This window comes from Chlorocebus sabaeus, chromosome 21 (genome assembly GCF_047675955.1).
Source record: "Chlorocebus sabaeus isolate Y175 chromosome 21, mChlSab1.0.hap1, whole genome shotgun sequence".
NCBI classification, from domain to species: domain Eukaryota; kingdom Metazoa; phylum Chordata; class Mammalia; order Primates; family Cercopithecidae; genus Chlorocebus; species Chlorocebus sabaeus.
The window spans coordinates 116,158,496-116,228,770 of record NC_132924.1 but is presented as its reverse complement, the minus strand read 5'-3'; the positions used below and the strand labels follow the sequence as shown (position 1 = coordinate 116,228,770).

Here is a 70,275-nt window from a genome sequence, read left to right as displayed (position 1 = left end):
ATCCACCCGCCTTGGCCTCCCAAAGTGCTGGGATTACAGGCTTGAGCCACTGCACCCAGTCCCCTCCTTTCTTTTGATTAATGTTTGCATGATATACCATTTTCCAGTATTTTACTTTTAAGCTGTCTGTATCATTGTATTTTAAGTGAATTCTTTGCAGCAAGCATATAAGGGGGAGATGTTTGTAGCCTACTCTGCCAGTCTCTGTCTTTAACTTGGTTCATCAGACTACTTACATTTGATGTAATTATTGGTGCATTAAAGTGTAACATTTATTTAATGTTTTGTTTTACTGCTTCTTGGCTTTTAAGCTAAGATCGAGTGTAATTTTTTGTTTTATGTTTAGTCTCTCTTTTATTTTTGTATTTTTGCATGGCTTTCTGTGGGTTACTTGAACATTTTTCAAACTATTTTGATTTATTATAATCTTTTTGGGTGTATTTCTTGCATATATATATACATATACATATATACATTTTTTTTGGCACAGAGTCTTGCTGTGTCTCCCAGGCTGCAGTGTAGTGGCATGATCTCAGCTCACTGCAACGTCTACCTCCCGGGTTCAAGCGATTCTCCTGCCTCAGCCTTCCAAGCAGCTGGAATTACAGGCACACGCCACCACGCCTGGCTAATTTTGTATTTTTAGTAAAGATGGGGTTTCACCATGTTGGCCGGGATGGTCTCGAACTCCTGACCTCAAGTAATCCACCCACCTTGGCCTCTCAAAGTGCTGGGATTATAGGTGTGAGTGCCATGCATGGCCCTTGCTCTGATAAATTTAGTGGTTGCTTTAGTATTATGTTACATGTACGTAATTAATCATAGTCATCTTATTTTCTCCCATAGTTATAATGTAATGGTCTTTCTCTACATTTGTATCAGATACATTATAATTTTTACTTCAATCATGAAACACAAAATTTCAAAGTCTCCACAAAAAGGAAGGTCTATTGTATTTACCTATACACTGGTTTACTATGTTTTTTTCTGATGTTCCAAGTTTCCTTTTTTTTTTCTTAAGACAGAGTTTCGCTCTTTTTGCCCAGGCTGGGGTGCAACGACGCAATCTCGGCTCACTGCAGTCTCTGCCTCCCGGGTTCAAGTGATCTCCTGCCTCAGCCTCCCAAGTAGCTGGGATTACAGGTATGCAACACCACACCTGGCCAATTTTTGTATTTTTAGTAGAGATGGAATTTCACCATGTTGGCCAGGGTGGTCTCGAACTCCTGACCTCAGGTGATCTGCCCATCTCTGCCTCTCAGAGTGCTGGCATTAGAGGCGTGAGCCACTGCGCCTGGCCCCAAGTTTCCTTCTTTCTTTTGTAATTTCCTTCCTGTTTAGAGAAATTTCTTCAGTCATTCATTTAGGATGGTTCTGCTAATGGTAACCTCTCTTAGTTTTCCTTTGTCTGAGATGTCTTGACTTCCTCTTCGTTCCTGAAATATATTTTTTCTAAGTATAGGATTCTGGGCTGGCAGTCCTCTTTTCTCAGCACTCGGAAAACATTATGTCACTTCCTTTTGGCCTCCATGGTTTCTGATGAGAAATCCACTGTCCTTTGAATTGTTTTTCCGACATAGACTTTATTTTTTCTTGATGCTTTTAATATCTTTCTGTGTGTCTAGTTTTCAGAAGTTTAACAATGATGCGTCTCAGTGTGGATTTTTTTGGGTTGATCTTGTTTGGGATTTGCTCAGCTTCTTGAATCTGTAGGTGTTTGTCTCTTGCCAAATTTGGGAAGTTTTCAGTTATCATTTATTTGAGTACATTTTTAGCCCTGCTTTTTCTGATGAAATATACGTTAGATCTTTTTTTTTTTATTTTTTATTTTTTGAGACGGAGTCTCACTCTGTCACCAGGCTGGAGTGCAGTGGCACAATCTTGGCTCACTGCAACCTCTTCTTCCTGGGTTCAAGTGATTCCCCTGCCTCAGCCTCCCGAGTGGCTGGTACTACAGGTGTGCGCCACCATGCCCGGCTAATTTTTTTGTATTTTAGTAGAGACGGGAGTTTCACCACTTTGGCCAGGATGGTCTCGATCTCCTGACTTTGTGATTCACCCACTTCGGCCTCCCAAAGTGCTGGGATTACAGGTGTGAGCCACCATGCCTGGTTTAGATCTTTTATTATAGTCTCACAGATCTCTGAGGCTCTGTTCAAATTTTTCCCAGTCCATTTTCTCTCTGTTGTTCAGAATGGGCAATTTATGTTGTTTTATCTTCTAGTACATTGCTTTTTTTCCCCATCTGTTCCCTGTTGAGTCCATTCCCTGTTGAGTCCATCCACTGAGTTTTAACTTTGGGTTATTTATTTATTTTGGGGTTCTAATTTTGCATTTTTGAGTTCCAAAATTTCTGTTTGGCTCTTCTTTACATCCTCTGTGTCTTAGCTGAAACTCCTTTTTTTAAAAAATTTGTTTCAGTTCATTTAACCAATTGTATTATGATTGCTTTAAAATCATTATCAGATAATTCTAATATTTCTATCAACTCTATGCCAGTATCTTTTTTTTTTTTTGAGATGGAGTTTCTCTCTTGTTGCTCAGGCTGGAGTGCAATGGTGTGATTTCAGCTCACTGCAACCTCTACCTCCCAGGTTCAAGCGATTCTCCTGCCTCTACCTCCTGAGTAGCCAGGATTACAGGTGCACACCACCAAACCTGGCTAATTTTTGTATTTGTAGTAGAGACAGGGTTTCACCGTGTTGGCCAGGCTGGTCTCAAACTCCTGACCTCAGCTGATTCACCTGCCTGGGCATCCCAAAGTGCTGGGATTACAGGTGTGAGCCACTGCGCCCGGCCTCTATGCTAATATCTTTTGATTCTCTTTTTCTTTTCCTTTCAGTTTCAGATCTCTAGGGTCTTTGGTATAATGAGTGATTTTCATGGAAACCTGGGCATCTTTGTACTATGTTATGAGGACCTAGATCTTATTTAAACCTTCTGTTTTACTTGGCCTTTTCAGGCACTTCTCCAGCAGAATGGTGGCAGTAGGGAGCACCCTTTTGGTGAGAGTAGAAATTTGGGGTTCCTCAATTGACCTCTGTTGACAACCCAGTTTAGGACTCTTCATTATTGTTGGGCAAGGTTAGGATTTCAAGCCCTCATTTAGTGTCTATTGATACCTTTCTGTGTGAAGGGGTAGGACTTTCTGTCTGGAGGGATAGGAGTGACTCCCCACATGGCCTCCAATGACACTATGGCTGGGGGGTGGTTTGCTCTTCTTACTACTGACTGATGGTGAAAGTTGTGACTCTCCCTCCACCAGCACCTCTGACAGGAGGGGATGGGGGCCTCTTTATTGTCCAGTGAGGATGAAATTTCTGGCTCCTTAGTTGGTCTTCTCTGATACCACGTGTGTGTGTGTGTGTGTGTGTGTGTGTGTGTGTGTGTGTGGTGGGAGGTTGTTTGCATGACTCACTGTGCCTTTCAAAGGTAGAAATCTAGGCTTTCCCGTCAGCCTTTGCTGGCATGGATGGGAGAGGAGCCACCATTTTTTCTGTGGTAATTGGCTTGAGTAGAGTGACTATTACGTTTTCTGTCTTGGTAGGCTGCCCTTTTCCTGCTTCTTTCGCTGGCGAGAGCAGGCTTCCCTTGGGACTCTTATTGTCTACATCTATTTCATTTCTGAGTTTCTGAATTCTTCAGCTCCATGACTGGGATATATGAGGCTAAATGAAAACCCAGGGGAAGTCATCTCATTCTGCAAGTCACAAAGTCACCGCCTTCATAGCTCACTGCAGCCTTGAACTCTTGTGCTCAAGTCATCCTCCCACCTCAGCCTCAGCCTTCTGAGTAACTAGGACTAATTTTTTAAATTTTTCATAGAGATGTTGCCCAGGCTATAAAAATGACATTTTTAAAAGGAAAACCATAGACCATGCTTGCTTATTAATACAGATTACACTCTGGAAGTAAATACTCATAGAATTCAAATGATGCCTGATCCATTCATCTGGGGATATACATGATGTCATATGAACATCAGCAACCCAAATATCCTGTTCTTGCCTCTCTCAAAAAGTTCACTTCAAGTGTTTTTGGAATTCCCTGAGGGTTAGGTTTTCACAGGAATTAAATCATACAGTCAGCTTTCTGAACACACAATAGCTAAGATCCAAGCTGGGATTAGATACCCCACTATGCTTAGCCCTAAACCTTCAGCTGTGGTTACTATGCAGCATCTACTGTGTTTTTTTCTTTTTCTCTTATTTCTCTGAGTTAATGTTTGTTATCTGCAGAGGTATTTGAAGGAGGCTTACCTTTATTACTGCTGTTGCAGACTATCATAAGAATAGCAACGTCTATTTCAAGGATGCTGTTTCCAGATAATAAAAACATCTAATTTTCAAGATACTGAGGAGTTCTGCATAAAAGAAGCATTTTCTGCTCAGCTTTGAGCCACCCATGGTAACTTGGGCTATGAAGCAGTACTGCGTGTTCCCAGTGCCTTTATGCATGAATCAAATACTCCTACAAATACTCTGTGCCAGTCACTTGCCTGTTTGCAGGTCAGTTTCCTGGCTTCCTCTGTTCTGCTCTGTATCACGAGGAACTATGTTTCCCAAGGCTCTTTTCTTTCTGACTTCTGCAAAGATTCAGCCAAGAGGAAGAGGGAGGAAGTAGAGATGAAACCAGGATGTTTCTCCTTTTCTCTCTCTGCTTCAGGGGACACCTCTACGGGCAGGCATATGTCCACAGTGGCTCCATCTCCCACCAAATAGTTCTTTCTTCGAAGATCCCAGCTTACTGAGAAGGTCCAGAATGGTCCATCTTCTGTAGGTGGTACAGCTCCTGGGCTCTGGTAACACCCCTTCTCCTCTTTGTTCCTCTAAACTAAAGATTTGTAGTAGTTTTCTTCTGTTGATAATTTTAGGACTGCCTCATTTTCCCTCCCCCACCCATTTAACTTCTCAATTTTTCTATTACCTACATATCTAGTTAGATGTATTAAGTTTTCTCTGAAATACCTAGAGCTGTTTCTGTTTTCTTGGGAGGATTCCAACTGTTATAGACTTCTAAAAGTGGCCAGGTGCAGGGGCTTATACCTGTAATCTCAGCACTTTGGGAAGCCGAGGTAGGTGGATCACTTGAGCCCGGGAGTTCAAGATCAGCCTGGGCAACATAGTGAGACCTCGTCTCTACAAAGTAAACAAAAATTTAGCCAGGTATGGTGGTGTGTACCTGTAGTCTCAGCTGCTTGGTGGGGCTGAAGTTGAAGGATTGCTTGAGCCCAGGAGAGGATGCAGTGAGCTGTGATCATGCCATTGCACTGCAGCCTGAGTGACAGAGTGAGACCCCATCTCCAAAAAAGGTGTACAATTCAAACTTGTACAGCTGGGAGGTTGAGGCTGCAGTGAGTCAACATTGCAACACTGCACTCCAGCCTGGGTGACAGAACAAGACCCTATGTATATAAAAAAAAAAAAAAAGAAAAAAAAGAAAAAACACAAGTCGAACAACTTGAGCAAGAATACTGAAGTCTCTGAGTGAACCAACAAGAAGTATAGGAACAACACATTAGTATGAGATCAACTTCCTCTTTCCACATCATACTAGTTGTTAGGTACAAGGTTGTCATGTGGCTCAACCCTGTAGAAAATCATTCACATTTTAGTTCATGTAATTGTCAATCCTTAAAGTTGTGCAGTTCACAACATGGTCATCTGTGTCTAAAAACACTGAGTAGGTAGACATCGTCAAACCTCAATTATCTTAGGTATTAATATTTATCTATTAGTAGGATTAAAGTTAGTCTTCAGTAATAGAAAGAAACTACAGTAGCCTAAAGAAAACAGTAATTTTCTCACATATAAAAGTTTGCAGAGATGCAGTCTAGAGCCGATATGGCCACTTTTCTCCACGACGTTCACAGCACCCAGATGCTGGGTTCCTTTTAGCTCAAGAGCTCAATAGTTCCCTCAAGTGTGAACCTCATTCCTGTCATCCTTATCTTCCTAGAAGGAAACATCTTCCTTCTAGGCAGCAGAATAGAAGAAAAGACAAACAAAACAACAGCAACAACAAATCATGCCATGGCAATGGAAAAATACCAAGTATCTCCTAAGGGAGAGTCCCAGTAACTGCTATATGACATCTCCTTGGCCAGCACTTTCATGACTAGGTTAGTAGGTTTAGATAATTCCTTCTTTCATCTATGGTAATCTTTAAGGGGGAGAGAATCAGTTACCATACATTGATCTAATGCTTTGACCTTAAACTTAAGAGACTTTAGAAGATTTGGGTCCTTAAAGCCCCCTCAAAAGAAATAGAGACCAAACTTGAAACCTAGAAACATAGGTTTTCAGTGCTAGATTTTATGGAGGTGAAAAAAATTAGGTAAAAATTCCCAGCTACTTTAAAACTGATGTAGGGACTGAAAATCGGGTTTTCCAACTCCTAGTCCAGTGATCTCTTCATGATAGGTTGCTTCACAGGAAAACTGCCTTCCTCCTGTGGCATATTAAACATGACTGCAAATTATTTGCAAATCCTTCCCTCAAGTGGTGGAGTTTATTTTAATCTCAGCCAGCCTTGGGACTTGCATTGACAAACAGAATATGACAGAAGTGATATTGTATAACTTCCAAGCCTAGGTCTCCAGAGCCTCACAGCATTTACTCTTGCTCTCTTAGAATCTAGTTGCCACGGGAACTAGCCCAAGCTAACCTGCTAGAGGGGCCCCCTGGGAAGAGCTCTGAGGCACCTTGGCCAACAGCCACAACCAACCAAGAACCATGTGAGTGAGACCATCCTGGACTAGGTAGCCCTGAACTGGCCTGCTATGTGAAACCAAACACGCAAATGAGTTCAGAGGATACTTCAGCTGTTCCTAATTTGCCAATCCATAGAATAGAGAGCCAATAATTTTTTTTAAGGCACCGAATAAGGGGTTGTTTATTATGGAGTATAAGTAACTGGTACGTTTGCTAAGAGGGAGACCACACACCTTGTCCCACCCTTTTGTTTCTCATTGTTCCAAGTGAGACATTGAAACATAAGAATAAATGCTTGTTCCTCTAACCATTGAGTTTTGGGTGGTTTGTAACAAAGCATTATTATGGTAGTAGTTGACTAAGACCTTGGTTTTAGCAAGAGCTTATGTAAATTTTCTTGAGGAAACATACGTTGAATTGACACAACTTACTAGAGTCTGTGTTCAGAGTACTACCTTCAACACCTGTTAGATTGGGAAGAAAAATGTGGTGGCATGTAGAAAATACCAAAAAGAAAAGAAAAAAGGACAAAGATTCTCCTTTTGAGCTGTTTCTACCCGTATATAAGTAAAACTCCAGTCTTCTGAGCATTTTCTTCGTTTTTGACATACTCGAGTACCAATACAGCTATTAGCTGTTTAATATATTTTAGTTGATTTAACAATTAAACAGAGGCTATGTATTTTAGTCTTCTTAGAGTCATATATCTATAAAAGAAAAAATGTATATAAAAATTAGAATATTGGGCCGGGTGCGGTGACTCACGCCTGTAATCCCAGCACTTTGGGAGGCTGAGGTGGGTGTATCAGAAGGTCAAGAGATTGAGACCATCCTAGCCAACATGGTGAAACCCCGTCTCTACTAAAAATACAAAAATTAGCTGGACGTAGTGGCATGGGCCTGTAGTCCCAGCTACTCGGGAGGCTGAGGCAGGAGAATCGCTTGAACCCAGGAGGCAGAGGTTCAGTGAGCCAAGATCACGGCACTGCACTCCAGCATGGTGACAGGGCAAGACTCAGTCTATATATATATACACACACCTATTGAAAGAGGTCCATCTACTTATCACTTAAATTATTTCAAAAGCCAATTTGTGGTATACTGAACTTAGAAGTTACTCTTCCCCAAAGGAGCTCCCCAATTCTCAAGTGTTGCTTCCTTTGAAAGAGCAATCAGAACACCCCAAAGACCCACCCCATGGTCTGTTTCTCCATCATCTTTTGGGCAAAGTCCATAACATTGCTTGTGACATCAAGGCTTACTTCGGTTCACTCAGAACTGGGTTTATTGTTCTTTAGGGGGTAACTTCTTAGTTGCTATCACTGCAATCAAGTGATCTTAGAAGCAAATTGCCACTCATGTGCACACTTGAGAGTGTCACAATAGATATATTAATGTCCTGTCCTTGATTTTGATGCCATATCCACTGTGGATGGCAGCTGATTATGGATAGAATATTGCGGCAAAGGCCGTGATTTTCAGAGGATGAAACTGAATGTTGGCGAGTCTGAGAATACCAGTCCCCAAAACTGTCGCCTCACAAGGCCAAGCAGTGAAAAATAAAGAAGATAAGAAAAATAAATAAACTCTTTAAAAAGAAGAGTTTAGATGAAGGAAGATGTTTACTATGAAGACACTTCCAAAAAACAGAAACGTAGTGACTGAGAGGCTCAATGGTTAAGGTTTTGGTTCAATTCTCGGTTCTGATAATTATTAATTTTGTAACTTTGAGTAAGTTCACTGTACTTTCATATCACTCTGACTGCTCATCTATAAAATGGGGAAAATAATAGCTGCTATCTCCCTCACAAAGTTGCTGTGAAGACTGAAGGAAAACATACAAGCAAAACATTTAGCACATTCCTAGCACAAAGGAGGTGCTCCATAAAAAGTGGTTATTTTTATTATTACCAATATTTTATTTTGATACTATTATGACATCAAACAAAAGCTCCTGGAATTAGAATAAATGGACAGGACAATTAAGGCAAGCAGGAGGCAGCATCTGCAAAGATAAATGTGGTCCGTGTGCCACAGCTGTTAACACACCTCTTCTCTGTGTTTAGATCTGAGTGAAGGCTGCTGCACGGCCATGACTGGGTAAGGCTGTGCTGGTGATAACTCACCATGGAGTAGGATATGGGTAATAAGAGGAAGTCATGCTCCTGAGACAGCTCCCAGGACGGAGGTTGCTTGGCTTTCAGGAGGCAGCTGAGTAGGAACGGTGGACCCGGCAGCTGTGCTGCCCTATCCCTGTGGATGGCTCAGCTTCTCTGACAGGGAGAGAACCTAAGTCTACGCTGTGGTGGCTGTCCATAGGGGAATGTCACAGAGCACACTCTTTCTTCAACTTTTTCTTATCTAATCTAAGTGGTCTCCATTATCATTTTCCCAGGGAAACATCAGCTCAGGGGATTTGATTGACAGAAAAAGAGTGAGGAAGGGAATATGTGTGAAGGAAGCTAAAAGCCCATGGGGAGAGTATTGGACTTTCTGTGGAAGGGAAGTTTGAAGACGAGGCACCATCAGGATGTACCCACACAGACGCAACACCTCTAGAATCCTGAGTCAGCATCTTCCCCTCATGCTGATTCCTACTCCCCGCCCTAACGAAAATTCCATTGTTCGCTGGCATCACTATTCCCCTAGTCATGCAGAAATGCAACTTGGAGCTCCTCTGTGGCTCTATTATAAACCCCTCCTCCATTCAACCCATTACCATGACTTTATTCCATACAGTTTTTCTTTCTATGCACTTCCCTCCCCTCTGCCATCCCGCTGCCTTCATCACTCCTGCAACACCAAACTAACCACTCTGTTTCTTGTCTTTATCCAATCCGTCCAGATTCCCAGTACCACACCAGCGTTTCTTAGATATTATTATGTCTTGCTACACCTTTCCTCAAAAGCCTTGTTTTCCCCAATGTTTTCTTTTCTAATGTATGAAGTTCTGACTTTTCGTTATGACTTTCATGGTTCCCCACAAGCTGGCTCCAGGGGTCACAATGGCTTTACTCCACTTCTCCACACCCACCCTCATCCCAGTGAGTGCACCATGGCCCTGGCGCAGTGCTGATGGAATCTGAAAATATCGCCAGGGAATCATTTGCAAGACTATCCTAATAAATTACATTTTTTTTTTCCTGGGATCGGGAAACAAGGGACAGAGGGTGAAACACTTTCCCCAAAAAATACGCTTGCCTCACTGAGACCATAGGTAAGGGCTTAATATGATGTGAGAAAGAGGATTTCTAACTTGGAATGTAATTCATTTCTTTGAATATTTAGAAAGCATCTTGGATGGGCAGGAATGAAAACCAGACACTGTACCTGCCATGACATAGTTTTCAATCAATAAGGAGATGAAGAGGCAAGCTACCAGTGTAACAGAAAGCAGAATGAAAGAGAGAGGGACTCAGTAAAGCCTTGTTCTTTTGTTGAAGTCGTGGGATCCTATGAGGTAGGCATGGGCAAATATTATCTTCATTTTCCAGATGACAAAACTTGCTTACCTGCCTCAGAGTTTAAGTGGCTTGCTTATTGTCACAGAGCTAATAATTAGCAGATTAGGGTCTCTTAGCTGGGTGATCTTTTGAATGCATGACTCGGCCAGCAGCCAGCAGAGCTATGAAACACCGAAAGAAACAATTAAGCCTGCTTGGGAACAGTGTGAACGGGCATGGAGCTGGGAGGTCTCCTGGGAAAGGTGGCATTTGACCTGGGAATTGATGAATCCCAGAAAAGCCAATCAGAGAGGTGTGAAAACAAAACTAAAATGGAGACTGGGCCTGAAAAATTCCGAGGCAGACAAAGCCAAAGACCTTAAAAATAGCCATGTTCTTGCTAAGACTACAAACATAAGTGAAACTTAACTTGGGTCAATTTCCGATAAATGCTTATGACAGAAATAACAATTTAACCCCAGCCGATGATAAGTAGTCAACTAACATATGATTATGTGACTAGGGACTTTCCAAAAAGTTACTTTAAAAAGGCAATTATGTAACTGCAAACCAGTCAAATAATGTTTTATTTTGCTTCTGTAACTTCCCAGTAAATGCTTGCCTCTGACACTTTGTCATCGCAACACTAAACTTTTGTTGGTCTGGTGCTCCCCAATTTATGAATTGCTTCTTACTTAAATAAACTCTTTAAAATTTTACTGTGCCTCATATTTTTTAATAGAGAAGAAAAGAGAGAAGGAAGAATATTTTAGAAATAAAGGAACTTCATGGGCAGAGTCACAGTGCGAGACAAGAGGAGCAGACCAAGGGCAAGATTGCTGGGGGAGTGAGGACTCCCTCCCTCTTCTCCCCTGAGAAGCTGAGATAAAGGGGGAGGAGAAACCTGGGTGCCCCCCACTGATAAGCAGGCTCCACCCAGAGGCCAGTCCTGTGTGTCTGGGGACAAGGGGACAGAGCAGCAGAAGTGTCCCTTCTCCAAGATCAAGGAACTGGGGTGGGGGCAGAAGGGGGACTGTTTCCTGGACCCCAGTCCTCCAAATCAGCACCTAGAGTGGAACCAGGAAGGATTCTGGAGCCACAGAGGATAGACAGACAGTAAGTTCCCTTTTGGAGTCAGAGGCCTTGGGTGGGGTGTGAGGGTGACTGTGTGCAAATGTCCTGCCCCCACTGGAGGGGAGGGAACCTGAGGCTTACAGAGTAGAAAGGGGGAGAGAGAGGGAGGTAATGGGAGAGGGAGTGAGAAATGGCACATTCAGGGGACAGGTTCATTCTGAAGCCCATCTGGGAAGACTGCCCTGAGATAAAAATATGTGTTGGGGGGCAGGGTGGGCAGCGAGGGTAACAAAATGGCCTGAGAAAACTCTCTTCAATGCACCATTTCCTGCACCAGCTTCTCTCTCCTCCTTCTCCCACCACTCACTTCAGGAAGGTGGGGACCAAAGTGAGGAAGAGCCAAGGGAACCCAGCCAAGCAGGTGGAATGGGGACTCTCTGGAGCCAAGAGGTAAGTGGACTCCTCTCCTAGGGCTGGAAATACACTGATGTTGTCACTCTGGGCTCTAAAATCCCACAAACATTCATCCCCTAACTGTCTGCTTCATCCTCACCCAAAACAGTTGACATTCCTTGTTTTCTCATCTTCCAGGAGTTAAAGTAGGACTGGGTTTAGGAAGAGTTGGGATAATTATTTCTGTATAAAGTGACTATAACACTAACAGATGCATTCTCTCTCCCCTCTCCTCCTCCTCTTCCCATCCCTGTCTCTCAATCCCCTCCACCTTTTATCTTTCACCTCTTGGTTCCTCCCACAGAGCACTCCAGAGGAGAGGCTGCCCGCGGAAGGGAGCAGGCCATGGGCAGTGGCCAGGCGGGTGCTGACAGCTATCCAGGTTTTGGGCCTGCTCCTTTGTTTTTCTGTGCTTTTGTTCTACATCTTCCAGAACTGTGGGCCTCGTAAGCAAGATCCCAGACACCCTAACCCAGTCAGCCCTCGCCCAGCCCTGGCACCTGGGCCCAGTCCCTGCTCCTGGGGCTTCTGTGCTCCCTGACCCTTGGGGTCCCCATGGTTCTTCCTCCCTGCATCCTAACCATTTCTTTTTCATCAACTCCCCGCTTAGTTACTCACCTGATGTTCTTTGCCTAGCCCCTTGGGAGAGCCCTGGTCTTTTTGCCTCTTCTTTCCCAGCTCTGAGCTTTTCCCCACAGGCCCCTGTGAGACATCTGTGTGTTTGGATCTCCGGGATCATTACCTGGCCTCTGGGAACACAAGTGTGGCCCCCTGCACCGACTTCTTTGGCTTTGCCTGTGGAAGGGTCAAAGGGACCTATAATTCTTTTCAGGAGCTTGCCACAAAGAACAAAAACCGACTTCGGAGAATACTGGGTGAGGAAAGCAGGGTAGAAGATGCTCTGTGCAAGTAGGTGCCTAGAATGACCATGACTACTCCAAACCCTATGTAGTTGTGGAACAACTGGTTTGTGCCAACCCAGGTGGGATTATATGGATGGATGATTGGAGATGATGGGGGAGTAAAAGAGGTAGGATGGCGGGAGCTGCCTGGATTTGCTCCTCTCTCACTGTTTCCTGTTGCCTTACCTTGGGTACCCTTCTTCCATTTCTCTTGGTCCCTCTCTGCATTTTTTTCTTTATCTGATTTCCATCTTCTTTGCTTCTCCATGTATCCATAATTACTCCATTCTCTCCAACTTGTCCCTTTTAGCAAGCTCCATCTTTGTTGCTTCCTCCAAATGTTCAGTTTCTATCCTATGCATGGTGTCTTCCTCCACAAGCATCTCCTTAGCACCTCCTGCATTTCATTTCTTTTGTCTGTCACTCTCATTCTCTAACCTCCAAAACCTCTAGTCTCCCAATGCCTCCTTTTCAACGTTATCCTCTCCCTCTCACCATGCCAAAGCTCCCCTCTCTCAAAATGATCTCTTGCTTCTTGCTTCTCCTTTGAAACCTTGGACCATGGCAAGCAAGTTGATCTGGAACAAGTGGAATGATAGAGATGGATGACTGGAGATGATGGATGATGGTGGAATGAAAGGGGTAGGATGGTGGGGTGGGAAGTGAGAGAGGGCTTCATCACTGTGCATAAGAGAAAAAGTGGGTAAGTACAAAGGATATGTTGGAAGAATAGGAGAGCTGAATTAATTGGCAGTGGAAGTAAAGTTCCTGCAGATGGGGGCTGGAGAGGAAAACTGCCAGGACTGAGAGGAAAACCAGAAGGATGCACTGTAACTGTGTAGGAGGTTGGAAGTGCGTCCGAGGAAGTTGGTGGATGGTGATGAGGATTTGGGAATAAGAACATATAAGATAGGCATGCGTTTCCAGTGCAAGGGAACCTAAAGGATGTGTTGACACTATCAATTAGAATCTGGGAAAAATAATGCACCCCTCTGCCCCCCTTTTTTGATGGGGAAAGAGTGGGAGGTGGACTCTCTTTGGGTAGATGGATACTTTCAGGGAAGGCTCAGAGATAAAAAGAAAAAATATGCTCAGGATACATTCTATTGCCTCCGATGGGATGAATAGATTTCAGGGGGACTGAGGGTGGAAAGAGAGTTAGATATTAGAGGGTGGATAATTCAGAGAGACTTGCGTTTGATTATTGTAGTGTGTGTGTTTGTTTCCTGGGATCAATGGATGAGAAGTCTGGACTAGGAGAGTCCTCTCCTGTTTCTTCTCTTTGCTAAACCTTTCCTTATGAGTTTTCTTCTCTCCAATTCCTTAAAGTTCTCTAGTTCCCTGAATTTGTCTAATTTCTTCAGTCATTTCTTTCTTTCCTGTCTTTCATTTCTCTCTTTTATCCTTTGCCCATATCCCACTTATTGCTACCTTTCTCTTTTCGTCCCTGTCTTTTCCTTCTTGATTTCTTTCCCACATTTCTTTTATTTTCCATATTGTCTTCTTCTCCTCATTCTCTTTCCCTGCTTTCATCATTTCATCAAGTAGATCTATCCCAAATTGGGCAGTGCTCTCATCCTTCTTATTTTCCTCATCTCTATTCCTCCCCCTCCTTCCATCTTCTGTGGGAGTCTTTCTTTCCTGTAAGCTCCCTGTCTCCCACCTTCCCTCTTTGCCTCTACACCAGTTGCCACTCCTTTAATTCTCCTGCCGACACAAAGAGTCAAACTCTGTAAAATATTTGAAAAGATTTATTTTGAGCCAAATATGAGTGACAATGGCCTGTGATACAGCCCTCAGGAGATCCTGAGAACATGTGCCCAAGGTGGCCGGGGCACAGCTTGGTTTTATACATTTTAGAGAGGCACGAGACATCAATCAAATACATTTAAGAAATACATTGGTTTGGTCCAGAAAGGTGGAACAACTCAAAGGGGCGGGGGTGGCTTACAGGCTATGGGTGAATTTAAACATTTCCGGGTTGACGGTTGAGTTTGTCTAAAGATCTGGGATAGATAGAAAGGAAATGTTCAGGGTAAGATAAAGATTGTGGAGACCAAAGTTCTTTTGAAGTCTCATGGTGGCTGCCCTTAGAGACAATAGGTGACAAGTGTTTCCTGTTCAGATCTTAGTTAATCAAAAGATCTAGCTATGTTAACAGAGATATGTTAATAGCTAATAGAGATTCTTTATAGATGCAAATTTTCCTCCACAAAGAACAGCTTTGTAGGGTCATTTTAAAATATGGCAAAGAAACATGTTTTGGGGTAAAATATTTTTATTTTCTTCTTTGTCTTGTAATGTTATGCCAGAATCAGGTTAGAAAGTAAATCATGTTACATGGGGTTAAATAAAACCCATCTGATGAGAACTTATGATATAGGGCATGACTCCCCAGACCCCTTTGATAGGAATTTGGGCAAGATAAAAATAAAATTAGAGTTTAGTCCTCACTCCCATGCTTCCTTCCTAGAGGCCCAGAATTCCTGGCACCCAGGCTCTGGGGAGGAGAAAGCCTTCCAGTTCTACAGCTCCTGCATGGATACACGTGCCATTGAAGCTGCAGGGACTGGTCCCCTCAGACAAGTTATTGAGGAGGTGAGAAAAGCTGGGATACTAACTTTTCCGGACACATAACATGTGGGACCAATGCATGCTTAGGGCTACCGTTTTTTTTCCTAGAGGGTGGATCTTCTTCCTAGGGCCCCCGAAGTTCTAGGAGGGAGATGGAGATGGAAATGGTTATGCCCTGTGAAAGTATCAGGACCTTGGGAGAAAGCAGATAAAAAAAGGACAGATGTGGCGCCCTAGAGGAATCAAGGCACCCAGGGCAGAGGTCAGGCAGTAGCAGCTGTGTAAGAGATGACCAAGACAATGAGGGATGGGCTCCACAGATCCTATGCTCAGCCCCTTCTCTCTCCTTTAAAGCTTGGAGGCTGGCGCATCTCTGGTAACTGGACTTCCTTAAACTTTAACCGAACGCTGAGACTTCTCATGAGTCAGTATGGCCATTTCCCTTTCTTCAGAGCCTACCTGGGACCTCATCCTGCCTCGCCACACACACCAGTCATCCAGGTGAGGGATGCACTGGCAAAGATACAGTTGGACCTGGCCTGACTCCATCTCTAGTCAATCATCCCTTAGAGGAAGGTTGCAGGTTGGGAAGAGAGGACACCTGTGTGATATAGGAAACAACCCAACCTTAAAGGAAAATTATTGATATGAAAGTCAGGGACATTAGCTGGGGGTGGGAAATGGAGCAGCACAGCCAGTGCTGGGAAGACAGAAGTAGGCCTGGTCTTTCTTACTGTTAATCTGGATTAATCTCAGAGCCCCTTAACTAGTCCTCCTATCTCTAGGATTGCTCTCATTTTATTTACTCTTTATTTTTACTAGAGGGAACTTTTCTAAACCAAGGGCTAACTATACTACTGTCTGTATTTAAATGCTTGTCAGTGACCCAGTGGCTTGCCAGGTCATCAGAATCTAGTCCCTAATCTTTAGTAAAGCTTTGCAAGCACCTTGTGATCTGACCCCTACACACTTCTCCAGCCTTATCTCCTGTACATTCCTTCTCTCCCTTACCCCCAAGCCATGCTGACTCACTGCTACTTCCAGGAATATTTCTTAGTTCTTTGTCTATGCTGCTCCCTGTGTCTGCAACCATCCCCCACACTGAACCTGGAAAACTTACATGTTTTTCAAATGTTGGCTTTATTATCTCTTCCAGGAAGTCTTCACCAACACCCTGGTTATGAGTTAGATGAAGCCTTTCTCTCGCTTTTCTCATTTCCTCATGCTCTCAGCATTTATCACTCTGTGTTGAACATTGTGAGCCTCCTTAGGAAAGGACCATGCTTTATTTGCCTTTGTTCCTTAGGACCTAGCACAGGGCCAGGCAGCTAGAGGCTTTTGCCAGGTATATGTTGAGTGAGTAACTAAATAAAAACACTGGAGCTGTCACTATTGTGGTTAATGTAATGCTATCTGCATATTTGGACCCTACTGTCAAAAGAGCCACAAAATTATTAGAGGATAAGTACAAAAGAATTGATTATCATTATGAGGTGTTCTAAAATTTAGTTCTAAACAGTGTGCTCAGGAGTTTAACTGATGTAGCCTTTGGGGGCCAGTAAAGATCTGGTTAAGAAGAGGCCCAGAGAGGAGAGAATGAGAGAAGGTGAGCTAAGCAAGCCTTGAAACATGGTTAATTCACACAAGTGGAGGTGAAGCTATGGGGTGTTGGAAATCCTGAGCCAGGGGGAGGACCTGGAATGATGTGATTCCTCCATGGGGTCAGTGAGGAGGCTGGTCTATTAACTGAGGATTTGGGAGGCAGAGTGGGGTGCAGTGGGAGGTAGAAGTGAGACTGAAGACATAAGGTTGAGCCTGATTATTTCTAAGAAGTCAGGCAGAGGTGAAACATTTGACATAATAGAAAAAAAAAAAAGAGCTACTGAGGCCATCCAACTGTTAGGACAATTGTGCATAGAGCAAATATTTTGATGGTTGTGCATAGTCAGCAGTTTTGAATGTCAGTCTGGGGGTGTCGAGGAAACTAAACGAGCATTTTTTGAGGCCCTGAGATAGAGGTAGAAATGGAAAGGAAGAGCCAGGCACAAGGATTTAGGCAACTTCACCAAAGTGATGATAGTCCATGCTGTTTCTAGAGGATTTGGTGATTGATTGGATATAAATAAAGAAAGTGGGGGATTACACAATGATCCCATTGTTTTGATTTAGTGTGAATGGGAGGAAGGTGGTTATCATCAGTGTGAGCTTAGATAGTCTTTTGAGTTAAAAGCAGGTAGGAAGGATGGACTACAGAAGGAGAACTTCAAAGACTGAGGGCAGAAGGGAGCCAGGGAAGAGTGAGTACAGTTGGAGAGATGGGAGCTAGACCAGTGTGGTGGGCCACAAAGGAAAGAAAAGGAGCTTCAGGAAGGAGGGGTGAACAAGGAATGAAAAGACACCCTTGGATACCTAGAGATACTTTCCAAACAGTTATGGCAGTGGACACAGACTGTACGGAACTTAGGAGGAAGGTAAGAAAGTGGAAACAGTGGGCATAGATGCTTTTTTGTTCCTTGAACTGTGGACATACAATGTAGCAAAAGGGTCAAGTGAAAGTTTTTTTCAAGACGGAAGGAAAAGTATATGGCTCAAGATAAGAGTGGGATATTGAAATTGGAGAAGAAAAGGGAAAGGGTAGAAGCAAAGATCTTCAGAATAGAATCAAGGATTCATCAGGGCCAGACTAAGGTGAAATATACATGGTGCTTACCTGGGGGGCTAATTTAAGAAGGTCCCCAAAACTCAGTATCACAATAAATAGTATTTTAATATATGATGAACCAAAATATCAAACTTTTCTTCATTATGAATTTTTTGACAAAAGATTATGCTTTTTTCCCCAAAATGGAACAAAATTCTATGTGAATCATTTTGAAAATACTAATGATTTTTCTTTTCAAAGTGAATCAAAAATACACTGAGGACTTTTCTTGAACACAACATGATTCTTTTCAAAATTGACTAAATGCATGTTTTTTGGGGGAAAAAAGTCCATGATAAGCAAAGTTTTGAGATTTTATTTATCATACATTTTTGGTAGTAATTTTGATTTTTTAAAATGTTAATTAAGTATTAATCTTGATTACTGAGTTTTTTTTAAAAAAGAGTTTATTTGAGCAAAGACTGATTTGTGAATTGGGCAGCATCCTGTAGGAGTAGAGGTTCAGAGAGCTCCACCCAACAATGTAGGCAGGCAGTATTTACAGAAAGAGGAAGTGACACCCAGAAACAACTTGATTGGTTACAGCTTAGCAATTGTCTTTAATGCGCATGGTCTGATCACTTGACAGCCTATGGTTGCCTAAAGATCAGCTGCTATGGCTGGCTGAGATGGAGCTACCTATTGCAAGAATATACTCGTAGTTAGGTTGCAGTTTGATTACTGAGTTTTTGGTGCATCTTAGATTTTGTACCTGGGACAAGTTCCTCACCTCACTCACCCTGGCCTTGTTCCTAAGACAAAGAATAGCTCCTTTTAGGATGCTGATTATTATGCTTCTGCCTTGCTTGGCACACCCACATTGGTTGTAATACTCATCATCTCTTCCCATTCTCACATCTGGACTCTTCTTCTCATGCCCCTCAACCCCTAATCCCTTCCTTTCTTTGTACTCTTGCTTCTCTTCTGTCCAATCTTTATGTCCATCTCCCAAGGCCATCTCCCACGGTATATTCCCCACCTCCCCACGCCTGCCCTCTCCATCTGCCATGCTCCCCGCTTCTCTCCAGTCTCTCTTGTGTCCAGATAGACCAGCCAGAGTTTGATGTTCCCCTCAAGCAAGATCAGGAACAGAAGACCTATGCCCAGGTAAGATGGCACATGGACAAAGGCCCTGCCCTCTGAGGCCAGGAGAAAGGTGGGCACCTCTGGCACCTGTGACTGACATTTCCTTCCTCCAGATCTTTCGGGAATACCTGACTTACTTAAATAAGCTGGGAACCTTGCTGGGAGGAGACCCAAACGAGGTGCAACAACACGCTTCCATGTCCCTCACCATGACTTCACGGCTGTTCCAGTTTTTGAGGCCCCTGGAGCAGCGGCGGGAACAGGGCAAGCTCTTCCAGATGGTCACTATCGACCAGCTCAAGGTGCCTGGAACTGGGAGCCAGAAGACTGTGGGCACGGGAACCTTCCTCCCAAACATTACCTCATTTCCTTCTTCCTCCTAGTGCCCTTAATTCCTTTTCATTCTGTCTCTGGCTCCATCTCCTCCTCCTCCAATTAGCCTCTTTTCTTCTTTTTCTCACACCCAAGGGGAAGCCCTTTCCCCTTCCCTCTCTTTTCCTTCTCCCCCTCAGCTTTGTGTCCCTCCTCTAAGGAAATTGCCCCTGCCATCGACTGGTTGTCCTGCTTGCAAGCAACATTCACACCGATGTCCCTGAGCCCCTCTCAGTCCCTCATGGTCCATGACGTGGAATATTTGAAAAACATGTCACAACTGGTGGAGGAGATGCTGCTAAAGGAGAGGTTCGCCCCAGGTGGGATTGGGTAGATCATGGAAACGGAGGAGAGCCTGTGCACCATAGATCTTGGGGGCAGAGGAAACCTTGGGGAAGGCAGGCTGGTAAGGGCCTCCCAGGAAGATAAGAGGAACTTGCTACCTGTGGGGGCAGAGAAGCGTGGGGTGGGTGGCACAGAGAGGATGGAGGGATGTGTCTTGGGAGCACGAGTAAGGGAGGATACACACGACATGAAGAATGGAGGATCAGCCAAGACACAGGGTCTGCTGAGAGTAGAACACCAGCCAGTCAAGAGCCTCTGAGCTGTAGAAGATGCTGGAAGACCCAGACACAGAGGACAGTTGAGTGCATGTATGTCTTTTTAGTAGCTGAGGACTGTGGGCTGGAGGAGGAGGCACATGAGATGAGGAGATGAAGATGGTGAAGGCTGGGGGTGCTTAGGGGAAGAAAACAAGAGGAGGGGCCATTCCTCAGGTGTGGTGTGAGGATTCTGGAGCTCTTATGGGAAACAATGTCTAAGAGCATTTCTGCTAGTATCAGGAAATCAAGGGGGTGTTGGGGTTGGGGACATGAGAGAGTGGCTCTTTGTTAGGGTCTCTGCCTCCCCTGATCCCTGGGTGGCTACCACCTGAAAGCAGTGGATTTCTTCCAAGGGCTTGGGCCTAAGGGCCTTCTTCATGGTGGTAGCAGCATCTAGAAATCCTTTTTGAGGGAGGTAGCTGCCCGTTCACATGGGAGTGAGCAGGCTTACATAAGGGTGCAATGCAGTTCTGGCAGGAGCATTGCCAGTGTAGCAGAGAGGAGTCACAGAGACCAGCTTACTTCTGCTTGTGAGATACATCTGAGGACAACCTGAGATACCTTGACTGTGGAAGTAGAATCTGTTTCATGACATGAGTCCAGACTCCATCTAGCCCAGAACTTTCTTTCCCTGTGACTTTGAAGGCTGCTTCTTCATCTAGTTTTTTTTGCTAAGGAGCTAGATCCCACCCAACCTACACCACGAAAAGCTCTTTTTGACTTGGGTGCATGTTAAAACAGTTATTAATACAGAGGAGAAGGGGCTGCCTTTAGGAGGATCAAGGTGACTTATATAAAGGGAGGCTCTTTTTGAGGCATCCCCAGATTCCTGGGGTATATGTGTGGGTCTCTTTTGTCTCCATAGGGACTTTCTGCAGAGCCACATGATCTTAGGGCTGGTGGGGACCCTTTCTCCAGCCCTAGACAGTCAATTCCAGAAGGCACGCAGAAAGCTCAGCCAGAAACTGCGGGAACTGACAGAGCAACCACCCATGGTGAGGAGAGGAGTGGGCGTATTTGCCCAGATACTCGAAAGGAGTATCTGCTCTTTTGAGGGGTAAATGTTGGCATCTGTCTCTCAGGGAGGGGCCACGATGGTAGATGCCTCTCCATGTCTTGGCTTTCCACAGAAGCAGGCAAGTTGGACAGACAAAGTTTAACTTGAAAACCAAGATACCATGTGCCAGACCTTCAGGCACACATCTCCCAGCCTGACTACCTCTCTGGCTTCTTGCTGGGTGTTTGAGCTCAAATATAAAACTGAAATTGTCAAGGACTGCCCTTTCTTTGTCATTACGCTTATACTATTTGCTCAGGATAACTTGGACTTAGAGCTTATGATTTATTAGGATGAGAGAGAGAGATGTTAAGCAGTGGCCTTCCTTAATGTCTAGTTGATTTGATGTTCAAACATGCTTCACAAAGAGTTTATCTCTGATATCCAGTGGGATCCATTGGGCCACATGTAGGCTTTGTGGCACACATGTGGATATAGCTGAGGAGGGGCCTGGGTAGAAAATGCACTTCACTCACCAGAGTCTACTTATTACATAAGACGCAGAGATGCTCCTTTGCTGAGAATCTTGAAATCCCAAGTTGGATATATCCAAAAGCAAGCAGAAGAGTCTAGTACATTGGATATGTCCCAACCTCAGTGAAGGCCTCAGTTTAGTCTTAAAAATCACTGGATTTTTTTTTTTCTTAGTAATTTGTGGGCCGTTTCCCTGCCTTGGAGAAACTCTCTGCTTTGGCAACCTAAAATTGCTGTGGAATTCAGAGAAGGAAAAGGCATTCACTGGGACTGGAATGTAGCTATTGCTTATCAAGAGCTAATGATGCGCTAGACACTCTTTGAAAGCCTTTAGATCTATTAGCTGATTTAATCTTTACAATTCCATGAGGTACTATGGGTGCCATTTTTTCCTGTTTTAAAGATGAGGAAACAGAGGCACGAAAGTTAAGGAAGTTGCTCAGTTATGACAGTAAATCAGTGGAGTGAGGATTTGAACCCTGGCAGTCTGGCTCCAGGGTCTGTGTTGTTTGCTCATTGTGCTAAAAAAGCAGTCTTCCTGAGGAGCATCAGTTGGGTTGGAGAGTTGCCAAGAAGCTTCTGCCCAGCTTTTCTCTGGATTCAGATGAAGCAGACCAGAGCCCCAAGTTATCTTAATTGGGGTTGCTACAAAATCCTGGCAACAAACAGCTACCTATAAACGCCAGCACCATAGCCTCATGGCACTTCTTGAAGGTTGTAAGAGTGCTAATGTTGAGGCTCAGGCTTAAGAATACAGAAGGCTTAGATGTCCTGAAGCCATTATCTTTTCCATTAGGACACGTAATTGTCCTTGGGCTTAAAAGCTGAATTAATCTCTGCCAACAAATAGTTGTGTGACCTTGGGGAAGCCACTTCCCCTTTCTGAGACAATAGTATAAAAGATGACACTTAATGATAATAGCTGATATACATGGAGTAGTCATTGTCTGTTAGCACTTAGGACAGGTTATTTCGTTTAAATCTTCCAGAAACACTTGGAGGTTTATAATCCCTGTTTCTCAGATGCCAAAATAGGCTTAGAAAGGTCAAGAAACTTTCCCAAGACCACACAGCTCACAAGTAAATGAACAGACTCCAAAACAGATGTTTTGGCTCATAAAGTCATGTTTTTAACCACACACTGTACAGGATTGAGAAATAAGTAGGTGCTACAAACAAAGGTTAGAAAACTTTTTTATAAAGGGCAATATAGTAAATACTGACTTTGTGATCCATAAATGGTTGGTGTTACAACTGCTCAACTCTGTCCCTGCAGTGCAAAAACAGCTGTACACTGAGTAAATGGATAGGTATGGCTATGTTCGCAGGGGATCCTGATTTAGACAGCAGATACGGGGATCCTGATTTAGACAGAAGATATTCTTGGAGTTCCCGAGAGGGAAAGATCAGGAAGCATTTGAAGGATCAATGAGATCTCTGTGCAGGAGGTGGAACCGACAAAAAGTTTAGAGAGAGGAAGAAGTTTTCTGGTGAAGAGAGGGGTAACATCTCATTGGGATAGGGCAGGAGGTAGGCTGGCTAAAACTTGGTGCAGAGTGAAGGATCCTCCTGGTGGCTCTGGCTGAGAGGAGAAGACTAGGCTTGCATGGCAGGCTGTGTCCACTGATGCCCCTGGAGCGTGCTCTGGGTGTTTGAGAATCAGCAAGGAAGCCAGGGCACCTGGATCAGAGTGACTAGGACAATAGTGGGGAGGGAATCGGAGCAGGAAGGAGAGAACCATACAAGGTCTGGTAGGTCACTGAAAGACTTTTGCTTCTCTCTGTATGAAATAGAGACATGCAGAGGGATTTATCTCATTTGTGTTTTAAAAGAACATATTTTAAGGTTAGCAATGGGATGTCCTGATGATGAGTGATGTGAGAGGAAGAATGGAATCAAAGACATGACCTAGAGTTTGGCCTTGATATGATCAAAATGTTTGGTTCAATTCAGTGGCCATTAATTACCGACTTCCGATCATATTCTTTTGAATGAATTATACTCTATAGTGCCCTTATACAGAAGATTTCTAAATCTCATTATTGGACCATCTTTGGATGATTAGTTTTGAATAGAGTTATAGTCAATGAAAATGGCTGTTAAGTCAGGTTTTCTTTTGTGAAATTTAGGAAGGTGGGTTTTGAGAAGTAAAAGCAGAACTTCACATTTGTGATGATTAAATGTGAATGATTTATATTCAGCCCAACATCTCAATTTATTCAGGTCTTCCAGCTTTGGATCATTTGCAATTTTATTCAGTGTATCCTCATCCAGACTACTGTTAAGATCCTGAAGGGAGAAGGGCATCGGTCAGGTTATTGAAGACCTAGCTATGGATTTATGCATTCGTTTTTGTAACAAACATTTGTTGAGAACCTAGTGTACTTCAGGTACTTCTCCAGGCACTTGGAATGCAGCAATGAACAAAACAGACAAATAAATAACCCTGCCTTCAGCTGCATATCCTGGTGAAGGAAGAAAGGCAATAAACAAACTAATAAAATAATAAAATATGTTAGGTTGTGTTATGAAGGAAAGCAAAACAGGAAATGAGGAAAGGAAATGCTAAGTGAGTGGTAGTTAGGATTCTTAGTAGGAATGTCAGGAGAGGTCAAGTTAACTTGAAATCATTCACCATTGATGTTTACTTATGATTTGGCCAGATGAGACTCCACTCTAATTGCACTGTCATTCAACATCAGTTTCTCTAATTCACTAGGACTCAATCTGTATTTTCCAAGAATGGCTAAATCAAGATAATGCCAACAGAGTGGGGTAGTGCCTTAGGGTACTTGAAAGGTATTATTTCACCTGATCCCCAAACCTGTGAGGAAGGTAGACTAGATATTGTTTTCATTTTGACAACTGGTGTCACTGAGTCACAGGGGTTTAAGTTAATAACTCAAACTTAGTAAGTGCTAATACTCTATTCAGTGGTAGGATGGTCGTGGTGCTTGAGGATGTATTTCGTCTATAGATGGGTTTTGTTAGCCTGTAGAATCTTTTGCAAACTTTGAATTAATCACCAATATTCAAAAATTAAGATATGGCATGCCAGCATTCAGGTTTCCACCCTGTGTGTGTGTGCGCGCGCGCGCGCGCCAGGTTTCCACGCTGTGTGTGTGTGTGTGTGTGCGCGTGCGCGCGCCAGGTTTCCAGCCTGTGTGTGTGTGTGCGCGCGCGCGCGCCAGGTTTCCAGCCTGTGTGTGTGTGTGTGTGCGCGCGCGCCAGGTTTCCAGCCTGTGTGTGTGTGTGCGCGCGCGCGCGCCAGGTTTCCAGCCTGTGTGTGTGTGTGTGTGTGCGCGCGCGCGCCAGGTTTCCAGCCTGTGTGTGTGTGTGTGTGTGTGCGCGCGCGCGCCAGGTTTCCAGCCTGTGTGTGTGTGTGCGCGCGCGCCAGGTTTCCAGCCTGTGTGTGTGTGTGTGTGCGCGCGCGCGCCAGGTTTCCAGCCTGTGTGTGTGTGTGTGTGTGTGCGCGCGCGCGCGCCAGGTTTCCACGCTGTGTGTGTGTGTGTGTGTGTGCGCGCGCGCGCGCCAGGTTTCCGGCCTGTGTGTGTGTGTGTGTGCGCGCGCGCGCCAGGTTTCCAGCCTCTGTGTGTGTGTGCGCGCGCGCGCGCGCACGTCTGTGAAGCTTGGGAAACACTGGGCTAGCCTTCTCCTGTGGCGACAACTGACTGTCGCTACATGGCGCAGCTCCGGGCTGAGTGCGCTCTCTGTAGTCCCACCACGCCCTGTGGCTCTGATGTTGTACTGCTGTTCTCTGTTATGCCTCTGCATGGCCCCTATTGGAGTTTGCGGGTTCTGGTCTTTCATATGCCTCAGTTACACAAGACTTTTAGCCAGAGGAATTTTTATTATTTTGACATTATTTTTCTTCAGTGATCCTATCATAGTCCTTAGTAGTTACACATTATTTTCCAAGTGTTCAAAAACTGTCTAACTATTCGTTCTACAATTTTGCTTAGAAATTAACATTAAAGTTTCCTGGTTGGCCTGTAATCCCTAAAATTTCCTTTCATCCTATAGAAGATTGGTCAAATTTTTGCTTCCCTCTGGACTTGTAGAATTTGTCCTGATTTCTATCATTTCTCAAATACTATTTGTGGTTCTAAGGTTATATGTGCAACTTTTTTTTTTTTTTTTTTTTTGGTGCCCTAAAATTAGTCCACTGAGTTTCATTATCTTGGGTTTGAAATATTTTTTCTATTGTTTATATTTTGGAGACTTTTAAAAATCTAATTCTATTTCTCTCCTTCTCTCTCTCTCTGTAACTCTCCCTTTGCAGTCAGTGTGGTATACACTACCATTCCACATCTTGAGAGACAGCTGTAGCAGTGGTCTGCAGTGGCGATTGTACTCTCCAGCAGTCAGGTCCCATGGCAAAGCATGTTGGAGAAATGATCAGGCTCCAGCAAAGGGCATCAGGAAACAAATCAAGAACAGGAGGGGTGAGCAGGGTAGGCAGATCCACACTTCCAAGCTCAAGTGAGCTCTCTGCTGATGCTGGTTGCTGCTCCAGGTGTAGCAACTGTCTGATAAGAGGTATTCCTGGAGCCAAGCTTGTCCAGCAGAATGTGGCTGGCAGATTCTCAACTTGGCCCTATAATTGCTTTCAGACCCGGATTTCCTTTTAGTTCCTGTTGTTTCAGAGCTCCAATTCACGCAGCATGAGAAGAATCTGAGCCTCTTCTCTTTATCAGAGACAAGGTTGGCCAGGTGCGGCGGCTCATGCCTGTAATCCCAACACTTTGGGAGGCCAAGGCAGGTGGATCACTTGAGCCCAGGAGTTTGAGACCAGCCTAGCCAACATGGCAAAACTCCATCTCTGGTGGTAGCCACCTGTAATCCCAGCTACTTGGGAGACTGAACAGAAGACTCACTTGAACCCGGGAGGTGAAGATTGCAGTGAGCAGAGATTGCACCACTGTTCTCCAGCCTGGGTCACAGAGTGAGACTCTGTTACAAAATAAAAATAAAAATAAAAATAGACAAGGTTAGCAGACCTCAAGATGCAACAGAATACAGATGTGGGCAGCCAGGCCTGCAGCAACCTCCAAAATGATAACCTCTAACTGGTGGGTTCAGAAGTTTCTTCTTCAGTGACTACCAGACTGGCCTCTTTGGTCTGTTTCCTCTAGTGGGATGCACATAAACTGCCTCCATTCCCAGGACCAGCCTAGCTCCTGCAGAGAGAGTATTAGTGGCACCCTTGCTACCTTCCCTGTGGACAGGTCTTTGGGAAGTAAAAACATCACAGGACTAAAGTTTTGAGGCTTCATCCTGCCTAACCCAAATTAGGATATTAGCTGGTATTTATCAGTTTCAGCTCAGCTTTCCCTCAGGCCAGCTACCTCCTCCTACCCCTGGGTTCCTTGAGTGTGTGTCTCCATTTACCCTGTGTCATCTCTGGGTTTACACCTTGGTCAAGTTTTCAAAGCCATTCAAGCCCACCGCCAAGACCTTCTCAGCGTCTGTCTCTTATGTTTCTCATTCTCGAGGTCCTCAGCTGGCACTGCCGTCTTGGGTGTTTGTCCATGGCCTCCTGCCTCCGCAGTGAAAGCCCTCTACCTTCCTGTTCTATTTTCTCGTCTCTGACTTGGCTGGAAGTCTTCCAGCTCTATGAATTTATACAATGAGTCTTGTCTTGTGTCCTCTTTTCCTAGCAAACAATATGGCCTGTAAAAACCAGTTCTACTCTGATAATTTTCTTCTTTGTAAGATGCTACAGTATAATACACCATGCCCACCTGGAGAGAGGATAAGGGTGATGGTGGTAGAACAGAATTTCCATCTGCAATCTCCGTTTTGAGCAAAGAAGCATGGAGGATGGGAATCATTGCTGGGACCCTGGAGTAGAGTGGTTGGGTGGGGTGGGGGGAACAGGGGGAACATCAGATTGCCGAGGTATGAGGTTTGAGTTCTCATCTTCTTCCCAGGAGCCTCTTGGTCCCCCAGAATGATGCCTCCTAGAGGCCTTGCTGTCAAATTCAATAGGCAATATCATGAAGGATTTGCTCAGCCAGGCTCATGAGACCAGCTCTGAGGAAGATGTGCTTATTTTGTGCTAAGTGGTGATGTGCTTCACCCTAAGGGGTAGTAAACTGAGATGAATCCCAGAAAGTCCAGTCAAAAGAGCACCCTCTGGGAATGAAGATCTAGTGAAGACTAGGGAGACAGATGAGGAAAGAGCCCTGAACAGGAGCCACTCATTCCAGCTTTGTCTCCATAGCCCGCCCGCCCGCGATGGATGAAGTGCGTGGAGGACACAGGCACGTTCTTCGAGCCCACGCTGGCGGCTTTGTTTGTTCGTGAGGCCTTTGACCCGAGCACCCGAAGTGCTGTATGTGAGAGCTCTTCCCAGCCCACATCCCTCCACCCCTTCCCACCCAACCCAGCCTTCCCTCATTCTGTTAACTTTGACTTTCTCAGTGGTATGTGTGATTGGGGAATCGGCCAGTCAGAGAGAAGGGCCACTGAGAGATGGAACCCAAAGGCCTTCTCCATCCCTGGGGTGGAAACAGTTCAGCTTTAGGCCACGGAGTCTCCATGACATGCTCTCACTTGGACAAATCACCCAACTTTCCTGGTCTTGTGTTTCTTCAACCATCAAATGAGAAAATCGAGCCAGGCACTGTGGCTCATGCCTGTAATCTGAGCACTTTGGGAGGCTGAAGTGGGCGGATCACCTGAGGTCAGGAGTTTGAGACCAGCCTGACCAACATGGAGAACTCCATCTCTACTAAAAATACAAAATTAGCTGGGTGTGGTGGTGCATGCCTGTAATCCCAGCTACTCGGGAGGCTGAGGCAGGAGAATTGTTTGAACCCAGGAGGCGGAGGTTGCGGTGAGCAGAGATCATGCCATTGCACTCCAGTCTGGGTGACAAGAGTGAAACTTCATCTCAAAAACAGAAACAAAGACAAAACAACAACAACTTAAAAAAAGGAAAATTGAACACTATCATCTCTAAGGCTCCTCCCTGTTATCTAAGATTTTTTTAACAACACATGACATGATGTCAGAACGGATGACATAATCTTGCAGAGGGCAAATAAGTCAAATAAATCACCACTGAGTACTTTCTGAGTACCACATGCCTGGGACTCCTTCAAGCACTTTGCATGAACTACGTCATTTAGTTCCTGTTATTATCCTGATTTTATGCAAGAGGGAACTGAAGCAAAGAGAGGTTAAGTGACTTGCCCAAGGTCACACAGTTACCGAAAAGCAGAGACAGGGTTTGAACTCAGGCATTCTGATGCCAGAGCCCAGCCTCTTGATATTGCCTTTCATTTCCCTCCAAGAAAGGATTTACATGAGGTGGCAGGTGGCTGGGGAAGCAGTGAGTACACACTCAGGTTGTGAAGCCGGGGAGACGTGGGGGACTGAGCTGAAGAGCTCAGGAGGATGAGGAGAGGGAGTGGACACTAAAAAAGATGGTGTGAAGACAATGGCGCTGAGCCAGAGGAGAAAACGACAGCCCTCTGCTCCCTCTGCTTGCTGGGAGGTGTTCCTGCCCCCAGGAGTAAGGACACTGTCTTTCTCCTGCGTCAGGCTACTATATCCCATGGAAAGGAACTATGTCTCCCTGATGGCCCTCATGGACGCCCAGGCCCCACCTTCCCTTTGTGGGCTTGGCACTGCTTCCTTTCTCCACAGATCCTTTAGTTGCTTTAGTTGAGCTGCTGCTCAAGCAACAGCTCCAGCCCAGGTAGCTCGTTGGGGCCAAGGTCTTTTCCAAGGGTCTTTTCCAGGCTGAAGCCTCTTCTGATCCTGTCCCCCTGTCCCTGGACCTCACTCCCACAGGCCATGGAATTATTCACTGCGATCCGGGATGCCCTCATCACTCGCCTCAGAAAGCTTCCCTGGATGAATGAGGAGACCCAGAACATGGCCCAGGACAAGGTCAGGTCAGGCATCCTGGCTGGTATGGGAGCCTGTGCGGGGAATGGAGTATTAGACCAAGCGAGATGGGGACTGGATGCAAGTGCCAAAGGCCCCCCAGGCACAAGCTAAGTAGGGAAGCTACTGGGCTGCGTACACACACTGGCAACAATGTGAGAGGCTTGGGAGGCAACAATGGGACAGAGCAACGAGTGGGAGAAATTCCCTCTGGTAGACTCAAAGAGTGTTCTGTGTCTCTCTCCAGGTTGCTCAACTGCAGGTGGAGATGGGGGCTTCAGAATGGGCCCTGAAGCCAGAGCTGGCCCGACAAGAATACAGAGATGTGGGTCCCTGTGTTTTCCAGCTCCTTCTCAGTCCTTGACTTCTCCTCACTTCTCTGACCATCCTGAGTCTTTGTTGAACACTCAGTTTTCCCTGGGTAACTCAGCCCTGTCCTTGCCCTGGTGCTGGCTGGGGTCGATGGGGGAATATCCACACTGGATTTTTTTGGCAGAAGAAAAAAATCTTGTTTTTTTCTTGTTGGCAGAAGAATAGAAGCTTTTCAGGTCCCAGTGCATGTCCCCACACACATGCATGCATCCTGTGACTTGTCTGGGCGTGTTCATCTGTGTGCTGATCTGTGTAAAGCCTCTGTGTGCTGTGTGGTGATGCCACTGGGTTGCTGTCTCCTAATCCCTGGATGCCTGTGTGTCAGGGCTTGCCTGTTTTGGGTCAAATGGTCCCACTGGTGTATGTCAGCATGCATCTGTAGAAGTGTCTGTGTGCTCAAGTCACCTCCTGCCTCTTCCCCAGATACAACTTGGACCAAACTTCCTGCAGTCTGTCCTGAGCTGTGTCCGGTCCCTCCAAGCTAGAATTGTCCAGAGCTTCTTGCAGCCTTTCCCCCAACACAGGTATGAGTGCAGGGGAGACACAGGCACTCCATCCTGGAGAGATCCATCCACGATTCGTAGGAAAGGAAGCCAGGGCTCAGGGCAGGCAGCATGAATAGTAACGGCAGTTGGGAGGGACTGCGTAGGTCTCAGGGTGGCAGGGCAATATGTGGTGGGGGCTGGAGTTCACGTGTGCTCTTCCCACAGGTGGAAGGTGTCCCCTTGGGAGGTCAATGCTTACTATTCAATATCTGACCATGTGGTAGTCTTTCCAGCTGGACTCCTCCAACCCCCGTTCTTCCACCCTGGCTACCCCAGGTATGGGTCACTCTGTGAGGGTAGGTAGGGAGTTTCCCAAGAGGGGCCGACAGGTGTTATAATGAATGGGACTTACAGCTGGAGAATTGGAGTCAAAAATGCCAAAAGATTCTGGGGGTCAAACAAGCCCTTGTCTCCCTAGAGCTGTGAACTTTGGCGCTGCTGGCAGCATCATGGCCCACGAGCTGTTGCACATCTTCTACCAGCTCTGTGGGTAACAGGGGCCACTGGGAGGTGGGATTATAGGGAACCTAAGGGAAGGCCACAGGGGGGCCTGGAGGGGAAAGGGAGGTTATTTAAGGTTTGAGGTGGGGCAGTCCTGGGAACTTTGCCACGCTCCTGGGAGCTGGGTCAGTTTGTGGTACCACCCACATCTTCACCTCGGCAGCACCAACCCTATGTTCTCTTGCCCTGTTTTCAATAGTGCTGCCTGGGGGGTGCCCAGCCTGTGACACCCATGCCCTCCAGGAAGCTTTCCTGTGCCTGAAACGCCATTATGCTGCCTTTCCATTACCCAGAGGAATCTCCTTCAATGACTCCCTCACATTCTTGGAGAACGCTGCAGACGTGGGGGGGCTAGCCATTGCGCTGCAGGTATGCAAGTGTCAAGGGCCACAATTTATGTGCACTGGCAGACTAGAAAACATGTGCTCAAGTTTTCCTGCCACCCTTCCTGATGCAGGTACAGTTATATGGCTTTCTGCCCTTCACATCCCCCCTGAACAGACGGCAACCTGGGGATCCCCCTCCTACCCCAGAGATCTTCTGTTTTTAGGACATCTATAGGTCTTCTGGGAATTACTCTTTCTTCTGGCTCAGATCAACTTGTCAGTGCAGAGCCAGTGAGCAAGGGCCATGGGTTTTGGGTACTGTGTGGAGGGACTTTCAAATGGCCACAGGTCTAGAGCCTGAGGGCCCTTCTCCACCCGCCCCTACCCAGGCATACAGCAAGAGGCTGTTATGGCACCGTGGGGAGACCGTCCTGCCCCGCCTGGACCTCAGCCCCCAGCAGATCTTCTTTCGAAGCTATGCCGAGGTAGGTACAGCCACCTCCTGCCACAGCTTGCTTTATGTCAGTTTGAACACCTTATTACTGAAGCTCATGGAACTCCCCTCCTTGGACACTCCACCAAATACCCTAAACCCTCTGCTGCAGATGTCCTCACTGTCATCTTTTCTCATCCTTCCCTACCCCTTGGAATCACGCCTCAGATGACTACAGTTTCTTCTACCTAATTCAGCACCCCTACAACTCCAAAGGTAGAAAAAACTCTATTCCCAGGTTCCTTCAGGAGAGGAGACCAACTTTTTTCTCCTCTCATACCCCCAAAATACAGATGCCTTAAAAATAAGCCTGTGGCTGGGCGCAGTGGCTCATGCCTGTAATCCTGGCACTTTGGGAGGCCGAGGCGGGTGGATCACTTGAGATCAGCATTTCAAGACCAGCCTGGCCAACATGCTGAAACCCCGTCTCTACAAAAAATACAAAACTTAGCTGGGCGTGGTGGCGGGCGCCTGTAATCCCAGCTACTCGGGAGACTGAAGTACGAGAATCGCTTGAACCTGGGAGGCGGAGGTTGCAGTGAGCCAAGATCCTGCCACTGCACTCCAGGCTGGGTGATAGAGCAAGACTCAGTCTCCAAAAAAAAAAAAAAAAAAAGCCTGCAAAAGGCTGACTGTATGCCACATTCCTCTTCAGACGCCTGACCTTAGGTATGGCGACCACTTGACATCATCTCCTTGAGCACCCTGTGTTCCCTCAACAGACTCAGGTGCCAGGTCTTCAACACACTTAGATTAGACTTCACCCCAGAGCTCCTGTGCTAGACCCCGCCCCTCGGTCACTGATAAATGGTATCATTATACAGCCCAGGCCTTCCTCCTGGACTACTATCACCAGATTAAATGAACTATACATTTCAAATGCTCCATGTGGCCCTTGGAGCACTTGATCCCCTGTTCCCCTCTTTGTCTGCTGTCCCTGATCACCCCTTGTCACTAGGTCAACCTTGTCTTGTGGACCCTCCTCCTTCAATGACCTCTCTTCCTGCTCAGGTGATGTGTAGGGAGCCCAGCCCCCAGGAATCTTACGACACTCACAGCCCTCCACACCTCCGAGTCCATGGGCCCCTCAGCAGCACCCCAGCCTTTGCCAGATATTTCCGCTGTGCACGTGGTACCCTCTTGAACCCCTCCAGCCACTGCCAGCTCTGGTAACTTGGTTACTGAAGATGCCACAGCACAGAAATATCGACCAACACCTCCCTGGTCACATCCACGGAATCAGAGCAAGATTTCCTTTCCACTTCTGTTCCAAAAATAAAAGCCGGCACTTGGCTTCTGCTTGTCTCTTAATGACTTGTTCCTGCTATGTTCTATGCCTAGAAGTCATTAACTATAGGGCAGAAAAATACCCTGAAGTCAGAAAAGATAAGAGGAAGAAATGCCAAAAATATTTTGTGGACACAAGAAAAGGAAAAAATCAACAATTGGTGACCTGGTGGGTTTGAAGACCACCCAGTGGACCAAAGATTGGACAATAAAGCATCTAGCTAAAGACGAGAAGGGCTTGGATTAAGTATCAGAAAGCTGCTCCCAATTGTTCTCAGAATTTTATTGTTATTTTATTGTCATTGCCTCCTGCCTCTAATCTGCTGTCCTGAACAAAACCAGGAGAGGTGTGGGAGAGAAGGATGTGAGTGTGCTGTCTCTGGCCCTGGGAGATGAAACTCCGAACCCGGAGAGGCAGTCAGTCAGCACTGATGGCAATTGGTAACTCTGATGCTGAACTCTGAGGCACAGTGATAGTGATCAGAGGCAGAGAGCCACGCCTGCATCTCCTTTGGGAGTTGTGACCTGGAGCCCGTGAGGGAGGGAGGGTCAGTGAGTGAGCATGAAGCAGAGATGGATATTTAGGAATGTCAGCCTCAATGGCCCTCCTAAGAAAACCATGACACTGGCCAGACTAAAGCAGAAGAAGCCGAGGTGGAAAGAGGGCTTGTGAACAGCTGATGTCTTGGACGACTTGCCGTCTTCTTGCTGGGCCATGTCCACCACCTGCCACATCTCACCCACTGAGGAGGCCACAAAGTGCTCTTCGAACTGTTCTTGATTCTGGTCTGGAACAGGGGAAAAGGATGAGGACTGAGCCCTGACCCTGGCCTGAACCAGAAAGGAGAAGTTAGAATAGGAAAAACACGTTGAAGCCTAGGGCTGCAGTCCCAATTGCCCATATCCTTGGCCTTGACCAGAGAGGGGATGCTCTTTCTGGAGGTTTTTTCTGCTCTGTGTTCAACCACAGCCACAACTCAAACACACACACACACACACACACACACACCCCATTGCTAAGGCTAGCTGCCTCCTCTAGGGTTTCAGCACTAGGGGAGCCAGGGGCCACCTTGAAGCCAGCCAAATGCATCATGCTCACACACACAGAAGTTGCATGCAAGCTCAGCTGGCCCGTGGTGTTCCTTGACACTATTATTTCACACGATAACCATCAGTGGCTGGAGTTACCCCCAATAAACCAGACCTATGTCAGGTCTCACCCTAGCCTCATCAGTGACCTGGGGCCCGGCTTCACACAGACCTGACCCTGAGCCTCCAGACTCTCCTATCTTTTTTTCTACCTGCCTGAAGAGGGTGTTTTCTCTGTCTGGCTCCTGTCTTCTTTTCTACCTACCTGCAGAGGGCGTTTTCTCTGTCCTGCTCCCATCTTTTTTTCCACCTACCTGCAGAGGGCGTTTTCTCTGTCTGGCTCCCATCTTTGGGGCCTGGGCTCCCCTTCAGAGGCTTCACCTGCAGCAGCAGCAAGATGGGAACCAGGAACGCTGCCCTGCAGAGCTGGGAGGCCAGGGGAGGCATGAACCTGCCCACTCACTGCCTTCAGCCTCCCCCTGCTCCCAGTGACCAGCAGGATCCCTGCACCTCCTGCCCCATTCCTGTCCTGGCCCTTACCCCTTTCCAGAGGCATTTTCTCCCCTTCCCTTCCATAGGACCTCTGACTTCACATGTTCTGTGACATCACAGCCATGGGCCTGACCTTCATTCCGGCTCACTAGAGCATTCCATGGCCAGGCACGAGAATAGAGCACAGCCAAAGGCATGGCAGAGGCTTCCAAGATGAACACAGTGGGTCATCCTGTATTTAGTAACAGAAATGACTTAAGAGTTTGCAAGGTACATTCATATCCATTACACTATTAGATCCACGTAGCAACCAGGACTGCAAAATCATAGTGTTCTCATATCCATTATATGCATGAGGAAACTGAGGCTCAAAGAAAAAATGACTCTCTCACTCAAAATCACCCAAATATTAAGGGGCAGAAAAGGATTCTTGATTAACTTTTACTTTTAAATATGATATCTTCCCACTATTCCATGTGGCCTTTCTGTAACAAGAGTGGTTTGCATAGGATGAGGCCCAGAACAGACGTGCCAGCCAGGATTCTCAAGTCATGGGCATGAACATGCTGCTCTACATGAAGCATGGGTCTGCCAGAAAATAAAGATGGGAGGAGCACAGGGCGAGGATGGGCAAGGGCACATGCTCTGTGTGTGTATAAAAGACAGAGACAGGGAAACAGAGACAGGCATAAGACAGGCAGAGACAGACAGAGACATAGAAAAAGAGAAAGAGACAGAGACAGGCAGAAACTGAGGGGTAGAAACAGAGAGAGATAGAGACGTAGAGACAGAGAGACAGATGAAGAGAGAGTGATCAGAGAGAGAGAGAGAGAGACAGAGCAGGGTGCCTTGCAGCCAGTAGGACTCATTCACACCCTCTCTTCACCCTCCCCTGGTTTTCCCCCTTTTCTAGCCTTTGCCCTCTTGTACCACCAGGCTGAAACAGCCTCTTCTTTCATTTTACACCTTTCTGTACTCTTAGACAGAAAGAAAAGGTTGTTAGAGACTCATCTCCAACCTTATTGCTGGCGGAAGGAGTTAGAGTCTGCAGAGAAGCCGCAGTGTGGCAGGGAGTCTAGGATCCCAAATAACAGATCTGGAAGAATCGTGCCTCAGTACCTGGATGTGCCTCCTGCCCATGAGCCTGGCGAGCACAGATGTGTTGGCAGCAACCGGCTGTGGGTAATCACCCCCAACTGCTTCTTGGGCAGAGATGGTTGGAGGGTTGTGAGTTAGGGAGACAGAATGAAGACCTTTTTTCAAAAACTAGCAACAGAGACGCGGGCCATGAGATGCAGGATGGCTGCTAAGACAGGCAAGAGGAGACTTTAGTCACTCCTGAACTCTCATAACCAGTTCACACTGCTCCTGCTCATCCATGCATACCAGACCTGAATGAAACACCACAGGCAGGTCCAAGGACACTGCAGAGACAGGTACCCTTTCCGCAAGAGCGAACTGCAGACAGAGAAACATACAAGGAGATGCTTTCCCACAGAGGTTACTTGTGTTAGCAGACATGCCCACATGGATGCTCTCTCGCATACGGCAGCACCATCTCTTACACTTCCTGATGGTCCAAGCCAGATGACGAGGGACTGGGGAGTGGTACAGGAGGTCACTTGAAGGTGAGTAAGGAAAGATTCAAGTAGGCAGGTGACCCTGCTCACCCCTACCTTGAACCCATTGACCTGAGATCCAAAGAATGATGCTTGAATGGAAAAAACCACCACTAATCTCCTCCCTCCTGGCTATTTTTGGGGGAGGAGCCTCTTGGTTTCCTGGCAAAAAGAGAAGCCATCTCCCGCTCTGTGGGAATGAATGGGTGGGGTGGCTGGGGTGAGAATTGCCTCCCGGGCAGGCTTGAGTGGAAATAACTGAGTTGTTTCCATTACTTCCATTTCCTTACCACCACCACCCACCTGACACCACCCCCCCACCCAGTGTTGAAAGAGATAAATTCTTGCAGAAAACAGGGAATCCCTTAAATACTTTTTCTTATTACAAAAGTATAAAATACAGAAAAATACAAAACCCCCAAAAGGCTAATGATTCCACCATCCAGTGATAATCACTTTGTTTTTTTTGAGATGGAGTCTCGCTCTTGTTGCCCAGACTGGAGTGCAATGGCACGATCTCGGCTCACCCGCAACCTCCGCCTCCTGGGTTCAAGTGATTCTCCTGTCTCAGCCTCCCAAGTAGCTGGGATTACAGGCATGTGCCACCACACCCAGCTCATTTTGTATTTTTAGTAGAGATAGGGTTTCTTTCTGTTGGTCAGGCTGATCTCGAACTCCCGACCTCAGGTGATCTGCCCGCCTTGACCTCCCAAAGTGCTGGGATTACAGGTGTGAGCCACTGCACCTGACCACAATTAGTTTTAAGGTATATTATTTGAATCCTTTTCTTTTATTTCCTTTTTTTTTTTTTTTTTTTTTTAGACGGAGTCTCTCATACTGTCGCCCAGGCTGGAGTGCAATGGTGTGATTTTGGCTCACTGCAACCTCCACCTCTTGGATTCAAGTGATTCTCCTGCCTCAGCCTTCTGAGTAGCTGGGATTACAGATGGCTGCCACCTTGCCCAGCTAATTTTTTTTTTTTTTTTTTTTTAATTTAGTAGAGACAGCGTTTCACCATGTTGGCCAGGCTGGTCTCGAACTCCTGACCTCGTGATGTGCCCACCTCGGCCTCCCAAAGTGCTGAGATGACAGGCATGAGCCACCACACCTGGCCCTGAATCCTTTTCCTAGATGGCTGTGGCCACGTGGGGTGGGAGTGTAATTCTTAAAAATGGAAATCTAGGAATTATGTTTCCTCCTCCTCCTTACTATGTTAGAATAAGAGGTCAGGCTGCTTTGGTGTGAAGGGTTCTGGGACCTGACAGTGTAGTTTGGTGCCCCCAACCCAGTTCTCCTGGGTGCCTGGAGGCATTACTGACCGTGCATCAGCAGCAGGGAAGCTGTTCTCTGAAGGAGAGAGTTTGCAGGCGTCCTCACTTGCAGAAAGCTGAGAAAGGCATGAAAAGAAAGGAGAGAAAAGGAAAAATAGAATGGTAATATTGACTATCACAAGAGGAAGAAACAGTAGGCAGAGAAGGCCAGGAGAGAACAGGAGAGATTCCAAATCTCTGGTCTACCAGCTGGGACTGCGGGGGACACCGTGGTCCTCACCCAGGCTACTTGTCCATGCCCTTCCCACTGGGGAGGACAAGGTAGGCAGAGAAGGGCAAGTGAGAGGGAGAAGGCCCAGGGATGGCGGTGGGAAGGGGAGACCTGAGCACTGGACCTCCCCTTTCTCTTCCCCAGACCCCTGGACAATGCCCTTGGCAGCAAGTCCCTGCACACCTGCTCTGTGCAGCTCAGACTGGGCCAGCCTCCTCCCCTGCTGGCCCCCCATGTCCCAACCCCCCTGCCCCAGGACCAGTTTTATGGGTTGTAGTTTCCTTGGCAGGTGCTCCTTTCCTGGCCTGCCTCGCTTATCAAGGCATCTACAACCCCCACCTCACCCTTATCGCTCCCTCCATCTCCTTAGACTGGAAGTCACTCCACAAGGGCGTCACCCCCAGCGAGGCAGAAGAATGTCCCACAAATTGAGCCCTCCCCACTCCCAGTGAGAACATAATTCCACTGTATCTTTTTTTTTTTTTTTTTTTAACTTTTCCTTCTGGCTTTTAGTAAGAAAAAGATCCAAATGTTCCCCCTTTGGAAACATCAATGAATATTAGCTCCTCTTAGTTTCCCTATTTATTTTCCTTTCAATTCTTGTCCTTCTCTAAAGGTTATTTGGTCCATGCCTCAATCTCGGGAGCAGATCTCTCTTTCTTACAACAAAAGAAGGGGGCAGTCCCCACTCTTCAAGACCCCCAGAGGGAGGGTCCCAGCGTATCCTCACACTGGTCTCTCACATATTTATAGCCAAAAGATTCCCAAGAAGTAACAAGTTCTGGAGAGTGGTTTGGAGCTGAGATCCCAAGTTCATGGCCAGTTCCAGTCTCGCCACTAGCCATGGGGCTTGGGGCCAGCATACCCAAGAATTCTCACACAGAGAATTCTTCCTTGTTTTCATTTACCTGATATGTCTATTGAGTGAATGCAATTCAATGATATTGATGTACCTCTTTGAAAACAATGAGAACATAAATACAAGCTATCATATACAGAAGTCCCCTCTTAACCTCAGGGGATACATTCCAAGATGCCCCAGTGGATGCCAGGAAACTTAGATAGTACCAAACCCTGTGTATACTATCTTTTCTCCTATATATATACATACATACCTACATATGATGAAATTTAATTTATGAATTAGGCACAGTTAAGAGTTTAGGCCAGGCACAGTGGCTCACACCTGTAATCCCAGCACTTCAGGAGGCTGAGGCAAGAAGATCACCTGAGATCAGGAGTTTGAGACCAGCCTGGCCAACATGGTGAAACCTTGTCTCTACTAAAAATAAAAAAATTTGCCGGGTGTGATGGTGGGCACCTGTAATCTCAGCTACTAGGGAGACTGCAGAAGGAGAATAGCTTGAACCTAGAAGGTGGAGGTTTCAGTGAGCCGAGATCACACCATTGCTCTCCAGCCTGGGTGACAAAAGTGAAACTCTGTCTCAAAACAAAAACAAAACAAAACCAAAACAAAAGAGTTTAACAACAATAAAACAAAATAGAAAATTGTAATAATATAAAGTTATGTGAATGCTCTCTTTCTCTCTCTCAAAATATGTTATAGTACTGTACCCACCTATTTTCCAACTGTGGCTGACCTTAGGTAACTGAACTGTAAAAGAGTGAAACTGTGGATAAGGAAAACTACTTAATATATAAAATATAATATAAAATATATAAAATTACACAACATTACTCATTCCTCCTGGTGTTTCATTCCTGGAAAGAGTCCCAAACATGGAATCACGATTTCTTTGTTGTCTGCCTTTGCCCAGTTTCTGCTGTTCAACCTCCATAGTAACTCAGGGCCCCTGGGGGCTCCTCTGGCCTGCCTCCCCAGGTACAAGAGAGCCTGCTCAGTGATGCTCCGGGAAGCTGGCTGGTCACGGTCATGAGGAATTCTAACAGAGAGGGGTTGGCCTGGGAAGTGGGGGACAGAAACCCTCCTTTGAGATGCAGGGTTGAGGACAGAGATGACAAGACACATAAATGGGAAGCTCTGAGAAGAAGCCCGGGGGGTCTCTTGAGCCCACTTGTGGAAGGAGGATCGGCAGTGATTAAGTACTTCTGACACGTGCTTTACCGATGCTCCTGTGAGGCAGCATAGCTGTTACCCCAATTCTACAGGTTAGGAACTGAGACTGCGAAGTCTCACTAACTGTAAGGGATAAGAGTCAGGATTTGTACCAGGCTCTGCCTCACTCTTGAGCTGGAGGTCTTTACTTCCTTCTCTCCTTCATCCAACTAACCATGCACCTTGTTTGTGGACCCACCTCCATCCTTTTTCTTTTCCGAATTCCTCTGCCCCACCCCTCAGCTTCTCCGGGTCTCAACCATCCCAGCCCACAGTTAGGAACCTTCTTTCCCCTCCTCCTTTTCTTCTCCAAGGTGGTTCTGTGGCCCTGGGGCTCAACTCTGCAAAGAGCTCCTCCCCCTCCAGGAAAAGCACTTCTCCCCAGGCAGGGCGGTCAGTCCCCTCAGCGCACCTGCATGCACACACACCACCTCACAACCACACACTGCATGCAGACACACCACCTCACAATCACACACTGCATGCACACACACACACACACGACAGCCACACACTGTGCATACACACACACCTCACAACCCACATACTGCATGCACACACACACCCACAAGCTGCATGCTGCATATACAAGTCATACAGGAGATAAACTCAGAGTACCAGCCCCAAACAGACCCCATCTCTTGCTCAGTTGCTGTCATCCTAGACCTGTTTCTTTCACCACATTTCTATAATCTGCCAGTGCCTGCAAGGAGAAGCATGGGGGGTTTTCTATCTAAGGCAGAAGGGCCTAGGAGCCAACTCCAGAAACTTCTGCCCTCCTTTCTTGTCAGAGAACAAGACTGGGACCAGCACCTGGACAAGCTTCATATGCTGCAGCAGAAGAGGTAGGCTTCCCAGAAGGATTCGTGGCCCTACCGCCATGATCATCAGATCTTCTGACCCACCTGGGCCTGCTTCCAGAATAGAGAACCCCAGAATTCAGTGCCAGCCACTCGGACACACCCTTTCCTTCCAGGCCACCCAATGACGGAATCCCAGCTGGCCCCTTTTAGTGGTGGTGGAGGACGTGACTTTGGGCCACACAGGGAAATCTTGAGGGTAGACCTAAGGACAGAGGCAGAATGACAGCCAAGGGGGAGTGAGAGGACCAAAAAGGACCAGAGGGAAGAAGCCAGGGTGTGTGGGATGGGGAGGGCAGGCAGAAGCAGGCTGCTGGAGAAGGGATGCACTCCTGTGGGTGGTGGAAGCATGATGAGGAGACACCGTTCATTTGAATGAAAGTGGATTGTGTGGGAAAGGGGAGGAGAGCTTTGTTTGGGGTAACACTGGGTGCTGACCAGTTGAGGAGGGCAGCTTAGGTGACACTGGAGGGTTCTGAGTTCAGTCCATCTGCCTTTTATTGAGTCTACTGTGTGCAGAGGGGTTCTAGGTCCCAATGACACAAAGATTGAATGAGACTTGTGCCTGCTCCCGGAGAGCTCTCAGTTCGGGCAGGGCTAGCACACCTGCAGGTAAATCATTTCATGGCTTAGCCCTGAGGTCCAGTCCCAGGAAGAGCAGCTGGGGCAGGGACGAATCCTGTGGGCAGCCTCTGCCTCCAAGTGTTTGGGGGCTTGCCTCCCGCCCAAGAGCTGCCTGAGGAGTGAGGTTGGTGAGCAGACATTAGCAGTCACAAAGGTCTCCCCTGTACTCCAGAAGATTCCTGTGCTTGGTTCAATGCCCTGCTGTCCTCATCTTCAAATTCTTAATAATTTTGAACAAGGGGTCCTGCATTTGCAGGTTTATGTTGGGCCTGGTCCCAAGTCCCTCTGAGCCCTCATACTGGCAAGCCCTCTGCTTCCTCACCTCCCCATCCAATACCTGCAGTGGAATTTTCACCTTCCTGCTTTAGAGTGGGACCCCTGGGTCTCTGAGAAAGTGAGACTCCAGCCCAAATCTGGACCTTCTGCAAAAGGGCAGTGGGACTAGAGGGCCAGGGAGGCAAGGACTTTCTTTGTGCAGTGACCTCAGGATGGGGGTGAGTTTGCAATCTCAACCCTGACCACTCTGGGCTGGTCAGGGACACTGGGCTCCCTGGGACTGATTCCCTGGGTGAGAAGGGGCAGGGAACTGACTCCTCACAATGGCCCTTCCTAGGAGCACTGCTCTAACAGGTAAACCCAGGCCCCAACTTTAGATTAAAAGCTTCTTCTTTAAATGAAAACACTTTGGCTGGGTGTGGTGGCTCACACCTGTAATCCCAGCACTTTGGGAGGCTGAGGTGGGTGGATCACCTGAGGTCAGGAGTTCGAGACCAGCCTGGCCAACATGGCGAAACCCTGTCTCTACCAAAAATAAAAAATTAGTCAGGCATGGTAGTGGGAATCTGTAGTTCCAGCTACTTGGGAGGCTGAGGCAGGAGAATCGTTTCAACCTGGGAGGCGGAGGTTGCAGTGAGTTGAGATCACACCACTGCACTCCGGTCTGGGCGATAGAGTGAGACTCTGTCTCAAAACTAACTAAATAAATAATATAAAAACACTTTTTCTCTCTGGCTCCTGGGGCTATTGAAACAGAAGGATTTGGAGGTGGGGACCTCAGAGGAGCCACTCATCGGCCTGTCCTTTCTGTTCTTCCCCCCACACCCTGTGCTTGCCTTTGGGGCCAATACACATATGTCTAGTCGGAGAGGCTCCAGCTTTATCTCTTGTTGGATTCAAATCTGGGTATGGTAGAAACAAAGATTAACAGAGGTCCTGTAGAATGAATATCTCAACCTGTTTTGCCTTGAGACACCCAAATAAACAAGCCGTTTAGACCCTTGCATCTAAGGGTATCGCGCAGAGGAAACAGATACCCTGTAACTCACCCCACAGCTCTCCACCCTCTGCAGGGACCTGTATCTAAATAACTGGAGGAGTCTGGGCGCAGTGTAATCTCAGCACTTTGGGAGGCCGAGACAGGCGGATTGCCTGAGCTCAGGAGTTCGAGATCAGCCTGGTCAACATGGCAAAACCCCGTCTCTACTAAAAATACAAAATTTTAGCTGGGCGTGGTGGTGCGTGCCTGTAATCCCAGCTACTCGAGAGACTGAGGCATGAGAATTGCTTGAACCTGGGAGGCAGAGGCTGCAGTGAGCTGAGTGAGAGTACCACTGCACTCCAGCCTGGGCAACAGAGCAAGACTCTGCCTCAGAAAAAACAAAACAAAACAAAACAAAAAAACCCCTGAGGGAGTAGTCAGAACTTTAGTGCCTCACACATTTCACAAATTTCAAAATGCCTAAGAAAGATCTAGCAGTCGGTCCATTCCTCCTCCCTTTCTGTTTTGGTCTCCCAAACTCCCCTTGGTTAAAGACAGTAGGTTCAGCAGGCCCAGGAGCAGGGGGACCGCAGATGGAAGTGCCCTCTGTCCTGCTCTCCAACAATCCAGGATCTGAGACAGTTACTCTGGTTAGAAGAGTTCAGCCAAGCCTAGGGTCCTCTCTCAGAGACTCTCACACCACTCTTTCCAGACCACAGGTTGTCTTCCTATTAATTCTTCCCCTCCAGCAGAGCTTCAAGGGCCATCCTCACAGGAGAATCACCATGAAGTGAATTGCACGGAAGGCCCTGGGGCTGACCCTTGCCCAAGTCCACCCTTGGTCATTCGAGTCCAGTAGGCACTTCTTTCCAATTTGTCACTGCACACTGTGTGAGTCACATTGGTCTTAAAGAATGTCTCAGATCCCCTTTGCCCTTGGCCTCATTCTGCTCTGACTGTCTCCTCCAAACTCACGTTCACCTTTCCCCAGGATTCTAGAGTCTCCACTGCTTCGAGCAGCCAAGGAAAATGACCTGTCTGTTCTTAGGCAACTTCTACTGGACCACACCTGTGACGTTCGACAAAGAGGTGGGATCTGGATTTAATGGAATGGAGGTGGGAGCAGAAGCACCTACCTCTCCTCCCCAAGACTTCGACTTTGTGAAATGGGGCCTTGGAGGGTGTCTCTGGAGCCTGAGGCCCCTTCCTCAAGGGAATCTGAAAAGTGTCTAACATTTCTGTCTTACTCCACTCCAGGAGCCCTGGGGGAGACGGCGCTGCACATAGCAGCCCTCTATGACAACTTGGAGGCGGCCTTGGTGCTGATGGAGGCTGCCCCAGAGTTGGTCTTTGAGCCCACCACATGTGAGGCTTTTGCAGGTAAGGAGGCTACACAGTAATTCAAGGCGGAAGCTTTGAGATGGAGGGTGTACTGTTGTCTCTTAAAATTGGCTTCTGAAGGATGGGTTGGGGTGGGGTGATAGGGGGTCAGGAGAACAGGCTCAGTTGACTTGGGAGAAATGCAAAGGTCCTGGTCTTGGCTTTTACCAATCTGTGGCTTCCTTTAGCATTTCCTTTCAATCTTCCCACAGTCCCTGTAGGACCTATCTCAATTTCTTTCTCTCATAGCAACACGAGAACGATTGTATTCATAGCAATCCCCTACTGGCTCCCAATAACTGAGGGGTAGGTCAATGAGCAGGGCAGCCTGAAGGACAAATTGCTGTCAGTCCCAGGCCACCCTGCCAAGCCCAGGGCACAAGTCTATGCAAAGATCTATTAGGAATGTCCTGAGAGGGATGGTGAGGGATGCTGTGTCCCTGAGAGAACTGGGGACAGAGGCAGACCCCTGATGATGGCTGTCTCTGGGCCAGGTCAGACTGCACTGCACATCGCTGTTGTGAACCAGAACGTGAACCTGGTGCGAGCCCTGCTCACCTGCAGGGCCAGTGTCTCTGCCAGAGCCACAGGCACTGCCTTCCGCCGTAGTCCCCACAACCTCATCTATTTTGGTGAGAGTAGGGTTGGGCTTGGAGGATGGTTGGCTGGAGAGGCGGGCAAGGCAGAGGGAGGCCAGGGCAGGAGGTTCCTGCCTTCAGCTCCATCTGTTGGGCAGCTGGGATGGGCAGCCCTTCTAGGGCTTAATTAAGCCAGAGGCCAATTCCCCCGACAATCCTTCCTCTGGTTCTGCTGGAGGAGTGTCCCTCAGCCTAGAGCTGAGATGTGGGGGATGAGGAGGAGGCCATTACTTGGGGGAGACTGCCCACCCCATCCTACCATCCTGTGCTCTCCTGCCATGGATCTCTCTGTGTCCACAGGGGAGCACCCTTTGTCCTTTGCTGCCTGTGTGAACAGCGAGGAGATCGTGCGGCTCCTCATTGAGCATGGAGCCGACATCCGGGCCCAGGACTCCCTGGGTAAGAGCTGGGATGGGGAGGGGAACTGAGATGCTGCATGGAGCGAGGGGCAGGGTGAGGAGAGGGACTAGGACTTTCAGGAAGACCCCAGGGTGGGGATGGGGACATCAGGGACTTTAGGCCAGTGGCCACATGATACCCTGTGTCCTCCCCAGGAAACACAGTGTTACACATCCTCATCCTCCAGCCCAACAAAACCTTTGCCTGCCAGATGTACAACCTGCTGCTGTCCTACGATGGACACAGGGACCACATGCAGCCCCTGGACCTCGTGCCCAATCACCAGGGTCTCACCCCCTTCAAGCTGGCTGCAGTGGAGGGTAACACTGTGGTGAGAGACACTCCCCATCCCTGAGGTGTCTTTCTAATGACCCTCAACCTACCTCCGGCCCTGGGAAAAATAGAGGTGAAGGATCCACCTTTCTCTAAAATCCCTTTTCCCCAAACTCCTCAAAGGGATGGTGGTCCCTTGCTTCCTATTCCATCACTGAAATCTTCAGCTTCATGTTCCTTGGCTCAAGAGGATTTGAGAACCTCACGTTAACGCATGTGCTATGGTAACCCAAAGCTCTAGCTTCCTTTGCCTATTTTCTTCTTTCTGAGCTTTCTGGGGTTTTGGAGCAGGAAAGATGACCAAAAAGGGGAAGCTTATAGATGCAGAGGTTTGCTGATTCCCACTGCCTGTCTGTCTCAAGGGGTGGGCAACTGGCTCCATGCAATGGCGTTGTTCCCCTTGACCACCTTCTCACACGTTGGCCCCCTCACTCATCCTGGTGGTCTCACAGATGTTCCAGCACCTGATGCAGAAGCGGAGGCACATCCAGTGGACATATGGACCCCTGACCTCCATTCTTTACGACCTCACAGAGATCGACTCCTGGGGAGAGGAACTGTCCTTCCTAGAGCTTGTGGTCTCCTCTGATAAACGAGAGGTATGGATGCCAAGGAGGATCAGGGCTGTCATGTGAGGGAATTTAGTGTTTGTTCAGATTCTGTCCACTTACTAAGATCCTGGGCCCAAGGCACTTCCCAGCCTTATAATAGGTGGAGATGAGAATAGTCTCCTGGGACCTGAGGAAAAGTCCAATGCACACTCCTCTCCTGAATCCCCTGTCTCTCTGCTTAGCTCCAGTCCCTTCTACCTACCTTTCTCATTCTAACACTTCAGATGAGAAACTCCAAATAAGAGTTGTTTCCTCATATTCATTCATTGGTTCAGCATGGATATGGTTTGCTTTTGTGTCCAAATGCAAAAATTTCATGTCGAATTGTGATCCGCAGTGTTGGAGAAGGGGCCTGGTGGGAGGTGATTGGATCTTGGGGGCAGACTTCCCTCTTGATGCTCTCGTGATAGTGAGTTTTCACAAGATCTGGTTGTTTAAAAGTGCGTGGCACTCCGCCTGCTCTCTCTTCCTCCTGCCTCGGCCATGTAGGATGTGCCTGCTTTCTCCTTGGCCTTTTTCCCTGCTTGTACATTTCCTCAGGCCTCTCCAGAACCTGTACAGCCTGCAGAACCATGAGCCAATTAAACCTTTTTTATTTATAAATTACCCAGTGCCAGGTAGTTCTTTATAGTAATGTAAGAATGGACTCATGCAAGCATATTGAACACCTGCTGTGTGTCAGGCACTACACAAGAAACAAACAATACAGAAATAAATACAACACAGTTCCTGTTCATCAGCTTCCTCAATTCTCAGTCCCTGCCCTGAATAATTGCAACAGACTATGACGTATAGCATAATAGTTGTGTGTACCATGTATGCAGATAGCCACATTGAGGTAGAGTTAATTTGGCTTGAATAGACCAGAGAAGATGTCACAGAGGAAATGCTGGGGCTGGATCTTCAAGGAAGAATTGGGAGTCACCAAGAAGATGAGGAAAAAAAGAGCTTTTTAGAGAGGGAGCAACATGTAGACCATTCAACAATGCTGGGTTGAGTGATGTGCAGGAAAGGAAAATTTGTTGAAGACTGCAGTAGAGAGGAGAAAAGACTTCCAGGTTTCAGGACACTCCACAAGAGTGCCAAGATATGGTTTTTGCTTTTTATCTGCCATGTGAGAATTTCCCAGGAACTTTTACAGAGCCAGAAAACATGAATGATTATTAATACTAACGAATAGAAGAAAAGTTGAGTGGCCAGTTTGTGAGATCTTCCTCAGAGAATATCGCTGGAAACAGACACACCTTGAGCAGGATTTCTTAGGTACTGAAAGCACAACCCCACTGTGTGGATATCGCCACCACACATCCTTGGTCTTTGATTTAAGCTATTCTCAATATTCTCCAGCAGGTTTCATACATGTCTTGGGTCACTTGCTTTTTTCCTCCGTAAATCTTCCTTTCTAGCCGCCTTTCACATCTTTCACTACCTTCAGCTGTAGTTCAGAAGACCTAGACTCCTGCCTTGGGACCTAGACTCCTGCCTTAGGACAAAAATAGAGGCTTTCTGACTGGGGATCCTTCAGCTTCCTGCCCTACACTGCCAGGCATGTCTGGAAACTGCCCACTGTCTCTCTTCTCCCCTCCAGCTTCAATAGAAAAGGTATTCACGCTGTTAATGGCTAACCACTCTACTGCACTTTGAATCTGCCTCTTTCTAATTTCCCAGATGCCTGCTCCCATCCATCATCCCCTCTCCTGTGTATCTTTAACATCTCACTGGCTGCTTATATCAGAGCACCATCCCACCCTGCCACATCCTACTGCCTGTAACCCCCATTGCTTTTTTCCAGCCCAACAATACTTCTAGAGCAAATCTGGCCACTTCCCTGCTTGAACTCCTCTGTTGCTTTCTGTTATATTTAGAAAAAAACAAAAATACAAACTTCCTACCTTGGCATTTACAATGCATGATAATCTGGCCCTTTTCCTCCTCAGTCATGATCATTTCTGACTACCACTCCCAATAGATTCTCCCCTCTCCCCAACCACATCTCAACTGCAAATGGGCAATGGTTTCTCGGACTTTCCTGACCTGGCAACTGCTGCTACCTTATGGTATGATCTTTCCTAACTCTCCCTTTACTCAACTAACTACTACTCATCCTTTAAATCCTCTTTGGTGCTATGGTGCCTTGTGGTTACTGCTATAATCGTTTACCTGTATCACTAGCACAAGGCTCAGCCATATGCGAGAAATATACTAGTTGTCCGTCAAAGAAGTGACTGACGAGCTGAATGAATGATGGTTGCCGCCCTGCCTCTTCTGGTACCCAGTGGGATAAACAACATCCTTCTGTGTTGGTCATCCCAAGTTTCACTCTACTTCCATGCCAGGCTCGCCAAATTCTGGAACAGACCCCAGTGAAGGAGCTGGTGAGCTTCAAGTGGAACAAGTATGGCCGGCCGTACTTCTGCATCCTGGCTGCCTTGTACCTGCTCTATATGATCTGCTTCACCACGTGCTGCGTCTACCGCCCCCTTAAGTTTCGTGGTGGCAACCGCACTCATTCTCGAGACATCACCATCCTCCAGCAAAAACTACTACAGGTGATTCTTCTTGGAAGGGGATGAAAGGGAATTGCATCATGGGGTGATGGTGCTGGAAATGAAGCCGTGTTGCTCAGGGACAATGCCACCTTCTGGGTTCCAGCAGGTTTAGGCTCCTAAACACCCAGGTAGAAATTAGACATAAGACCAAGAGGCCAGAGATGGGGTTTAATGAGCACAAGTGCATTTGTCCAGGGAGCTGTGGATTTTCTCACACAAACTTTGAAAGCGTGCTTGGCATGAGTAAGCCTGTGCTTTCGTGAATTTTTTTGGTAATTTACAAAAAGGATCAGGGTTTTGTAGTGGGATGTTCAAGGTAAACTCTATTGCTCCAAGGAGGAAAATTGTGCTTCAAGTCCATTTTTGAGTCCATTTTTGTTGTGTTGGGGCAACACAAACAGCCCTGCTGGCCTGCATCCTCTTCTGTGTGCTGTCTGTATGGGCCCATGGGAATAATGTGTCAGCTGTCTGACTGCCTTTCAGACACTCTGCAGAAGGATGTCTGGATTGGGTATCAGGTTGAAGTAAATACTCTCTGAGGCTCCATTTATTGTTGTGGGCCTGCCATTCTGTGTTGTGGTGGCCAAGGGAAAACTAGGGTGAGGAAGAGGACTTATTAGAGGTACAGAGTAAATACAGAAATCTGCTGTTGAAGAAAGTAAACCCTCCTTTTAGTGCAACACAAAGGGTAGACTCTAATGAGCACTTCTGAATATACATATTGAACAAATATAGCTACATTTGGGGGGTTGACTCTTTGTGGATTACTAAAATTTTTGTCCTGGTGAGCTGAAAATACACAGAAGGTAATGTAGGTATGTAGCAGAAAGCAAAAGACCAGGAAAAAGAATTTTGCAAAGCAAGTGAGAGCTAAGTAATTGGAGATTTATCTCAATGCAGGAGAGAGCAGTTGTAGGTATAGCTCAGCCTGGACTAGGAAGCAGGGTAGTTTGGGTCAGAAAGAGAATATAAACTTTCTATAGCCAAGAAGCAAAAACCCTGAGTTGGTTTAGACCAAAGACAGCGTTATGCACAGAGAACAGGGCAAAGAGCCCCAGTGAACCCCATGACAGGCAGAGACACTCCATCTCTCCTGTTTCTAGAATTGCCTATATATATATAGGCTATATATATATATATATATGCAGTGTGTCATGTGTCCAGATCCACTGCCTCTCACCAAGTAGGGCTTGCTGCCTGGGGAAGACAAGCCTGAATGTGTTAGAGATGCTGGAAGCAGTTGTGCTCCATACATCTCAGTCTAGGCACAAAAGTTGTCCCTGGCATGGAGACATGAGGGAAATAAGGACAGTTAGGAGATGGCAAGTGGAGGGAGGAATAATTAGAAATTGAGAAAACACAAATAAGGTGGGGATTGCTGGACTTTTCCAGTGCTCCTGGCTCTATATGCTCAGATGTGTCTTCTCCAACCTTCCTTTGTCTCAAACTTACTTGGAGATTTTCTGCATTTCAAATGTAGACAGGTCTCTGGGTTAAAAGGTGAGCAATGCTGAGCCACTGGTGACCAAAAATCTCCTTCCTGTGTGTCTCTATCTCTTTGGGACGGGGCTAGTTATGTACAAACACATTTCTTTGATCCAGATATTCTATATTTAAAAGATCGCCTCCTTTGCTTCAGGACTCAGAAGCATAATCATAGCTGAACACCTGACCCATCCTTCTTTCTTTCTCTCTTCTGCCTTTCTTCGTGTACCTTGGCATTTTTACCCTTTTGCTTTCTGCTTCAGTGAAAGCCACTTCAGCTCAGAGAGAAGACTTTGGACTTTCAGATATTCTTTTCTTGGTGGAGAAGTGGGTGGGTAAGAGGATTGAGAATGCTGCTGGAACGGGTTAGATAACAAAGAACGCTAGTGAAAAGTCCCTGTGCTTTGAGCCCTGGACCTGATTTATGGGATGACTATGTTCTTCTTATTCAGTAGTAAGGCCATTTGGATTAGATCCGGGGCTTCTAAACTTATCATCATGATTTGAAAGATTCTGTTTTCACAGTGCACCAGATTTGTTAAATAATAGGAAATTCCTTTTTTTTCCTGCTGTTTTCTTACTTGAAAGTCTTAGAAAAAACGAAAATGCACAAATACAGTGTCTTGATTTGACGCATGCAATTGTTGACATATTCGTTAGCTGGTGGAGCTTTTTCTTAGATGAATGAATACTTTACTGTCCAATTATATTAATAACTCTGGGATCACAGGGATCTCAGTCACTTCAGGACTTCCTCTGCAGATCTCTTGGGATCTGTGGAAATCACTGGGCTCCAGGACCCCTAAGATCCTTTCTAGTTTAATATCTGGGATTTTATGAGAGTAGTGCAACACCACGATGTCAGAACAGATGAGAGAAAACAAATTCCTCTGTATAAGGTAACAAAAACTACACAAAAGCTGATGTTTGTAAAGCTGGAGTTAGTTTATTTCTGTCCAATTTGGGGGACATCTTAATGACTCTAAGGTGCCTCGTTGCTCAGCTGTTAAAGTCCTGCTTTACTAGATATTTCCCAGAACTCTATTAATTTGAGTTAACTTCTATCTCCATATATTTCTACTTGGTTTAGGCAGAGCAGCATGCACTATAGTACTAGTTCTCTTAGATTTCCAGGTGAGTAAAATGTTCAAAGTCCAGGAGTCCAGCAGCTCAGGTTTTAGCCCTAACTCTGAAATTTAATAGTTGTTTGACCTTAGGAAAATCTTACTTCGTGCTAGATCTGTGATTTTTAACCCAGGTTGCACGCTAGAAACCTAGGAGGCTAGTAAAATAACTAGGCTACACCCTAGACCTAATAAGTTAGAATGTCTGAAGCTGAGGCTCTGGCCTCAGTATTTTTAAGAAACTCTTTGAGTGAGCCAAATGTTCTACCAGGGTTGAGAACCCCTGGCTTCCATCTTTGAGGTCAGTGCAGCTCTGCCTTTCCAGTCCTAGGCCCACCACTCTGGTCATTTAGATTCCTGGAGTACTGTTCAGTAGGTGGTTCAAATTTCTTGTCACATCTCTTTTTTGACTTTTGAAAAAGATTCTCTTCAGCACTCCTTTGTTTTTCTCTTTCCCAGAAATATTTTGCTAATCCATTAATTAAATTAACTATTATTGAGAGCTTCATGCAGGCCAAACAACTGTTTCAGGTGATGGAAATTCAACAACCATAGTCTGAGCAAAACACACAAAATCTCCGCTTTCTTGGAGTCTACAGACTGGTTTATATTAATCAAATGATCATACAAATAGATACTTCATTATAATCTGTGACTGTTGGCATCAATGTTATTTTTTCCTTATAATGAGAAAAGCACAGAGTGGGAAAAAACAACTTATAGCAGGGACCTGGTCCCTTTGGGAGGCCAGAGACTGCTTCTGAGAAAGATGACTGAGCTGAGATCTAGGTATGAATTCAATGTGAAAAGAGAGTTCTAGACAGAAAGAATGCATATTCAAAGGCCTCAAGGCAGGAATAACCTCACCAAAGTCTAGGAACTGAAAGAAGATTCACCAGAGCACAGGGAGCTGGGGTGGGTACCTCCAGGTGAGGTTGTCCAGACAGATCCTTCCCAATTTATGTAGAGTCTTAAAGGCCATGCTGAGGATTTTACGCTTTATCTCCAGGGTAATGGGAAGTCAGAAGGATTTTAAACAGGGGAACTTATTTGCATGGTGAATAACAGATGTGGGGCGGGTGGTAGGAAGGACATAGGGAGACCAGTCAGGAGGCTATTACAGTTTAGCAAGCAGAAAATAATGGTGGCTCACGCCTGTAATCCCAGCACGTATTAAAGTGGCCTTATTAAAATGTGGATTCTGACAGTAAGGCTGGGTGGGACCTGAGACTTGGTATTTCCAGTAAGCTGCCAGGGGAGGCCAATGTTGTGATTCTGTGGCCCATATTTTGAGTGACAAAGCATTATTCTATCATTTAATCTTCGTAGAAATCCTAACAAGTAAATACAATCATCACCACTTTAAAGATGGTGAATCTGAGGTCAAGAGAGGTTAAATACTTTGGCAAAGACACTGAGCTAGCAAGGGCAGCACTAGGATCGGGCTGCAAGTCTGCTTCCTTTCAGAATCCTCACCTTTACACACCAGACAAGGCCATTTCTCCCTCCAGAGTGATGTGCTAGGTCCCAGTCTTCTCTCTTGGCTAGCCAGGGCTTGCCACACTCACTTTTATTTATACATCTCATCTTTCCCTGTCAAGATTAGAGGCACTTGAGAAGTGCTATGGGAGGGGATCAGATATAGAAGGATTCCCACCCCCAGATACTGAGCTACTGGCTCTTCTCCAGTTTTGATAATTGGCACTATTTTTTGATGGGGTTAACCTACTGGCATATAAGGCAAGTCATAATTCTGTGGGAATGGGTGAAGACTCTTCAGAAGAAAGGAGTAATCTCCCAGGCCAATCCCCCTGAGAAAATGCAGAGACTGGGACATGAAATTAACCCTTGGAAGGCAGTTTGACTTACATGGGAACCAGATCTCTCTCTCTTTATGGCCCAGTGGTTCTCAACTTGGGGTACACGTCCAAAACACCTACAGAACTTTTCAAGAAAATGCCAGGTTCTTGCTCCAAATTAACCCAGGGTCGGCCTGGACATGTGTGTTGTGACAGAGATTTACCACTTGATTCTGATGGGCTGGTTAGGAACTCATGTCCAGTTAGGGAATTGGAGAAGCTCTTCATAAAAGCTAGCAGAGCTTTCTCTGAGAACTTCATTCCTTCGCAAGTCTGGGATCATGGGAAGGAAAAAGGTCTAGAGCTGGGCTTGACAACTTGTTCTGGGGCCTTCCCACTTCCCACTAGGGTGGTCTATGTTCCCCATCCTCTCCTCATGGTACATCCCTGGCCCTTACGACCCAGTAGTGCCCCATTCATTGCTGTGCCCACTCCTTCTGGGCATTCCCTTCAAGGCAATGAACTCAGCTGGCTGGGAAGTGAGAGCAAATCTCATTAGGACAATTCTCAGTGATGTATAAATGCCAGCCTGCGTAGGGGATTTGGTTGTTGATAGCTCCTTAAATTGCAAGCCGTGTTGTGGAGTAAAAAATTCCAGTCATTGTTAGATGATATTTATTTTTACAGGGGTGGATTGAAGTATTTTCTCTGTGCATTGTTAGCCAGGCCTGCTTAGGTGACCTTGATCTAGGAGTCTGAAAATTTCAGAAAAGCACAATTAGTTATCATTCTTTTCCTCTTAGGCCTCCAGATAGGTCTCTCCATCCCTGCTTCCTGTCCTCCTTACCACCCTTCTGCATCTCTTAGGTAGTGCTCAGCTTGCACCTGCGGTCTCCTCTCTCCTTTTTCTCCTTCCTTCTTTCCTTTCTTACCAATTGAGTGCCTACCACATTGTGTGCATTTGTGGATAAAAAGTAGGAGGGAGGCATCCCTGCCCTCAGGAAGCTCTAAGACTACTGGTGAGACATGGGGTACCCAGACACTTTCAGTGTGATGGGAGAAGGCTGTCAATATGCAGCAGCTCCACATGTCCCAGGAGAGACACATGACCTGGGCATGGAGGGGCAGGAAAGGAGGCCCAGGAGGAGTGTTGGCCTGACCTGAGTCTTGAGGCATCGGTGAGGATGAGCCAGGTCAACATGGTGGAGGAAGGCATTCTGACAAAGTGGCACAGCCTGCGCAGAGTCCCGACTTAGCAACCCAGAACCCCAATAGCTCAATGTGGCCGGAGCTCACACAAGGTATGAGGACACAGGGCAGGGGCCATAGTAGCGAGGATTTTGTACATCCCGTTTGGTACTCTGGTTTTATTTTTTACATTCTTATCTCACATTGAGCTTTCCTAATTAAAAGAAAATGATGTACATTGTGCTCATGACTTACAAATCAAGTGGCAGATCTGATAGAGAGCAACTGCGTACTGGACAACCCCTCCTTCTCACCCATGTCTTACTCATGGAGGACAACCAGTTTTTCTTTCTTTTAGCTCTTCCTTCCTGTCATCACCTCTGCATCCCTGGAATCAAATGCTTCTATCTCTAATTGCTAATCAAATCTAGACCTTATCTAGTGAATTTCTATGATGATAAAGATTAAAGAGCACCCTCCACTGCCACCTCTCCTGCATTTCTATTCTGAAGGCATTGGGGAGCTAGCAATGATGTTAAACAGAGAAGTCTCAGGATGATATCTCTGTTTCAGAAAGATCAATTCAGAAGCATTGTGGGGGGTGGGTTGAAAAAGCGGAAATAGATGTAGGGTAAACTAGATGGTAGATGGCATAGGTTTACCCTAAGGCAGTAGTTCTGTTAACCAAGGAAAAGGAGAACATGTCAGAGAGAACTGGGAACTGAACGAGTAGGACTGGAGAATGGGTGCTCTGATAATTTACTTTGCCAAACATAACCAGGAAACAGTGTTTTCATAAGGACCCTAAATCTAGAGAGTTGTGAATAAGCATCTCAATCTAGGAAAAAAAAAAAGTCTTGAAAGCAATTTCCAAAGAATAGAATTTTAAAAATTAAAAGAAACATCCATTACCAGTTTGGGCTTAGGATTTAATTCTAGGGGTGCAAGGTGGTTAATTAAAAGGTAAGCCTATTTTCACTTCAATTTCATGCCCCTTTCCATCTCTGAAATACTGAAATCTTCCTTACCTTTGCAAAGAGTATCTATTCTAAAGCAAGAGCTAACGTTATATATCAGTGTGAAACACTGGAGTTGCCCAGAAAATCTAAAGAAAATCAAAGTGCTTTAAAAGCCCACTATCATCATTATTTCTATTGCAACTTTTACACACATATATTATTTTTGTTTTCCAGAGACAGTAGTTTATAAAACAAAGCAAACAAAACCCTACAGAAGGGTTTGTATTCTGGTCTTGGAGAACAGCAAGGAAGGGGCCTCTCAGGAGTCTGTGGCACTTTGCAGCCTGGTTTAAGGATAAGGACCCCAGGGACAGAGTGCTGGAGGCAGCTTCTCTAGGTCAGTCAGATCCCAGGTAATGCAGAGGCAAAAAATTGGGGTTTCTGAACACCTCCATTATGCCCTAGTGAATTTGTGCAGGGGAACATGTACTTGTAAAGAAATCTGTTGAACTGGTGAGAGGAAGCCCCAGCAGGAGAATTTGGTGGCCAAAATTGTCCCCAGCATTAGAGGGTTTCATTTTCATCTCCTGAAGGAATGGCTGCTGTGACTCCTGGCTGGCTTCTAGGGGCGCCCTGATCTTCCTAGCTCTCCTCGCCAACTTATGTGTAGTTCTTTTCTTCTTGAGGCAAGAAAAGATTGGTAGCATTTTTTCAGACATATTGAAGCAAGACACAACATTTTAAAAATAACAATAATTTTTTACAGACACATATATGGCATAGATGTAGTTATTTCTATATTTAATGTTATTTTGTTTCTAAAGTAATGTATTTGTTATTTATCCTCCTACTCACTACCTGACTCTGTGAAGGAGTAGGCATGTTTTACACTAAAAGACAGATGCTATAGAAACATTAAGATAAAGAAAAAGAACACAGTCCATGAACTGAATTTCAGGAGAGAAGAGAAGGAATTCAAAGATAGTTGCTAGAGCGGAGGACAAAAACAAAACAAACAAAACAAAACAAAAACTCTGAAATTCTTTGGAAGCAAGTAAAAAAAGACATTTTCTATTATATGATAAAATAAAATTTACTAGTTTCTCAAGAGAGAGACATGTCAGAAAAGCTTACAGAGCATACAATTTTTTAAGCCAAAAAAAAAAAAAAAAAAGTGTTGACTGATGTCTGGTCACAGGTTGTTAGACCACAGAGATCTCCAGACACACAGACAGAAGCTTCTGTCCTAGTATCTCTTGGTTCCCTATCAAAAGCGCTGCCTCTCACTGGACAGGTGAGTGTGCTGCTGCAGTAGCGTCTGGAGAGATGCTTACAGGTTCCAGCTGATTAGCAGAGCCGGGATAATTGCTGTTCCTTATGCTAACAAGGGATCACATTCTCCCCAGCTTAAATCATCAGCTTTCCTGCTGGCCCCAGGGGACTCTCAACTCCTTTCTTGGGTGCACTATTAGGAGATGTGACCTTGGACAACAGAGCTCTCAAAAGTCAAAAGGCTGCTTGCATGTGTTGAAATTATTTGTGCAATATCATGTGGGAATTCTCTATATGTGAACACAGTTTTCTAGAAAGAAGGTATACAGTTTTTATTATGTTTTCAAGTGAGCTCATAACTTCAAAAAGATAAGGATAATTAATGTAGGATCCTAGCACTACATCTGTGATATTGCATAAGTTTCACCATGAAGTAGCATGCATTGAAGTAGGGTGGTCTTCATTCCACCTTGACCCTTGGACTGTACCTTCTACAACTACTGCTCAGGATAGGCAGGGACCCTTCCTCATAGTGTCTCTAGCCCCTTTTCTGCTCTTTTCTGTAATGTCAAATCATAATAAAACCACAGTGAATATATCTATAGTGCTTTATGATTTATAAAGTTCATGCAAATATATCATTAATGTAAGCTTCACAATGACTCTGGGAAGTAAGCACTGTAGCCTCCATTTTACAGATGAGAAACCTCAAGTTCAGAGATTTTCCATGAATGGTTCAAGGTCTCACTAGAGGTAGTAGATTTTGGGCCCGTGAGGGAACCTGAATTCTGTGATATGTTTACAGTGTATTCTTCCCACTGGGAGCCATGATGAGTTTGGAAAAGGTGGACTTTCCACATAGCTGAAACCATCCCAAGCCACTAATACCTCTTCCTGTTGGCTCACTTGATGCTCTGAAATATGTTCTCAGCTGCTCAGTATATACATCATAAATTTCTGCTTACAAGCATCTATAGAAAAGGTGATTTTGCTGGATGGTAGCTCAAGACATTAGCATATGTGACATCTATTAAACCTTGGATACATAGACTCCTGTCCTGGTCACAGAGTTACCCACAATGGCAAGTACAATGGGGGTGGGGTGATGCTGGTGGGAAGGGGAGCTTTCCTTTATTTTGGATGGACTTTAGCAGCTTTCAATAATTTGCACAAAAGGATTTGACCCCTTGCCCATCAGAAAGCACTTCTTCTGAATTTCCCCACATAGGAGGCCTATGAGACACATGAAGATGTCATCAGGCTGGTGGGGGAGCTGGTGAGCGTCATTGGGGCTGTGATCATCCTGCTACTAGAGGTGAGGTGCAGGTGGGGTCCAAGCTAAGCCCATCCCATCTAAGGCTCAGACTGAACCGCAGTCCACATTGTCTTTTTGTTTTGCTGTCCTTTCCCCAGATCCCAGACATCTTCAGGGTCGGTGCCTCTCGCTATTTTGGACAGACAATTCTTGGGGGGCCATTCCATGTCATCATGTGAGTATCCCCTCATTCCAGCCCCCTGCCTTTCCTTGCCAGAATCTTTTCCTGTCTCCAGTTCACTCTCTGATATCTAGGCCTCAGGTCACTCTCACTCCAAGGACTTCTCTCCAGTGGACTTGTAGGTGTAACTGTATGTGTGTTTTAGGTGTAAAGACGAAGCCTGAGTGTGTGGGTACCGCCCCAGTCACCACTGTGCTGTAGGGACCTAGAATAGCTCCAGCTTGTCTCTCACTCCCTGCTGTCTGCTCCCCTCAGCATCACCTATGCCTCCCTGGTGCTGGTGACCATGGCGATGCGGCTCACCAACACCAATGGGGAGGTGGTGCCCATGTCCTTTGCCCTGGTGCTGGGCTGGTGCAGTGTCATGTATTTTGCTCGAGGATTCCAGATGCTGGGTCCCTTCACCATCATGATCCAGAAGGTCAGTGCTTTCCCAAAGCTTCCTCTGCCTCAGGCACAAGACCTTCCCAGACAGAGGGATGGAGGTAGAGTGGGGCTGGTGGAACTATGGGAGCCTCCTGATCTGTTAGTGTTAGCTTCTCAGAGGCAGTGGAAAAGGAATCATCCCACCCTTTCTCCCTTCTCTGTTTCCTGCAGATGATTTTTGGAGACCTAATGCGTTTCTGCTGGCTGATGGCTGTGGTTATCTTGGGATTTGCCTCTGGTAAGGCACCATTCCCTCTTCTACTAGAGCCGCAGATCCAGTTCTCCAGAAAGTTCACTCTCATTCTTGCTCTCAGTTCTCATTTGCACTTCATTTTGCTTTTTTTTTTTTTTTCCTGTTGGAAGGTGAGTCTAGAAGCACACCCATATTTATAGACCAGGGGCCACTCAGGTTGGCCTAGGAAGGTAAAGTCATGTGTTCAGGGCCAATAACATTCATGTTCACTAACTGCCTTGCAAGATCTTTAAAGGAGAGACAGAAAAAGACTTTTGGTGAGAACAGGGCATTAAACAGGAAAGACTGGCCAGTCATGGATCTCAGAAAACCATGTGAACAAACAGAGATAGTGCCATGCTTAACTATCCCATGTTTACAATTCAGAAGAGGAAACATAAAGCACTCAACAACATATAACTTGCTTTTTTCTATATGTAGTCATTTAAACTTGAGAAAAAATATGAAAGAATTAGAAACAGGAGATGCAGAAAAACAGTTGGACAGTTTGAAGAATGAAAGAGATAACAAAAAAGAAGAGTTGTGAAGAGAGACTGTGAGAACAGGGACACACAGGCACCCAGTCAAGGAACAGCCAGTGAAAGTGCCAGGGAGCAAAAGAAAGGAACAGCACAGCAGGAAAACACAGGCAGGTGGAGAGAGCCAGAGGGAAGGAGAGGGTGGGTGGAGGAACAGAAGAGAGTCCTTAGGGAGGGGCAGAAAGAGGAAGGCCCAGGTCTGAAAGCAAAAGGCCAGTAGCTCAAATTCAGTCCTCAGTGTCTGCAACTGATCATCTATTAGACAAGAAGAGTCACTAGATGAGCTTTAAGAGTCCCTCCCATCTCTAAAAAGCAATGACTCAGTGCGGAGGACTCCATTACTATCTTTAGGAATTTCCCGTTCAATGGGGATTCCCACAAAACAACAGACCAACAACAACAACAACAACAACAACAACAAAACAACAACAACAACAACAAAACCTCCACCAAAATATGAAATGTGAAAGAGTAAAATGATGGCTTTCTGTCTGTTTGGAGTTTTCCACCCCAAGCCCTTATGTACCCTTTCCTCCCACTCCTTGGCCATCTACATCTATACATAACACAGATTACAAAATGAGGTGATGGTCGCAGAGTGGCTTTCTGTAGATGTCCTCTATCCAGAGCTCTCTAAATGGTCACTTCTTGGTCATTGCACTTGCTTTTCTCTTAAGTAAATAAGGAGGTAATGCTTTGTCATAGACCTTGTTTCTGCTCTCAGAATCACCTTGTGCTTCAGCTCCTTATGCAGAGAGGAGGCTTTCAAGCAGTCTAGTGCTGTCCTGAAGTTCCATTACACTCACTGCTATCCAGTAGGCTCCACCCTGAGCAGAAATCCATTTCCTATGTTGGTTCAGGTTCACTCAGGGAATGTCAGAGTGATGGAGGGTTATCTAGAGGCCATCAAGATAAAAAGGGGCTCTTCTTTTAGCCTGTTCATGTGTTCTGTTGTTTAAAAATTGTTGAAGATTCCATGCATTCTTATAATAACTTGCCTTTTAAGTATTTGGTTTTCTAAAATGTAAAAACCAGTTAGGTGACCTATTATCCATTATCCATACAAACACACACACTGCACACACATACAATTTTGTTGTTGTTAAATGACTATTACCATGACCATTACCCAGAGTGGTGAACTTAATGATAGGACATCTTAGGGTTAGACAGTTCCACAGGAAACTACGTTTATTAGTATGTAATTATCTGTGCAAGTGTATTTAGATATACATATATATCAGAGATAGAATAAGGGCTAACCATGTCCATGCTTATTGTGATAACTCCATTATCCAATCTCCATGTCTCTTCCTGGGCGGAGCAGCGTTCTATATCATTTTCCAGACAGAGGACCCAACCAGTTTGGGGCAGTTCTATGACTACCCCATGGCACTGTTCAGCACCTTCGAGCTTTTTCTCACTGTTATTGATGCTCCTGCCAACTACGATGTGGACTTGCCCTTCATGTTCAGCGTTGTCAACTTCGCCTTCGCCATCATTGCCACACTGCTCATGCTCAACCTGTTCATCGCCATGATGGGTGACACCCACTGGAGGGTGGCCCAGGAGCGGGATGAGCTCTGGAGGGCCCAGGTAAGTTTATTTGTGTTAGTCTTGCTAAGAGGCAGGGGATGGAGAGAAAAATCAAAGTGGAAAATGTTATGGTGAATCATTCTTAAAAGAGTCACAGAAAAACTCAATGAGGCTGTCACCTCAACAGAGGTTTGCATAAAACTGAGGTACATGTGGATAAATGGAAGGGACAGAAGGAGGATTAAATGGAGGATAGTGGCAAGAAGTGGGGTTGTTGCTCACAGGTGAAAAGTTGACCTAGGAGTGATCCTGGAGTCCAGTGGGAACTAGAAGTGACCTTGTTCTGGTATATTCCAGTTTTCAGTTTGGACGTTATCTTCTATTTGCTTCTATAAATCCCTGTTTCTCTATGATCTTTTCTTTATATCATCATAGACCGACAAATATTAGAATTAGAAGTGACCCTCAATGGCCCTCAAGTTGACCTCCTACTTAATATAATAATCATTTATTGGTCAGAAGGTCATTCAATATCTTCTTTAAGGCTGATTAGGACCTTATTATCTTTTAAATTCAGGTAGAGGTTGGGAGGAAGGGAGTTTTCCCATATTTTTAAAGATTTTGTTATTAGACATTCATGTTGCATTGAGCTGAAATCTATCTTCTTAAAATTTCATTCTTTGGCCCCAGTCTTTCCCTCTCATATAACACAGAACACATTCTTCCATATAAGCACCATTCAAATATTTGAATATAGCCATCATTTTTCCCTTAGACTTTTCATTCATTTAATGATGATCATTTAGACCCTGCTACATGTTGGCAAACATCTAGGAGCTAGGGACATGAGCATTAACACAACAGACACCATCTGTGCCCTCATGGAGCTGACGGTTTAGTTGGAAAGACAGGCATGAAGTGAATGACTTCACAAAAAGCTGTAAAATTGCAGCAGCAAAAGTGCCATAGAGAATGTAAGGTGCTAGGAAGAGGATGCAACAGAGGAATTGAACTGGGAGGTGAAGACATGCTTTCCTGAGGGAGCAACATTTAAGATGAGAACCCAAAGGTGGGCAAGAACTAGCTAGTTAAAAGGAAGGAGGGAAAAGGATGCAGGTCAAGGTTAGTAGCAATTAGGACTCTTGGCTACAGGGACAGAAAACCAAACTCAAACAGACTTTTAGATTTTTAAACAGGGGGAGGAGGATGTGTTAGTCCTCATAAATGAGAAGTTTAGAGAATTAAACTAACTTTAGAGGTACCTGGCCAGAATGCAGAACCACATCTTATACATTACATCCATTCCTCTGTTCGACTCTCTTTTGACCTCTCTTCTAAGGCAAGCTCTCCCATCGTGTTTGTGAGATCACTTCTAGAAGCTCCAAACTCCAAAAAGAATGAGGACCTGCATTGCAATACGCAGCTCCAAGGGCCCACCCATGTTGTGTTCTGTGAGGCTGCTGGTGCCAGGCAAAACTATAGGCTTTAAAGGAACATCTTTCCCTCTGCCAATTCCTTCCATGTTCCATCTCATGGGAACACATTTGGGTTATAGGCACATCATTGAATCTAAGGAAAGACCAAGGACTAGATAGTGGAGGTGTTGGTGATGGTGGTGGAGGGGAGGTTTGGGGGAAAATAAATTAATTAAGCGGAACTGTGTGAAGCCCAGTCCACTCAAACCAATGCACTGAAAGTGATGAGACAGCAATTCCCTAAATGAAAACTGGATGCTGTTACCTGAGGAAGGACGGGGCTGCATGATGGCTCAGGAAGAACAGTAAGCATTCCTTTCAAGGCAATGAAGAACAGCTCTCTAGGGTAAGAGCACAGAATGACTGGAAGTCCTAAGCTAGGAGGGAACTTGGTGCAATTAAGAAACTGAAAGAAGTGTGGAGTAATGAGGAAGACAGGGAGTAGAAAAACATGAGGTGAAGAATTTGCTCTTTTGAAGACTGCCATTCCTTCAGTTAGGAAGCCTTCCTGGTTCTGATCTATTCTGATTGGACCCTTTTGTTCATGCTCTAATAGATCATGGTTCCTTTGAAACTAGAATAGTCCCCAATATGATTGGAGCAATGCAGTACAAAGCGGGACCTTGACTTTCCTTACTTGGACATAATGCTAAGGACATGTAAAGCAGAGTCAGGTTGTTTAGTAAATATACAAATGGCCCTTATTAAGCTTGTGATCAGCTGGCACACCCACATCTTTGTTCTGTGACTCACTTATCTAAGCTTCCTAAATGTAAATGTAGGACCTTAGATTTGGTTTACTTAAATTTCTTGTTAATGATTTTACACCAGCATTCCAACCTAGTGATATCATTTTATACTGCTTCTGTTGCCCCACTTATTACATATCCCTCCCAGTTTTGTGTCACAGGCATATTTGATAAGCTTGTTTTCCACATTTCATCTAAGTAATTAATGAGGGCTGAGCAAAGGACAGAACGTGTGGTGGACTTGCTACCAGAAATTTCCCTGCCAACTTTGCAGTCATTAATCAACCCTTTTCCTTCTTAAGATATGGATATTTAATTTGCTGAAAATTCCCTGAACAGTAACAGTATCAATTCATCCCCAAGATCACAGAGATTCTATTTAATCATTTTATTTAAATCAAGATAATTGGTCCATGGCTTTTATATGAGAAACAAATTGAGATTAGTTTGGAGTGACTCATTTTCCATGAGTCTGAATAGTAACGTAAGGGTCACTATTTTATTCAAAACACTCACAAAAAATCCTCTCTCATTTCTTGATGAGTGAAACTGGATTCACGGTGCCTGGCACAGGCTGTGGTGAATAGGTGGCTGTTCTCACCACTGACCTCTAGTGTCCTATCTCACTGGTTGCCTTTGGTTCCCTTTGTCAGTGGCCTCAGTGCCTCTTTGAACCTCATGGCTCTTTCAGAGTTTTTCCTGTACCTCTTGCCTCCTTCCAGGTCGTGGCCACCACAGTGATGCTGGAACGGAAGCTGCCTCGCTGCCTGTGGCCTCGCTCCGGGATCTGTGGGTGCGAGTACGGGCTAGGGGACCGCTGGTTCCTGCGGTGAGTGACGGTGTGCACATGCAAAACTGCAGATATGTATAAAGCCACGGAAGCAAGGGTGACCGACAGGTGTCCTGGAGCCTGCATTAGCTTGTCTAGGGGAGGGGGCTGGAGCTGAAGTGGAGGGGTAGGAAGAATGCTGTGTGTACCTCAGGGCAGCCACGTGTAAAAGGTTGTGTGCATGTGTCCATGCTCAGACGTCAGCATGGGTTACCAGACTTGCTGTCACCTTGTTCTGAGCTGACCTTCATTTTCAGTGTACTTTTGGCTTGGATCTAACTTCCTCCTTCATATTCTGCCCTCATCTCCTGGCGTGATCCTCCTCTCTCCTCAAATTTACTTCCTGAATTGCATCTCGTCATCCTCGTGACACACTTATCTATTAGTTGGCTCTGTTTTCTTTCACATTCCCATGTATTAGTAACACACACACACACACACACACCCCTGTGTGCGTCCTACCACCCTGCAAGCCCTGATTGCTCAGCCTCGATTATCTCTATCCCAGGTTAGCCTGCCCTCCAATCACCTCCCTTCACCTGATCCGAGATACTCTTCCTGTTTCAACTCTGCTCCCTTCTTTCTCCTTCCCTCTTGACCCTGCTTTCTAAATGTTCGTCTCTACTTGTCCCCTGCCCATCTCTCCCCACCTGGACTGAGTCCTTTCCCCTTTCCCCTCATCAGGGTTGAGAACCACAATGATCAGAATCCTCTGCGAGTGCTTCGCTATGTGGAAGCGTTCAAGAACTCAGACAAGGAGGATGACCAGGAGCATCCATCTGAGAAACAGCCTTCTGGGGCTGAGAGTGGGACTCTAGCCAGAGCCTCCCTGGCTCTTCCAAATTCCTCCCTATCCCGGACCACATCCCAGAGCAGCAGTCACCGAGGCTGGGAGATCCTTCGTCAAAACACCCTGGGGCACTTGGATCTTGGACTGAACCTTAGTGAGGGGGATGGGGAGGAGGTCTACCATTTCTGATTAGCATCGCTGTCACTCTTGACCTTACTCCAGGTTGGCCTGGGGACGGGGACAGAGACGGAGACCTCTGCCTATGCAAGTGTCTAACTTCTGTGCCTGTTAATCATGGGAGGGTGGGACAGAACAATCCCGAAAGGGCCATATCTCACATTTCACATCAGAATTTTGGCAATGGGCAATGGTCATCTATTGTCTCACATATTTTCTGGGTTCTTGGAAGTCCCACATCTCAGGAAAAAGGAGGTTGGCAATTAAAGATATGAGGTAGGGATGCTAGATTAATGTCAGGACCATTTCTCTTCTGCCCCACACAGACCCTAGAAAGTAGTAAGCTGTGAGGCTTTTCTGGCTCCCCAGGGCTTATGTGGGAAGAGCTAGGCATGGCATCGAGGTTGTTGCCCTTCTTTTTTTCCCAACCTCCTGTAGGTCTCTCTCCCCACTTAGCAACCAAACCCCAACTGCAATAAAATAGTCTCCTTATTCTTGCCTTCTTTAATTTTTTATTGGGGCACAATACATGTCACATAAAATTTACCATATTATCCATTTTTAGATGTGCCACTCAGTGGCATTAAGTACATTCACATTGTTGTGTAACCATCACCATTATTCATTTATGGAACATTTTCATCATCCCGAACTGCAACTCTAATCCCCATTAAACAATAACTCTCCAGCTATCTCTCTGTCCCGGCCCCTGATAACCAATATTCTGCTTTCTGTCTATGAATTAACTATCCTAGGCATCTTATATAAGTGGGATTCTGCAATCTTAGTCCAAAATCTGCGACAGTTTGTTTATTTATTCATCTACCAATGGACATTTGAGTTTTTCTACCTTTTGGCTGTTGTGAATAACGCTGCTATGAATATGGTATACAAATATCTGTTCAAGTTTCTACTTTCAAATACTATGGGCATACACCTAAAAATGGAATTGCTAGACAATTCTTATGTTTAATTTTATAAGGAACTGCCATACTGGTTTTCACAATAGCTTTCACCATTTTACATTCCCTTCTAATGGGTGTGAAGTTGTTTCACATTGTAGTTTTGATTTGCCTTTCCCTAATGACTAGTGATACTGAACATGTCTTTATGTACCTATTTATTGGACATTTATATATCTTCTTTGGAGAAATGTCTTTTCGGTTTATTTGTCCATTTTCGAATTAGGTTTTTGTTGTTGTTGAATTGTCTTATCTTCGCTCTTTGAGGCTCACAGTCTGAAGTGTTTGCATCCTGGTGTATGTATGGTAAATTAGGCCTATATTTGAATAGCCTAATCATTTCTTTTCCAGGACCCTCCTGCTCTGTCCCTAGCAGTTAATCATCCTCATGCTGGGAGGCAACAAGCTCCTGCTTGGTCTCCTGACATAGCCATCCTCCATTCCCATCCCCTTTTCCCCACACTGAGTTGTGAAAGGAACAGCAACAATAGAGGAAGGGTCATCCCTCTCCAGGAGGGAAATTAGGAATCATGTGTCCAGGGCACCCATTATAGGTGCTCATGGGCAGCCTCTCTTGTGTCTCCAGCACTCTACTTCTAGTCCCATCCCCTATCATCCCCCTTAGCAAAAAGCCATGTCAGCTTTTCAGAGAACTGTGGTCTGGGATAACAAAGAAGTAAGTGGTATTTGTGAAACCACAGACAGTTAATTCAGATACACCAGCTCAGGACTGAGTGCCCAACAGTAAGGGATCACACAATGTGTATACACATGCCCGCACACACTGGGACACAGTGGTGGCAAGGTGTGTAAAACTGCTTAGTCAACATCATTCTTCTTTATTCTTTTCATAGTGGAAGCGCTTTAAAACTCTGCTTCATAGTCCTTTTTTTTGAGACAGGGTCTTGCTCTGTTGCCTGTGCTGAAGTACAGTGGTGTGATCACTGCTCACTGCAGCCTTGACCTTCTGGGCTCAAGTAATCTTCCCCACCTCAGCCTCCCAAGTAGGTGGCACTACAGGTGTGCACCACCACACCCAACTAATTTTTGTATTTTTTTTAGAGATGGGGTTTTGCCATGTTGCCCATGGCTAGTCTTGAACTCCTGGTCTCAAGCAATCCATCTGCCTCGACCTCCCAAACTGCTGGGATTACAGGCATGAGCCACTGCACTAGCCCTGTAATGCTTTTAATACTTGCTTAACTTGTCTATAAACTTACATGTCTTTTGATTTGAGCCTTTGGCCTACCCCCAGATATTGTCCTTTGTCCTGGCCTGTGTACCTGGTATGTAATTAAAATTGCTTACTGCCTAGGTTTTTCACTAAAATAAGAATTACTAAGAGTTAACATTATGAATTAATGAATGTAATTAAAACTACTAGGTACATACAATGTGTATTAAAGAGGTAGGATGTGTTTTTTTTTTTTTTTTTTTGGAGAACAAATGTTAAAATAAGTCACGGGAGTGTGGTTCTTTTTTAAGATAAAGTGTTTTTTTCTAGTTTAGAGGATTTTTAAGGATTGTTTCAAGTTAACAGAAAGGACAAAACGGAAGGTTTAAGCAAGTTGTAGAAGGTTTCTGGAAGGTTGATCTTGTAAAAGGAATTTTGTGTGTGATCAAGTTTGGCTAAAATTTTAAGGGGATTATTTAGATTTTATACAAATTGAACATTAATATAAATAGCACATTGATGCAGGGTCAGAATCTGAGCACTGTGTGAGGATAACAGGATTTTCTTGGAATATTGATCTGTTCTTTAACACAAATTTGTAAAGTTTATAAAAGCCTCATGGAAATCTTACCTTACAATCAAACTAATTAAAATTTGATTGATTTGCTTATAACATTAAAGCTTTAGAATTAATAATACAGTAATACAAAAATAAAATTTGTTTTTCTCTTTTAAATAAGATTTTTGTATAATATTAAGAGATAGTAAAAGATTTTCATTTGCCCTTTGAATAAACTGCCAAAAAAAATAAAGAAGGAGAGAGACAGATTCAGTTGGCTTCATGCTGTCTCTATTAGGTCCTGTTTTTCAGAAAACTGAGCTCTTCTTTATCAGGGAGTAAAGATTTCTGCTTTTTTTTTTTTTTAATTGGTGAGTTATCACTTTAGCTAAATGACCTACTTTATAATGACCTATAATCTCATTTTGTGATATCAAGTGCTTTAAACTTTTAATGTTTGACTAACTTTCAAGATTAAATTCTAAATGCAGTCTTTTAACCTCAAACTGACTTTTAAAGGTCCAAGAGAGATATATTTGGCTTATTTGATATGTTAAAATCATACAGGAGGCATCTCCAAATATAAAATGGTGTGTAACTTTCTTTGAGATATATTTATATAAATGTGCTATTGTTATGTTTTCCAAAATTGTATAATATTCTTATAATTTTAATACATCTTGGTATATGTTATCAGTAATAATTATAATTATGTTAAATTATTTTGTGCCACAGAAATAACCAGATTTCCTTGTCAATTATATCTTTGACCGTGGATATCTTTTGTCATTCACAATTATTACTTTACTTTGTTCCTTTTCAAAAAGTTGTTTATAATCAGCTATAGGACTCTGATGATGTGTTAGTTCATTCCCATGCTGCTATGAAGAGATACTTGAGACTGGGTAAATTATAAAGAAAAGTTTAATTGACTAACAATTCCACATGACTGGGGAGGCCTCAGGAAACTTAGAATCACTGCAGAATTGCCTCTTCACAGGGTGCCAGGAGAGAGAATAAGTGCCAAGCAATGTGGGTAGCCCCTTATAAAACCATCTGTTGCCCATGCTGGAGTACAGTGGGAAACTCACTGAATGAGTGAGTTCCCATGAGAACTCACTAGCATGAGAACAACATGGGGGGAACTGCCCCCCATGATTCAATTACCTTTCACTGGGTCCCTCCCACCACATGTGGGGATTATGGGATTACAATTCAAGATGAGATTTGGGTGGGGACACAAAGCCAGACCATATCAGATGGATACTTTTAAATGCAGTTTTCTGACAGCTTTGGAGATTGTGCCATTAAAATAGAGAAAAAAAATCTTCCAGGACACTCATGGAGATCTGATGTATTCATGAGGATTGTTGACCCAGTATCAAATAGAACAGAGGTTAATTGCATGAACTGGTTTAATAGAAGACTAAAATAATTTTTGTGTGAACTTTTTGTCTGAAACATTGCTGATTCTTTTCATTTTTGGGGTTGTTTACAGCTTTTAACAATTGAGTAAAATATGCTCTTGTGAGCAAAATTTAAAGTATATTTCTTTCTCTCTACCTGATTTCTCCAGAATTTGAAAACTATCTTTGAGTATTCTTAATTTATAACAATATAGTTATTTGTATGAGTACAATAAGAATCTGCTTTCTTTTGTAACAGGACACAATTGGAGACTGTTATTTTACTAAAGCTTTGACTAGAATGAAATATTTTAAGATATAAACAAAACAAACTGTTTTAAGGAATTGCCATTGACTTATAGAACCAATAAAAGATCCTTAAAAAAACTGGCCTTGTACCTTGCCTACACAATTCTTTTACAGGGTTCCCAACCTGTGATAAGTAAAGAATGTTATTTTCTGGCAGGCTCAGGAACCCCAGGTTATCTTGGGACTACGAAGAGAGGCATTCACCCAATTCATACAGATATCTGCAGGCACAAATAAATTGTTGACTGGGCTTGGGGCCTTTAAAAAGTCTAAACTGAGATTCCTTAAATAAAAAAGTTTCCAGCAAAGTAAATTTAAAAAGGAAATAATTATTCTTGCTGCACTTTATACAAAGAATCAGGCCAAGTACAATACAACTAAAGCTTTTTTACAAATAAATTAGTCCTACTATGATATGTCTTTGATAAAAATGGAGGACTAAGGAGATAAAAATTATGTTTTTTTTTTTAAAAAAAACATATAAAACACCTATTCTTAGACTGCATCTTATCATTGTTTCTCAGTTTTATTCTTTGTTAAAATGTATTTGGACTGAATCCTAAGTTCTTTCCTAGCTACAAGTCTCCAAATTACTGTTCATTTTTTTCCCTTTTTCTTTCATTTGTTTCCATTTTTTTCTCATGTGGAATCTAGAAATTAAAACTAGAAATTTTAATTTAAAATTAAATTAAAATTAAAACTGTGCTTTTCTTAAAGTTCTGCCAAGTGAAACTAGAAACTTAAACTTTGGGAAAAGTAACAGCAAATTATTTATATATATAAACCACTTTTGTGCCTGCCTACTCATGCATGGACTTCAGAGTAATATAGCCTAAATCAGTTTTCCAGGATTACTTTCCCCTTTTGTTGTCATTATCTTTCCTCCTTTTTTACTGGTTTTCTTTCTCTCTTCTTTCTCCTGTTTTTCTCTGTGGGACATGAGACTTCACAACCTGCTAAGAATGATCCTTTCTAAAATGAGGGACCTAACCATCTAGAAATAAACTGTCCTAGTGACAAGGGATCAGACTAAACCTGAGATCAGAGACTCACTTTCTTCTATAATGCTTTCCCTGAAAGATTTGGAAGAACAGGGTGGGGGGGATGTGAAAGGAAAATAACATCTTGGGACCTCAAACTCACTATGTGAAAGGGAAAAGTTAAGTTTAGAAACTGAGTCAAACTTTTGGAAGTTACCTTTCTTCTAAAACGTTTGGAAACTGCCGGTCTTTTTGTTCCTAAACAGATAGCCTCAAGACAGAAGGCCACATTATCTCCCCAGATGGCCTCCCTCACCCTGACATTACAAATTAACAGTTTATCTTCACAGGTACAGGAGAAGAGAGGAATAGAAATCATCCCTCCACCTACCCTGGGATGAAGGCATATTTGACTTCTTCCTCTAATTTATTTTGTCTTATGTAAAGTGCAGATTTATTGAGCA

At 45.2% G+C, this 70,275-nt stretch overlaps 3 protein-coding genes across 3 annotated transcripts; 2 read left to right on the top strand and 1 right to left on the bottom strand.

Annotated features, from left to right (window-relative positions):
• The first annotated feature begins 11,362 nt into the window (after nucleotides 1–11,362).
• On the top strand, nucleotides 11,363–32,904 carry KEL (Kell metallo-endopeptidase (Kell blood group)). The gene is made up of 18 exons (XM_007983247.3): nucleotides 11,363–11,680; nucleotides 11,988–12,129; nucleotides 12,382–12,558; nucleotides 15,059–15,183; nucleotides 15,514–15,660; nucleotides 18,905–18,967; nucleotides 19,060–19,248; nucleotides 19,479–19,627; nucleotides 20,786–20,915; nucleotides 27,678–27,788; nucleotides 29,255–29,353; nucleotides 29,598–29,675; nucleotides 30,146–30,246; nucleotides 30,433–30,543; nucleotides 30,686–30,753; nucleotides 30,968–31,137; nucleotides 31,484–31,579; nucleotides 32,599–32,904. The coding sequence occupies exons 1-18, from the start codon at nucleotides 11,486–11,488 to the stop codon at nucleotides 32,758–32,760; spliced, it is 2,313 nt and encodes a 770-aa protein (XP_007981438.3). The 5' UTR covers nucleotides 11,363–11,485; the 3' UTR covers nucleotides 32,761–32,904.
• A 238-nt stretch (nucleotides 32,905–33,142) lies between these two features.
• Nucleotides 33,143–34,548, bottom strand: LLCFC1 (LLLL and CFNLAS motif containing 1). The gene is made up of 2 exons (XM_007983238.3): nucleotides 34,278–34,548; nucleotides 33,143–33,662 (listed from the first exon to the last, which is right to left on the bottom strand). The coding sequence occupies exons 1-2, from the start codon at nucleotides 34,408–34,410 to the stop codon at nucleotides 33,424–33,426; spliced, it is 372 nt and encodes a 123-aa protein (XP_007981429.3). The 5' UTR covers nucleotides 34,411–34,548; the 3' UTR covers nucleotides 33,143–33,423.
• Nucleotides 34,549–40,401: 5,853 nt separating this feature from the next.
• TRPV5 (transient receptor potential cation channel subfamily V member 5) lies at nucleotides 40,402–64,433 on the top strand. Its single transcript, XM_007983235.3, has 15 exons — nucleotides 40,402–40,538; nucleotides 43,427–43,524; nucleotides 43,693–43,815; nucleotides 44,310–44,447; nucleotides 44,754–44,852; nucleotides 45,008–45,183; nucleotides 45,638–45,784; nucleotides 48,133–48,345; nucleotides 57,401–57,487; nucleotides 57,586–57,662; nucleotides 57,924–58,089; nucleotides 58,266–58,332; nucleotides 60,193–60,461; nucleotides 63,348–63,454; nucleotides 64,139–64,433. The coding sequence occupies exons 1-15, from the start codon at nucleotides 40,411–40,413 to the stop codon at nucleotides 64,431–64,433; spliced, it is 2,190 nt and encodes a 729-aa protein (XP_007981426.2). The 5' UTR covers nucleotides 40,402–40,410.
• Nucleotides 64,434–70,275: the final 5,842 nt, after the last annotated feature.

Bases quoted from the DNA above. Each gene is read 5' to 3' on its own strand.
- KEL (XM_007983247.3), top strand. From the start codon at position 11,486: ATGTGTTGGGGGGCAGGGTGGGCAGCGAGGGTAACAAAATGGCCTGAG. The intron at 29,354-29,597 runs GTCAGGTCAGGC...GTCTCTCTCCAG, and splicing joins AGAACATGGCCCAGGACAAG to GTTGCTCAACTGCAGGTGGA. The intron at 29,676-30,145 runs GTGGGTCCCTGT...CCTCTTCCCCAG, and splicing joins CCCGACAAGAATACAGAGAT to ATACAACTTGGACCAAACTT.
- LLCFC1 (XM_007983238.3), bottom strand. From the start codon at position 34,410: ATGCCTCCCCTGGCCTCCCAGCTCTGCAGGGCAGCGTTCCTGGTTCCC. The intron at 33,663-34,277 runs GTAGGTGGAAAA...CCCCTGTTCCAG, and splicing joins AGAGAAAACGCCCTCTGCAG to ACCAGAATCAAGAACAGTTC.
- TRPV5 (XM_007983235.3), top strand. From the start codon at position 40,411: ATGGGGGGTTTTCTATCTAAGGCAGAAGGGCCTAGGAGCCAACTCCAG. The intron at 48,346-57,400 runs GTGATTCTTCTT...TTCCCCACATAG, and splicing joins TCCAGCAAAAACTACTACAG to GAGGCCTATGAGACACATGA. The intron at 60,462-63,347 runs GTAAGTTTATTT...GCCTCCTTCCAG, and splicing joins ATGAGCTCTGGAGGGCCCAG to GTCGTGGCCACCACAGTGAT.